This window comes from Parasteatoda tepidariorum, chromosome 10 (genome assembly GCF_982258835.1).
Source record: "Parasteatoda tepidariorum strain Cologne lab strain chromosome 10, Ptep-v5.0, whole genome shotgun sequence".
In the NCBI taxonomy this organism is placed as follows: Eukaryota; Metazoa; Arthropoda; class Arachnida; order Araneae; family Theridiidae; genus Parasteatoda; species Parasteatoda tepidariorum.
Window position 1 is genome coordinate 14570508 of NC_141764.1, and position 54630 is coordinate 14625137.

At 29.0% G+C, this 54630-nt stretch overlaps 2 protein-coding genes across 9 annotated transcripts; one reads left to right on the forward strand and one right to left on the reverse strand.

The window, feature by feature from the left end:
- Window positions 1-8186: 8186 nt before the first annotated feature.
- LOC107439400 (pre-mRNA-splicing factor SLU7) lies at window positions 8187-48655 on the reverse strand. Of its 8 annotated transcripts, XR_015429924.1 has the most exons (15): window positions 48172-48655; window positions 42094-42241; window positions 33868-33948; window positions 31469-31633; window positions 30530-30604; window positions 26255-26389; window positions 26073-26170; window positions 24742-24809; window positions 20773-20969; window positions 18932-19036; window positions 18292-18402; window positions 17807-17890; window positions 16051-16161; window positions 10557-10753; window positions 8187-8661 (listed from the first exon to the last, which is right to left on the reverse strand). XR_015429924.1 is itself a non-coding variant. In XM_087153849.1 (14 exons), the coding sequence occupies exons 1-14, from the start codon at window positions 48321-48323 to the stop codon at window positions 10721-10723; spliced, it is 1563 nt and encodes a 520-aa protein (XP_087009975.1). In that variant the 5' UTR covers window positions 48324-48655; the 3' UTR covers window positions 10513-10720. The 8 variants fall into 8 exon arrangements, 7 of the variants coding, with proteins under 7 accessions (XP_087009978.1, XP_087009975.1, XP_087009973.1 ...); XM_087153849.1 differs by lacking the exon at window positions 8187-8661 and having other exon boundaries at window positions 10513-10753; XM_087153847.1 differs by lacking the exon at window positions 8187-8661 and having other exon boundaries at window positions 10513-10753; window positions 16051-16188.
- Window positions 34889-38369, forward strand: LOC147802169 (uncharacterized protein C17orf113-like). The gene is made up of 2 exons (XM_087153690.1): window positions 34889-35383; window positions 36795-38369. The coding sequence occupies exons 1-2, from the start codon at window positions 35024-35026 to the stop codon at window positions 38367-38369; spliced, it is 1935 nt and encodes a 644-aa protein (XP_087009816.1). The 5' UTR covers window positions 34889-35023.
- Window positions 48656-54630: the final 5975 nt, after the last annotated feature.

The window sequence follows — 54630 nt, forward strand, 5'->3', positions numbered from 1 at the left end:
ATAAAAAAATATTTGCGTTAAAATTTTCTGCCACATAAAAGCTTAAATAACAGTTCATTTTGTGAAAACCCTGCTCTTAAATATAATAAGCTAGATAGTAAAAGTTTGATAAAATGCTAGTTTTGATAAAAAGCTATTTTTAAAAAAAATGAAATTTCTGTTGTAAAATAGTATGGCAACCATATGGCTTCAAATTTTGAAAACATAAAAGCTGTTTGAAAAACAGAAAGATGATGCCATAAAAATGAAGAAAGAAAAAAAGTGAAATCAATATGGTTGCCAATTATAAATGGGAACATCGTTATTCGAGCCAGTACCAGTCAAAAATTAGAGGGTGCCACGAACACTGTGAATGTCTTAAATATATATATATTTTTTTAAGAAATAACTTTTAAGATCAAAAGATAAGAATGGTGCGAGATTCGATGGAATAAACCATTTTGTCGATAAACAATCAAGATTAAGACAAGAAGTTATGTAAACGCAAAGTTAATTTACATAAAGAGTGCTTCCAGCTGTACCATACAAAATAATAATTGGAAAAAAGTTTAAAAAAAAAAAACTTATAGAAGAGAGGATAAATATTTTTTCATTTTTAAATTTATCTTGTTTTGTTTATGATGAGAAATAGAATTTAAACTGAGAAATATTAAAATCAATTTCTTTCTCTCTGTAAAGCTTATATATAAACTATTGTAATAATGATCGAAGTTTACCAAACTATATGTTGTCCCGTTTTATTTGAAATATTTCATAAATTTGCACTGGTAAGTGTAGTGTACAATATATATATATATATATATAGATAAGTAAATCATGATATAAAGTTTGTAGAGTAATTTTAAATAGACTTTATTTCAGTTTTCTCTAGCAGATAACTCTAATATATATCTTTTATATATAATTAAAATATAACTTTTTAAAAATATACAATAATCACATCATTTATATATTGCTTGTGAACTTTTTCTTGCCTCAGAAAAAAAATTGAATGTTCTTTTAATAATGTTTTAAGTGAACAACATATTAAAATAATGAAAGCGGCCTTCATAATTGCTACATTATTATTCATGTTAAATATGGACAATTATATGAATACAATTTTTGAAGTGACTGATATAGTGATATTGTTTCATTTTATTCATTGAAGAATGTAGTCAAATTTCAAAGTCGTAAGCATTTTTAGAAACTTTTAAAACCTTACAATTTGGTAATAACAGAATACTCCTCAATAATAACTTGTTAGTGAACGAATTAATTTCATTTATGCCAGAAATAGACTTACTTCATTAAAATTCAATTATTAACAATCAAAAGGTATAATTTTTTGATAATTTTATTTCAATTCCGCCGCGCAGTGGACTGATTGTAAAGACACAGTTGACAGTAGAACACCGAAGTCAAGCAGCACTGGATGTGGTCAGTAAGCTTGTGGGTGACCACTTTGATCAGCCTGCGTTGGGACCTAGGGCGCGTGGTATCGGTCCTCGTTAAACTGTTCTACCGCTAAGTGCTCGACTTTGCGCACAGGTCGTTGGACTATCAAACCATCCCCTCTGCAGAGAATCAAAATTGTGATGGCATGTCTTCGGATCATCCTCTGGGATTTTTCCCAGACCGTCGCCAATTGCGCAGCTCTAGTGCGACGTAAAAAAAATACCTACCTTATTTTAAATTTCACTTATATTAATTTGGGCCATTTTCTAAAAAATCTGCTCTTTTTTCTTCCAAAAAGAAATATTTCTTCGTCTCTCAATATCACACTAACTATCTGAACTATTTTCGATGCAAAGAATTTAACCCTAGAAAGAAGGTAAACAACCAGATTGTCGCTTGTTGTCAATTAGACATCCAAAATTGTAAAATGTAATCATAATTAATAGAATAAAAACGTGTTTGCGACTCGATCATCAAAATTCTGTGGTACTTTATTCGATTTAGTTCACGAAATTATTTGCTAAAACAGAACACTGACTTTTCAATTGTAATAATATATAAATTTTTTTAAGTAACTGAGTTTCTCTTTCTCTCTAAGTAATTTTTATAGATATGCTGAAACACCAGGGTGCGTAACCCAAAACTTTCAACAAAAAATACGCACCTTTTAAGTACTTTTGAAGCACTCAAAAATATTTTTGAGCACTATATACATTAACAAAATGATTTTCAAAGATTTTACATGATAATGATAAAACAACTGGCAATGTTTCTGGCAAAGAACTCTTTTTCTTGATTACATTAGCCACCATAAAAAGATCGATACATTTTTCGGGTGGAAAATGAAGCCTGAAATCGAGAATATCTTGCAAAATGCAGCAGAGTTGCATATGAGAGTGCTAGAATCTCACCGAACCCAGCTCAATAGACTAGCAAGTATTTCATCAAACACGAAAAATGATTGGCTCTTCCACACGCCGAAATGGATTGTGGTGGAATGAATTGTGAAAACGCTGAATAGAACAATGTAATAAGTACGCTTTTACATAATACGTGGCAAAAATCGACATGGTTAACAAAAAATATCATTTTCAAAAAGGGAAAATTAAGCACTTTTTAAAAACACCTAATGAAAAAAGCACCTTTAAGGGCTTTTAAAAAAGGAAAATAAGCCCTTTTTAAAAATGCTACGCAACATGAATACTTTTTTTTTCAAGGAAACTGGGGTACTGTATAGTTACCAAAAAGTACCTTAAACCCAAACCTACCTGGGGTTATTATTGGGTACCTAACAAAATACATAATGGGTATAAAGTTCTAAGGATACGTTCCTATTATGTTAACCCGTAAATGATTAAATGGGCACTTAGGGTCACATTATGAAAAGTCAAAAATACTTCCTGTAAGTTATTTGTTGAATATCATAGCAAAAAAAAGGGCAACAAAAATATAATAAATTTATATTGACTGCAACAGTTTCCGCACATATAATTGATATTTAAAGAAATTTTTTTTATATTTTTGAATTGGTAAAAAAAAGCATCAAATTCATTTCAAATTTTTATAAACAAGGATTAGGATATCGATTGTATTTTTGGTTATTTTTTTTCCCTTTATAAGACAATATTTATGCTTTATTAGTCATATTTTTTCTTTTTAAACAATTTTTATGAATTTTGAATCATAATTTTCATATTTCTTTTTCAAAACTAGTGTAAGTTTTACATTGAATCATGTTATTTCAAATAAATCCAATACTAAGTGCTACTGTTGAACAGAAAATTTCGAGATTTAAGAAAAACGTTTGATAATGCAATGAAATTTAAATGTTTGTTGAGATTGTAACCAAAAATTGAAAAATTTTTATCTATCTACATCATTTATTTATTAGCATATAAATTTACCCAATCACAGATTACGTGAATATTTTAATGATATTACCTCATTTTTTATTAAATTTATAAATACAAGTAAAAAAAGAAAAAAAAAAAAGAAATTATTAAATATAATTTTGAAAATTTTTATGACATTTTTTATTTTAAGGTCATTTTTGATGGTTTTAGTTTTTTTTTTTTATGTCAACATCCTAGCTTCGGTTATAAAATGCTCTTTAATTTAAAAATAGAGTTTTGAATAAAGAAAAATTACATAGTTTCATAATTTATTTTTTGGCATTTCAATTTATTCAATCACAAATTATGCTTATAATTTGATTATATTACCTTATTTCTCATAAATTTATAAATACAAGTAACAAATTACATTTTTTTATTTTACGGTAGGTTTTGATGGTTTTAGGGGCTTTTTTTTTTTGCTGTTGCTTTAGAGTTTTGAATAAAGAAAAATTACATAATTTTATAATATTTAAAAGGAAAGCTTCAAATTGCTGATTATAGATAAGGCGGCAGATTAGTAGTAAAATGTAAGCACAATCAAATAAATCTATTTCATAGGAAATTTTTTTCTCTCCAGAAAATGTCCCGATTTTAGGGAATTTTCTAAAATATATAAAAACAAAAAGAGACAATCGAGAGTTGGCAGCTATCTAACTAGTAAAAATCAATACGAAACAAAATTCTTTTATTTACAAATGTTTCAAACCTAAGATTGAAAAAATGATTGTGTCTAGTGCACAAAATATTTTTTTACCAACCTGCATATCTATCAAATGATTTCGTTGTAACACATAGTTTGTATTTTTGAACTGAACAATTCTTGTACTTATAACGAACAACAAAATTAATTTTTACAACACAATAGGACTATATACATATCAGAGTTCACATTTTTATCTTTTAAGAGGGTCCAAGACATACAAATTTTGATAAATTAGGACCTTTTTTCTCCTTTACAATTAAATCTATTGAAAAAATTATGTTTACTTGCCAACATTGGAGAAATAAAATAATGCAGATTTTACTAGTAACATTTTTTAGACTATGAGTAAAGTTTTGATACATCATGCATAAAATAGGAATTCAAAATATGTATATAAATCTTAATTAAAAGAAGACATTTTTAAAACATTATTTATAATTACTTAAACTATTAACATTCAACATAGTGCAGTACTGGCAATAGCACTATCTGTTGAGGAATAAGAGAAGTATTTTTGCCACCAGCAGATAATTTTTAAAAAAAAATTCTTCAATAAATACGGAGAAATTTGAGAATATAGGGGTAAACTAGAGAAAGTCGTAAAATACAGCAGTCTTCGTTAAAAAACTGGAGACTTGGCCGGTATGAGTTTAGTACATAACTTTTTCAATAAAAAATAAATATTCTTTTCTGATTTTTCACTAAAATAATTAAAAAAAATATTTTTAACTTCATTAGACAAAATTATAGTGAAAAAACTAAGATTTTAATCTCAGTTAATATGCAAGTTCAAAGTTACATACACTCATGTCTATAAATTAAGAATAATTCAGATTCACAAGGAAATCTAAACATTTCACCAGTACAATTATTCATGAACAAATGCAAATTACAAGAAGTGGAGTATATAAGCGGAAACTCCAAAAAAAAAAATAACACTATATGGCTCACAAGAAATTTTTTTTTTTTTTTTTTTAATATTTTAGTATTTTTTTTCCATTTTTTTAACAAATAATAATGACCCATATCTAAACTTTGAATAGAATTATTGTAAGATGGTGAGTTATTTTCTTATATTATTAATATAAATTTTATTTCAATGAGGTAAGTCTGTAAGTTAATAATTCTAAATTCTGCCTTCCTATCGCAATTATTAATGCATTATTTATTTGAATTAGAATAAATAAATTAAAATGAAATGATTGATTTTAAATATCCAAATTTCTCTTCATAGTGCCAAGTCTAAGATAGAGTCTATGTACTCCCCCAGATAGTACGTTAAAATGACGAGGGTGTACGCGATGATATATAAGGAATGGTGGCAAAGAAGTAAAATTTTTCACAAGCATTCTGTGAGCTGGTCAGTGCCATAACAGCATAGTTAGGACACATGTGAATAAGTTTTTAAACGGTATAATTAGTGAAATGAGGTATAGAGGAACTTGGAATTGCCCATGGTGTCATCTTTAAGCTTTGGCAATAATTCCAAGATGATGGAAACGTCAGTAGATATTACAGTACCAGGGTTTCCAGTCAAATCTGGAAACAAAACTCCATGTGTTTTCCCTGCACGTATTTATCCACAGAATATATTGAAAGGAAAAAACACAATCAGTGTGCTCTATTATGAGCTTTATTGGGCTAAGTATACTAGTTATAATTGCGGAAAAAACTTAGAGAAAAAAGGAACAGCTGAACATACTTAAAACAAATAATGAACTAGTTTAATATAGCTGAAATATTACCGTTAAGTATCCCATAGATAGCACTTCGAGAGGTTACCAACTTACTCAAAATTTCCTGAATTTTTCCCTGTTATTTTAGGTGATTTTTAAATTCCTCGTGTTTTCCAGGTTTTCCCAGTGGAATGGCAACCTACGAGTATGGATCACTCCTGAGTTACAACACCAAATGAAGACCAGTATTTGGCAGGGAGCACAGCATTCGAAATGTCTCATCAGTTACCTGCAGCCACAGGTACTAGTGTTTCTAGGCAAACTGTGTACAGACATTTAGGAAATATTGGTCTTTATGTTGGCAGGCCAATCATATGAACGTAAGACACAAAAAAAGCAATTTTTTTTAAAAATAAAAATGTCCTTATTTCCCTAAATATTTAAGCTAGGTTAAACTTTTGTGCAATTGTTACATATAATAACCAAAATAATTGATATAAGTTACAAATTTATTGCTACACGTTTTAGCGTAGGGCAGTGTTTCCCAAACTTATGACTTTTGTGTACCCTTTCTAAATTTTTCGTAACGCTGTGTACCACTAATAACAAAATGAATGTATTTTTTACTATAAAAAATTGCACAAAATTTAAAAGTCACACCTGACTCTTGACACCACTAATTATTAACTGATAACTGCAAAAAATAGCCAATAGAAAAATACGTAATCGTAAATTTTCACGGCTAGCTTTGTTTTTAAATAAAATTTTTTGAAGTTTTTGTTTGTTGCAAGATATTTCGCAAAAGAACGCGTACCCCTGCTAAACTGTTCCCGTACCCCTGGGGGTACGCGTACCACACTTTGGGAAACACTGGCGTAGGGTGTTTAAAAGCACTATTTTCTGTTTGTAATTTATTATTAGTCCCTAAAACCTCATTGGTAAGCATGCGAAATCGCATGATCTAAACATTTCTGAAGTTAAAATGATTCTTTAAATATTTCTTGAGACATATGAAAAAATTTTAGTATACAAGTATTTCTTCCATTATTTTGTCCATCCCCTGCACAATGTATGAGCCATAATACCAACCAACCCTTTAATATTAAATTTTTGTAACGAAGATATTTTTTATAATTGCTTCAGGAAGCAAAAATCATAGTTTTTATGAATAGTATCTTACACACACCAGCTTTTATGTATTTTATCTCTTGGTTAATAGATGGGTTTCATGAATAAATCACATTTCCTGAACCTTTATTTGGTTTTATCTTTAATTTATGGACATGAGTACAGATCAGTTAGAAAATGAGGTTTTCTACCCTTAATTCCTTCCCCATGTAATATAGAAAAAATTCATTAAAATATGTAACATGGACATAAAAACATATATTTAACTTCTTGCAATTTTTCCTAACTTAAAAATAACAAATCTTAATTGTATGAATAGATAAGACTGAAAGATAACTATATGAAATTTAAACACACATATATTCATAGCTGATGACATAGATAGAAAAAAATCCAGTAGATTTTAGGAAAGATATATTTCATAATAATTGTTGCATAATGTACTAAACATTTTACCATTAGGGAATTTTAGGGATTTTTATAGACATCAAAATAGATAAACTGCAATATTTTCCGCTCACGAACGGCATTAAATATGCTTGAAACGTTGTGAATTAGGTTTATTCATTATTTTAAATATTAATAGACATTTAATTCATAAGAAATATGATTTTTTCATTAATTTAGAAAGAGAGTTCTAAATAAAGATAAACTGAACAATTTTAAACAACAAAAAAAAATTTATACCGATTTCTATATATGAGGTGCTTCCTTATATATTAGTAATACTTATTTAAATATTAAATCAAGCAATAATCTGTACAAAAATTCTATTTCAATAGGGATATTTTTAGGAAACTTTCTCAATTTTAGGGAGTTTCCTGAAATGTACAAAAACCAGGAGAATTTTTATAAAACCAGTAGACCAGGAGAAACTGGCAAAATCCAGTAGATTTGGCAGCAATGTATATTTTATGGTCTTCTGGAAATTTGTAAAATATTTTTAGACTATATTTTGCAATTATTTAAAAAAAAATTAACATAGGAAAAGTATGAAATAAAATTTTAGAATATTTTTTTTAAACATTCTTAGGGCTAGATATATAAATTTTAAAATAAGTCAAAAAAATTTTAACACTAGATTGCCAAAGTCATTTTGACTGCTTTTTCCTTTGCAAAAATGCACAAATAATGATGCATACATTATTTTAATTGTTAATATTTACTAATAACTGTAAATAATATTTTAAAAAAATTACATTTCTTGAGACATTAGTTATTCTTTCACAATGCGGTCATTATTACTGCTTTAGGGCAATATAGGTATATCAAGTTTCAGTCTTTCTAGTGTTAATAATGGAGAATATTCTCAGTTAAAATGAGAATTTTTAAAAATGAATCATAGTACTTTTTGTATGATTTAATAGTATAAGAAAAATACATGCATTTTTAAAAATAGTTTTAAAAAATGTGTCATGGACCCCTTTAACTTTTCTTCCTTTGTTTCAAAAGAGAAAAAAACTTTAAAAATGATATGTTAAAAACGACATATTCATAATAAATTGTGAAAAGTATGTACAAAAGATGGAAACATTTGAATATCAGCTTTCTAAAAACTTATTGATTTCTAGCAATATGTCGTCATCGGCAGCCATTGTTTCTTACTCCCCCATATCGTCACACAGAAAGTTGTCTATATCGTCCATGGAGATACTTTTTTTGCTTGATGATCCATTCTGACACAGTTCACTTTGATTTGCAGTCTGTGCAATTGAATCGTGTTTTGTTTCATAATTTTCTTCTTTCGTACCATCCTGAAAGTGATTGGTAGAAGGTGGATCATTTTGCCTGGGTTGGTGCTCCGGGCTGCTTTACTTGTGTTCTGAGAAAAAGTATTGCATTAATTAGACATATAATTCTTCAAAAGCAATGGATAAAGATTTAATCACTTAAGAGCGGGATTTTGAGTTAAATTTTTTATTTTCATCTCAGAATTTTTTCAGGGCCAAATTTTTCAACAAAAAATAAGCACATTTTAAGGACTATATATATTAACAAAATGCAAAATAATTTCTGACTAAGAACTCTTTTCTCGATTATATTAGCCATTGCAAAATGATTGAGAGATATTTCGGTTCGTTATCAGAGTGGAAAATGAAGCCTGAAATTGAGAATATCTTGGGAAATGCAGCAGAGTTGTACAGGAGAGTGCAATAATCTCACCGGACTCAGTTTAGTAGAAGCACACGCAGTATTTCATTAAACATGTTACATGATTGGTGCTTTCATACACTATGGACCACCTATTTGCCCAAATAGAATGGTGAATGAATTGTGAAAATGTTGAATAGAACAATTTGAAAAACATGCTCTTGCATAATATGTGGCGAAAATCGATGTGTTAAGAAAAAAAATCACACTTTCTAAAAGGGAAAATTAAGCACTTTTTAAAAACGCCCAATAAAAAAAAAAAACTTCTTTAAGGGCTTTTAAAAAACGAATGTCGGAAATAAACACCTTTAAGCTGGTCATGGAGGTTAAGGCTTCACAATTTCGTGGCCAACGGCTTGATTGTGGCAATGTGGTCAGCACTGCCCATCGATCTGAAACTGGGTGAGAACCCATCACTGAGGATTGAACCCCAGTTCTTTAGAATGACAGTTCAGTGCCTTAGCTACTGAGCCATCGCGGCCTACATATGATAATGCAGGGGTAGCAGCAAAGTTTTTTAAAATTTTAGGGTAATTTTAGGAAGTTTTTTCAAAAAATTTTAAGTAAATTTTAGGGGTAATGGTAATATATGATTTTGCTAGGATAAAAACAGATCACACGATAGTTTATTAAATAACAGAAGATTATTACAATTCATCCACATGTATCAAAAAATTGCAAGCCATAAAATAAAGCTCTGAAATTTATTAAGTCAAGAATGAAATCTCTAAAGAGTAAAAATGAAATTTCAACTTTACATATTACCTATCAGAAATTAAGTGCATAATTCAGGAACTGGCAAAAGTGAGAATAAATCAAGAGAAAAAATAAATTAACACAAACTTGGATTTTTATTTAATTTTTACCTTCTTAATCAAAACTTTATTATTACCCTTTACCTTACTTTATTAAGAAAAACTATTGTGTGATATTATTAGATTTCAAATCAGCAATTTATATTAGAAGTTAGAAAAAAACAAATTAATCATGATCATTTTTCTGATATATTCTTGATATGATTTGTGAGATTCTTTTACTGCCCTCAATAGTGTTGTGGTGATCTTCAACTCTCCTCCATAATTTCGAATGGTATCTTTGATTAGTCTAAGAGACATAATAGTATTCTCATGGTGACTCACATTAAGCATTGCTTTATTTATCGAAAAACCTCTCAAAGGATCAGAATTCCCATGTGGCAAAATTAAAACAGTTTTATCTAAAGTAGTTAAATTCTTATATTTTTGATTATTGCTTTTTTATTTATATTTAGCCTATAACTCTAATTTTTTAGGAACACCAACAAAATTTTATCAGATTTTTAGGAATTTTAGGGTTTGCACATAGTTTAAGGAATTTTATGAATTTTAGGGGGAATACGACCCCTGATAATGTCAAAGAAAATTTTATGTAAAGTTTTTTCTTCTTGGTCAACTTCTGAAGGATTTAGAAGAGCATTCAATAACACTTTAAGACAAAGGAGAGGTTTTATGTGTGTGTTGCAAATGAATGCAGCAGTGTAATGTATGATTAAAGCAAATGAATTTTATTGTATGAAGTATGTCTTACAGATTGAAAGAATATCAACTGTTTCAGGGGAGCTTCCAAACATTCTTCTCCCCCATAAGTATCAATGATGCTGTTCTTAATGTTGTCCTTCACTTCTCCCTTCTTCACTTTGAATTCCTGATGAAGAAGTTCTGCTTTTGTGGGTTCTGCCAGCAAGTTCACCTCTACTCCCTTTTCATAGGCTTGCCATGCATAAGCTGTGAAATAAATATTCCCAATTAATTTATTTTAACACCACTTACATTAGAGATGTACATACAGACCAATTCGGGTGCCTGTTTGGAGGCCCGGAATAAATAGGATTACTTAAAGCCCAAACCCAAGATACAGTAAAACTTCACTACAACTATATTTCAGGGACCAAATAAATATATTATTGTAGAGGTATATATTATTATATCGAGGGCCTACATATTTCGGAGACACAATAAAAAAAAATTTAATTTTAATCTTATATATGTATTAACTATAAATCCTACAAACAGACCCCTGATAACTGCACTAAATATTTTTTAAAAATAGTAAAAAGTTTATGAACATTTTATTGTGAGTACGAGTTTACCCGAAACCTTTTTTCAGCAAAGGAGCTCGAGTTTGAGCCAAGACGGGACTGAGTTCATCCCTAATACATAACTTACAATTCCATACAGATTTTTAATTGGTCAAGTGGGACTCCAATCTTCTAGTCAAAAGAAGAAGGATTTAATCCTAATGTAACAAATTTTGATACTATGAACTTTTTAATATCACAAAAAATTTAAATTCCCTTAGAGGTATTTGTTATATAGGGGTAGGGACCTCGATATTACGAATCAGTATCTGGATTCCTTAACTCGATATAATGAATTTCGATATTATGAACTTTTCAATACCACAAAAAAATACTCTATGCATTTGTTAGGTAGCTAGTAGTAACAAAAAAAAAACATTTTATATGAACCTCGATTTCGCAACATAATGTTGATGATCATAAATTTTATTTATTGAATTCTGGTAAAATTTTAAATTCATTTTTGAATTTTAAATCTTAAAAACTTTTCATGAACAATTTTATGAATTATTCCTTGCAACTCCAATTAGGAACGAGTTTGAAAAGAATTTGCCTGAATTATCCTTTCTTAAAGAAAAGAATATGCAAGATATGTACAGATAAGAATATCTGCTCATGAGCTGGAAAGTTCCATTAATTTAACAAATTTAAAAGAAACTGGTACTTATGTAGTTACCCCAGACTGTAACCTTGCAGTATTTGGTGATTGGAAAGAATCAGAAATGGTAAAAAATTACATCTAAAGATATATAAGAGAAGGAAGATGATGAAACAGAAAAACTTAAATATAAAATGAATTGAAAATCATAAATATTGACATTGTTCAAAATAAATGTATTTTAAAATAAATACATGTACAGAGTTCCCACTCAATTTTTTTAAAAAAATTCAAGGACTTTTCAATGACTTTCAAGGATCAAAAATCAAATTTTTCAAGGACCTATTCGGTATTACAGTTATATGCTAAACCAAATTTTACAATTACGTAAAAGCAGTAATTGTATATTTTTAATTTATATTTTATTTGCTAAAATTTTTTTTTTTAAATTTATCAGCTAATAATACAAATGGTTGATAGTTACATTGCTGTTTTAAATCATTTAAAAAAATTCCAATTGACAAAAAAAAAATTCTTATTGACATACGAACGATACTAGCCAACATTTAAAAATTAGCATCAGTGAACTCTTCCTGAAACATTTAATTAATAATGCATATTATATTAAACAAGTATAGTAAATAATTGATAAAGTTTGCGTGATTGTACGGTTATTAAAATATAAATACTTTCTTTTAATATGTTAGATCAAATTTTAGGTTACAGAAAAATTAGATAAAATATCAAAATATATCTGTTTCAATTTTAATAACAAATTATCTATTTTGTTACTTCAGAATATCAGTAATGTATTTTGAACATAATAAAGTCTATAGTAGAACAATATTTTACAGATAACTAAGACTTACCAAGCTTTATTTTCTTTAAAATATATCCACAAATCACAATATGTGATACATAAATCACTTTAATGTGAATTCTGTTGCATGATTAGCTAATAGTTTTCATGTGATTAGTTATCATTATGATGAAAATTGCAATTCAAAAGGTGATTAATATAGAACAATATATAATATAGATAATGTGTGATTCTTAAATCATTTCGATGAGAATTGTGAGTGGTAATTCTTAAATCTCTCTTAAGTGAATTGCAATGCGTGATTTGTAAACTACTAAAATAAGAATTGTGAGGCATAATTCTTAATACTTAATATAAATGACTTAAATACGTATCCCGTTATATGATTCAAAAATAACTTTAATTGAAATCATGACGTGTGATTGATAAATCACTTAAATGTGAATCATAATGTGTGATTTATAAAATACCTTAATATTTTATATGTGATTCATTAATCACTTTCATTAAATCGCAATTCGTAGAACATTTTATATGAATTCCAATCCATAAATCAAGAATCAGTTTAATGTGAATCACGATGTTTATTCATAATCAATAAAACCTGTAGAACTAAATTTTATTTATTAGCAGCAAAAACTAAATGTAACAATTTGATTATAAATGATAAAAAATTAATATATCCTTTGTACATAACTTGAAAGAACAAATAGGATAACAATATTAACCTGTCGTAATAATGTAGTTAACACATCTAACATATTTCTAAATCGATTAAAACGCCATATATCAATCGAAAACTATGACTACAAAACCTAAAATTTGCTAGAAATTTTAGCTTTCAAAACATCAGAGAGATGAACAATAATCTGGTGTGAAAAATGTAGGAGAGAAATGTTTGTGCTGGAGCTCAGCTAAAAGACCAGAGTAATGCATCCTACTGTACATAAAGGGAAAGTTCATAGGGCAACCAAAAGCTGACACCATTAACAAAAGACAAGGAGACAAGCATGCTGCTGAGCAGCAAAACAAAGCGCAAAAATGGCAACTGCTCCTCGATCGAAAAACCCTCAAGAGAAAATTTTGATTCAGGAAAACTCCAGGTGGAAGCAATTTTGATAAAAAAAATTTAATTTAATTAATTCTAATGAATTATCTCGAGTAAAAAGCTATTCAACTTCACAAAAACTGTGACATGAACTGAAAAAAACATAAAAACTGAGAAAGATCCTGCTAGAAATGCAGAAACAACTGCTCTTCATAAAAGTGAGCAAAACAAAACTAAGTAATCATATAAATGAGATATTGAAAGAACTGAAAATTAAGACTGATAATTTACTGACTATTTTACTGTTATATAGTTTTCCCGATTCATACAAAAATTTGCTAAGCTACACTGGAAATGATGAAAATTAAGTTTTTAGAAGAGTTGAAATGCAAGGAGGAATAATCTTCAAATCCTGAATCGCAAGCTACAATCTTTTCTTCAACAAATCAAAAAAATATATTAAAAAAAAAAAGCTACTGAAATTGAACTATGAGTGAAAACAAAAAGAGTTATAGTTCAAAGAACAAATTATTTTGTATAAAATGTAATTACTGTTTTGTTCGAAGCCCAGACACAGTGCAACTATCCTGAATAGCAAGTTACATTCTACTCTTAAATTTAAAAAAAAAAGCTAAATTGATCTAGGAGTGAAAACAATTAAGGTTCTAACCGCAGATTATTTTGGATAAAATGCAATTGCTGTTTTGTTCTAAACCAAGACACAGAGCACCTAAAGGCTGAAAGAAAATAGTCAATAGAAAAATAAAATTTAATTTAATTGTCACTCATCAAGTGCATCACCAGCATCTACAAACATCCGCAATGAGGAAACCCTTGGTGCATAGATAGTGTCTCAACTTCTAACATGGGTAATGACGTAAAACTCTTTTACGAAATGGAAAAACTAGCAAATTGTTTTGTTAGTTTTTCCATTGTTTTGTAGAATTGGATGTGGATCGAAACGCTGAAGTCATCGGCAAAGGGTCAATTTGGATAACTGTTTATCAGAAACAATTCATCTTAAAAATGTGCTTTATGTCCTGGAATTAGCGATTTTTATATCAAAAGCAATTTAAAGCAGAGCAACAGCGATTTTCACAGAAAAGAGAATTAAAATTATGGAAACTGATGGGTGTGTTCTAATGACCACTTTCCGAAAAGGAAACTTATATTTCCTCAAGCTAAAAATTTAGACTTCTGTTGTTTAAAATTTAGACTGCCATAAAGGTCTATAAAATTTATTTCCAATCAAAACAAATTGCAACATAGTTTCCCAAGGAATTCACAAATAACTACTACATCTCATACATTTTGATGTCTGAAGGCAAATGGAAATATCATCTTTAGCTGGTTAAAAATATTTCATAACTTTCAATGACAGCAAATCAAGCTATACTGTAACCAATTTCTTAAAAACACTTTTAATAAACGTTGGGGGAAAAAAAGTATGTTTATTCAGAAAAAGTACGTTTTTTGTGTCTGTTTTCATAACTGATAACTCTGCCTGCCTTAATTAATTAGCATATTTGAGTTCTAGAACATGAAGTTAAAAGTTATTCAGGGTGGTCTGTTAATTCTTTTGCGCACTTTACAGTAAATTTATTAACTAATACTGCGGATGAAAAATATAAAATTAAGTAAGAATTTACAGCAAGTATATTAAGTGAATTTAATATAATATCACTAATAAAGCAAAAGGGCTGAAAATATGGCATTTGAAAATTTTCAATCTTTCATGTAATAACTAAGCTTTAATCAGAAAAAAAAATTTCTACTTCAAAAAATTATTAATATAATTATAAGAGACATGGATAGCAAACTTTGCCACAGAATGTTCAGCTCAATTGTCGAAATTTCACTAAATTTATAAATGACATCTTGACCTAATCATAATCTAAATTAAATTTTTAAAAATCAGTTTTAATTTACTAGTTATATACAGTTTCAAAAACACATGATGATAAATTTTCTCAAGTGTAGTTTTCATAGTTAGAGCCTTTTAACTTTGAAATTTTAAATAGGGATTGAGAGACTTGAGATACATAATTAGAAATAATTTTTCAGAAAAACACTGAGTTTTGAACTACAGGAGTTTACGGTTGTTTAGAGTTAAAACTAATTTACAAATGTACTAACTTTTAGGAAAACTGCTGGAAAAAGTAGGCTTTAGTGGCCACAACAAAATACATAAGGTAAATAATAAGTTGATTTTAGATTGCAACAGTTAATTTAGTTTTTGTAAGAAGAACAATATCAAGTGAGTTAAAAATTAGAAGACTAAGCAAAATCAATTCAATCTATGATACTTCATGTCGACATATACAGAAAAAAAAAATTAAAAGGCTCACGTTTAGACGCTTTTAATCTTAACTTGTTAGAATAAAAAAAAAATACTATATTTTACAGTATGTCAAACATTAACATCCTTTGTTAAAAAGCAGAATAAAATCATATAATTAAATTATATAAGATACAAACCTTTTTCAATTTCTTTACTTTCTCTGCTTCAGAATCACCTTCGCTGCTCGAAGAATAGTGCTTCTTTTTTTTCTTCTTATCTTTCTTGTGCTTCTTTTTCTTAATTTGATCCTTAAAAACGATTAGAGCTTTGAAACACTGTATGATATAAAAATAAGGTTTTTGAACCACAATAACATAACAAACAGGCTATTTTTATTTAGATTTTTGAATTGATTAACTGCCTAAATATTGACTACAAGTTTTGCTTATGAACTTATTATTCCTTATTTGAAAAAAATAATTTAATAAAGAACTAATATATTTATTGTCACGCCAAAGATAATAAAAATGTAACTCTACAACAACTAAAAGGTTACTGCAAAAGATAATAATACTTTAAAAGTAAAAAAAAAAAGTACTTAAAAAGTAAATAAAACTTTCATAAAATAAATAACTTACTGCCGAAACTGCCTATTGTTAGACAGGGGTCGCGGATGTTTAGTCTCCATTTGTAACAAACAGAATGATTGTGAGAATGTAGTTACAAGCTGTCACCAAGGATCAAATCAAAATTCTTCGTTATAGAGTTTGATATTGGTAAAGATCTTCAATATAAATAAGGATTGCAAAGTAAACCTTAAGCTCAAAAAAATTGCCTTTGATCTGGGTAAAAGCTTTTTTTTAGGAATGATTCAACGAAAATTGTTTTTAACTCAGGAATACTCAGCCTATAAACTGCAGGCCAAAATTGATGTTTCAACTGTCTTAAATAAAAATATGAATGGAAGAAAAAGCAAAATTTTTTTTCTTCCTTTAACAGTAAATTACTGATCAAACAATTCTCAGATTGCAACCCTTTTGTTTTGACTTTAGGTGCAGCAATAGCGGACTACTGTAATTTGATATGAATTTGTACAAACAAAAAAGATAAGTGGATAGGACATTATAATTTTAAAATTCTAGTTACAACCAAGAAATTAATTTGATACAGTGTTTGTAATATTAGCAATGGGAATTTGTTTTCTGAATTGATTCAAAAGTTGAAAAAATCTCTTCACGAATGTACAGAAAATCTATAATATAATTTCCCCAAAATGATTGAGAATATTGTTTCTTTGATCCACCACTTATTTTAAATACAAAACATAATTATACTTAAAACCATACAATTCAAGATGAAACAGGATTGAAACAAATCGCTTTACAATGACTTGATTCAAGTTTACGAAATATCGCTATTTGCTTGTATCTCACAATAAAAGCGCAGGTAGAATGGTAACAACAGCGCCAAAACTTCAAGTTAAGAGTCAAATTCATTTAACACATTATACAACTCTTTTGCAAACATATCCATTTGGGCTACACATTTCTCTCTTTGAATAGTTAAATATTTGGTGCAAGGGAATTTTTAAAAATTTTTTTACCAATAAATATGCGTAGATAATTTTCTTTGTAACTTTTAGTTATATTTATTTACATTAAATATTATTTTCAACCACAGCCAAGTAAAAAATTTAGTTAAAAATGTTAATAATTCATATTACTTTCAAATAAAGAATATACTTCTTTGCAACTAATGCCTAATGATACTTAATTTGGCCAAAAACACGGTATTTTCTAGTTCTTGTGTAAAAATGATTGTGCATAGCTGTTTTAATTTTTTTTCCTTCTAAATATATATATATATATATATATATATATATAATATAATATATATGAGTAATATTTCCCTGAGTAACAGGGAATATGGAGAATGCTGAGATGAAGAAATTACCTCTTGAGCCAAATCTTCCGCTGGTTCTAGATTACTTGCGGCTCGTTTGGCCAACTTTTCTGTCAACAAAGATATAGATGATACCTGAAACATAGACTGCATGTTTCGAAAACATTCACAAATAAATGAAGGCTAAAAATAAAACATTTATGTACCAGCCCACTGTGGCCAGTGAATTCAGAAATTATAAAAACAATTTTTAAGGAATTATGTAATAAATTATTTCAATATTTTATTTCCTTGTTATGGAATTACTTTTTCTGAAATAATTACAGACCATCTTCATGATTATGAAAATTTAATATTTTGTTCAACAAATCAATTCAAAAACTTTTAGTAATATATTACTGATGTAACAGTTATGAAAAAATATTGTTTTAAGTTTCAAATTAATTTATAAAAGAGAGAATTATTTTATTTAGTTACAAATGTATACTATATAAACAAAAGTTCAATTATACGGATAAGATAAAATTAAGACTCACTTCTTGAAAAGCTTCTTTCCCTGCAAGTCCAGTGCAATAAGAATTCTTAATAAAAGAATGGCAACACTTGTAACCCCACTGCATATCTTGCCAATAGGATCCAAAAACAGCCTGAAAGCCATTAAAAAAATAGTTATTAAAGAATTTCAAACTTGTAATTTAAATATAATCGATCACTGTTATAGAACTTCTAGGTGTTTGTAATTATTGATTTATTTAGCCAAAAATTGACAAAAATGCAAAGCTAACTTAAAAAAGGTTTATTTAAATATTTTGTAACTCTTGGCGTAATTGGGAGTAATCAGCAAAATTAACAGCTATGCTAAATAACATGCTCCCATAAATTATCATCATGTGTTTGGTACAATATATCAAATTCCACTTTTTGTGCCAAAATATTTTTAATAAAGAGCAAAATTTTTAATTATGTAGTTTATTTTTTTGCATGTATTTAGTTTAGTTTATTAGTTAAAATAATAATAATTTTTTAAAAATTATAAAATGAAAAAAAAAAAAAAAACACTTAGTGGGTACAAAGATAGGTTCTATCAAGTGGGTTCAATCTGAAAAACCTGCAATATGCCATATGTTTAGGTTAATAATTTACATAAAAACAAAAGTTTGAATGTAAATTACTTACAGTATGATTATTAACGTGAACATCTTCTTCATATTTAGATCGGATGACAGGTTTTTCGTCTCCTTTAATAACATTTCCTTGCCTTGAGTACTCCACATAGTCTTCCTAGAGAAGAAATTATGATTAAAATAACAAAATATTGGTCATTACCATAATAATGATATTCTTAAATAATAGTAATTAATAAATTCTTCATAAAAAATCTAATTTCTCAAACATAAATCTATTTGCTACAAGTTTATAACAGGCTAATGAAATTGTATTTTGCAACTTGTTATGTCTGCAACATTAAAAACATGACCAAAATAAAAAAAAAATTAAAAATTCTGAAATAAAAAAAAACTTTTTAATTAAAGCATATTTATACAACATAGTAAATAAACTAAATTTATTTTTTAAGAAAATACATTCGTTAACTGCTTTGTTGCAATAAAATTTTAAAAACACATTAAAAAGCAAGCATGTCCTCTTATAAACATATTTAAATACTAAAAGTAAAAATGCAATGTTTTTATTCTTTAACTATGCAAACAAAATACATGTCTTAAAATACCATTTTTAATTACAAGTATTAATGCTACAATGGCAAAAAAAAAATTTTTTTTTTTTTCATTTGTCATGTCTGCAACTATTAAATTAAATTTTTTCACATTTCATGCTATTTAAAGAATTTACATTCTTACTTTAATAAAACAAACTTAATATTTATAAAATGTATTTAATTACCGCTAATTTGATATGAGATACATAGATATATTTTTTAATGCATTAGTGCAAAATCATCCTATAGAGAAACGGTAAATAGGAAAGAATATTTAAAATCACTCTTTAACAGAGATGACAACTTGCTCCGGACAGCAAATAAATATTTTAAAGTGGTAGTTTATCAATTGTGATTCTCGTTTTAATAAATTAAATTTAGTATATTTTAATCCAGCACTATTTCTAAATAATTCATAGGCTTATATAATTTACCACTTTACCATAATTAAAGTCTGCTATACCTTTAAGAAAGCAAGCAAAAATAGTAAAATATTTGCAAAATCCTAGTTTGTTGTTACTTACCGCTTTTTTAAATCAATTTGGCATGTCCGGAGCAGTTGGCATCTTTGCTTTAATAGTAAAATACAGTAGGGAACCGATTATCCGGAACGATCGGGACCGTCGCTATTCCGGATAACTGATTTTTCCGGTTTTCTGAATCGCTACAAAAAGTCGCTTTTTTTTATTGTTAAACCCAACTAAAAATTTTTTTAAAAAATCGGAAATGATCTTAAAAAGAAGAAAAAACGTTGAAGTAATACACTAATGATTATTTCCAAAATGATGGTAAGGTAAACATCTTTCAAAAAAGAAAGGAAAATCCTAAAATATTATGAGGAGGGGGAAAAAAAAGGAGTGGGGGGGATTTATCGAATTTTGTTCCGGTTTTTTGATTTTCCGAATTCCGGATAACGGGTTCTGTATTGCATAAGTTTCATAATTTTTTATCTAAGCATAAAAGCAATTTACTAAAAATTTATCTTAATGAGTAACTTAAAGTAATTAATTTTGAACAGAAAAAAATCAAGCGAGGTCTTATTTAATTAAGATATTTTCTTAACACTTCATTTACACAAGAACTGAAAACAAGTATGTTTCATTTTCAAAATTGGATTGACTGCTTGTCAACTGTTATAAAAAAAAAATTAAAAAATGGGTTGAAGTTGGAAAAACTATTTTGATGTCATTAAATACATTGTTTGAAAATAGTTCAAAATATAATTCATATTTCTTCAGGTAGTTGACGGTTTACAACACTTTTCAGACACCCTGTACATGTTTAGTAGAGTATTTCTTACAGATTGAGAGAATATCAACTGTTTCGGGAGAGCTTCCAAATACTCTTCTCCCCCATAAGTATCAATAATGCTTTTCTTAATGTTGTCCTTCACTTCTCCCTTCTTGACTTTGAATTCTTGATGAAGAAGTTCTGCTTTTGTGGGCTCTGCCAGTAAGTTCACCTCTACACCCTTTTCATAGGCTTGCCAGGCAAAAGCTGTGAAATAAATATTCCTTATTAATTTATATCAATTAACACCACTTACATTAGAGATTTACATAAGATCAGTTCGGGTGACCGCCTGGAGGCCCGGAATAAATAGGATTACTTAAAGCCCAAACCCAAAATACAGTAAAACTTTGCTACAACAGTATTTGAGGGACCAAATAAATATATTGTTGTAGAGGGATATATTATTATATCTAAGGCATACATACTTTAGGGACAAAATAAGATTTTTTTTAATTATAATGTTATATATGTATTTACTATGAATCTATTTAAGTATTATATAAATATTTAATTAGCTGAGTGTTAATTATGGTTAAATATGAAATGAGTGACTTTTTGAGAGACAAGGGAGGCAATTCTAAAAATGGAAGGTCTTGGGGTGGTCTATGTCAAGGATGGGATATTGAAATCTGAATACAAAAGCCATTCACTGCGGTGAAAAGAAATAAGATAAGCACATAATCAGCAGTGAGTATTCTCTTCTCAGAAAAGATTGGAGGAAAAAAAGAGGCAAAATATGATAAAATAAGATTTTTTACATTATTTGTAAACCAATAATAATAATAATAATAAATAAGGATGAAATTTGGAAAAAAAATTGTTTTACAGGGGTTTATTGCTTCAGATAATATCGCAATATCGAGAGGAGGATAACATTAATTCATATGCAAGTTTGTCGGGATCACAAAACATTATTGTAATAGAGGGAGTTATTGTTTTGCATATCATAGCAGCGAGAGTTCAGTGCATATGTTGGATAAAAGCCAAATTTTGGGGTCTCACCACTCGGCCTTTTATGCCTAAACAAGAAAATTGGTCACTAAAACTTTCTTATCAAAATTGATTAATAAATTTTACGCTTTTAAGCTTGATACCTGAACCAAATATTTTTTCAAAAGTAGTAAGAAAGTTTATGAAAATTTTATTGTGAGTACAAGTTTATCCGAAACCTTTTTTCAGCAAAGGAGCTTGAGTCTGTGTCAAGCCGGGTTTGAGCCCGAACCCATCTCAAACACATAACCTACAATCCTATAATGTCCCCACATGGTCAAGTGGGACTCCAACCTTCTAGTCAAAAGAAAAAGGATTTCTTTCTAATGTGACAAATTTTGATACCATGAACTTTTTAATATCACAAAAAAATTAAATTCCTTTAGAGGTATTTGTTATACAGTGTTAGGGACCTTGATATTACAAATAGGTATCTGGATTCTTTATATAATGAATTTTGATTTTATGCACTTTTCAATAGCACACACACACACAAAAAAAACCTATGCATTTGTTATGTAGCTAGGAGTAAAAAAATCATTTTATATGAATCTCGATTTCACAACATAACGTTGATGATCATAAATTTTATTTACTGATTTCTGAAGAATTTAAAATGTTTTTCTGAATTTTAGGAAAGTTCTATTAATTTAATAAATTTAAAAGAAACTGGTACTTATGTAGTTACCCTAGACCAGGGGTCGGCAACCTTTTGAAATGAAAGAGCCAAAAGTTACAATTTTACAAAATTTCCCTGCTTTTAAAGAACCACTAAAAATTTTTGATTTAATACTACAGAATTTCTTTATGTATATATTTGATTTTTAATTTAAAAAACGGTTTTGAATAGAGAATAATTTTTTTTTTTTTTTAAATACGTTAATAATTTTTTTCAAATTTAGTTTTCTTTTAATTTTAAATTTTTTTGGGGGGGAAGGGGATAAAAATACTTAGGTCATTAAAATTCGATGAAAATTGTAAATTTTCTTACTAAATTCTTGTCAAATTTTCAACAGGAAACACGAATTTTTTTTTATTGAATATGCAACGAAACACAATCTTATCAGATAGATTTTATAATAATTCTTTTTAATTTTTCATAGCAATTCCGCAATAATTTTCATTTATATTATATAGTTGATATTTATTCAATATTATATCAGAATTTTTTCACTATTTTCCTTATTTAAGAAATGTGTACCGTCTATTCTTGTTATTGTTAAAAACAATTTTTAAGCACTTAATTATTAAACATTTAAATAAATTTTACATTTTTTTGTCAAAGCAAACGTTAAATCAACTTATAATGAAGTGCTAGAAATGATGACCACATACTTTTTATATTTGTTGTAAATATAATATAGTCATTATTTTGACTAAATAGTTTAAAAAAATTACATTCGATTAAAATATTCAGGTGTTATACATATATATATGCTTGATATCATGAAGTTTTTAGTATCTCTTATTAAATTCATAATATTGAGAAATGACTGTATATGTATATAAAAACATTACTTGAATTACAAAAATCTACAACTTTTGGTCAAACTCTTATTCTACTTCAAAAATATATTTTTTAGAAAAAACAAATAAATAATAACTATGATGCTGAAACAATTCAAGTGTAAAAAAAACAATAACTTTTGCCCTTTGATAAAAATATTTTTTGAACAAAAATATTTCTAATATAATAGTACATTTAGGATTGAAGTTCATAAGCTGCAAAATAAAGCAAGTTATGTAGTCATTAAAAAAAATAAAAAAAAAAAGCATGAAATTATTATCTTAAGAAAGAAAATAAAAATTGTCACAATTAATCTTATTAAAAACATTATTTTTATAACATGTGCAAAACTTATTTTTTCTATTTTGATTATGATATAAGCCGATAAGTTTGAGTGATTTTTGGTCGAATAGACAAACGAAGGTCGAAATGAAACAAAGTTGGAATCATTGAAATCAAGGTTTAATGTTTTCTAAATTTTGATAATTTAGAAACTATTTTAATCAAATTTGTTCCAATTTCGTATTTTATCATTTAAATATTAACATTATTTAAAATGATGTAAAAGTTTGTATACTTTATAAATAGATTATTAAATTATAAAAAATTATTCAAAATGTTTTGTTACATGAAGTTATCATAGGGTTATTAAGTTTTATAATTGCGTAAAAAATGTTTTGTTTCACTAGTTTCAGAAATATAGCAATTAATGAACTTATCATTAAAAAATTCCAAGCTTTAAACAGCTTCTAAAGACTAAACTATTGGGATCATATTTTCAGATATCACTTATATTTTTAGAAACATAAATTACAATTTGTCAGGAAAAAAAAGGAATGTTTATTGAGAGAAAGTGGGTTTTTGTGCCTGATTTTTTAAAATTTGAAATAGCACTCTGTGCTAACAAACTGACATACTTAAAAATTAACAGCTTAAGCCAGTGTTTCCCAAACTTATGTGTACCCTTTCTAAATTTTCCGTAACGCTGTGTACCACTAATACAAAAAAAATGAATGTATTTATTACTATAAAAAATTCCACTAAAGTTAAAAATCAAAACTGACTGTTGACACCACCAATTATTATCTGTTAACTCTGCAAAAAATAGCCAATTGAAAAATACGTAATCGTAAACTTTCATTTCTAGCTCTGTTTTTAAATCAAATTTTTTGAAATTTTCGCTTGTTACAAAATATTTTGCATAAGAACCAAACCCCCAATAAACTGTCCCCGTACCCCTTGTGGTACGCGTACCACACTTTCGGAAATACTGGCTTAAGCCATTAAGATTGAGCTCTAGTATGTGATAATTAAATCATTGGATCAAAAGTTATTCCTGGTGTTGTCTATTTGAGCCTTATGCATAACAATTAGTTTTATACATAACTATCAGTTTTTAAGACCATTGATTAGAAAAAGTTTAAAGAGTTATTTTGCATAAAAGAAAAATTGAGAGCTAATAGATAAATTTATACCTACATTGTGTCTGACTATGCTTTGAAGTATCTCCTGTATAACGAACTAAGTTATCACCAGTATAAGCTAACCTAATTAATCAAGAACATATTTTTAGTCACTTATTTTATCATATGAATAATAAAGAAACAATGGGAAAAGAAAATAAACATCATAATTATTTTTAAAAAAATGGTTTAGATGCATTGGATTAAATCATGAAAAAATCTCAAAATTTAGTTAAAAAATTAATTTAAGTTCTCACAATTGTTTGAACTCATATCATTATGAGACAGAATGTCTAGATTAGTATTTACAGGTCAATGCTTTTCATAATTATGATAAAAAGAGATTTTCATATCGGTTTCAATAATAATAAAAGTTAAATTAGAAAATTCTAAAAGCTGACAAATAAACTACACAGATTAAAATGGTGTCATATTTTGCATACCTTGAAATTCAAATTTTTTTAAACACATTAATGAAATAAACAATAATAAATAATTATTTTTTTATTCACTTTGTTAGCTTGTTTTGATATCCGCAGGGTAGCTGCTACATTTTAGATTTTCAAATCCATGACTAATTCCAAGAATTTGTCATGACTTAAGGAAGTTACTATTTTCTCCCACAAACAAACAACAATAAATTTAAAAAAGCATTATAATAACATCAATGGAAACGAAACGTATAACAAAAACTGTTATACTCTGCATCTTCATATTTATTTTAAATTTAAAAAACAGAGTAAAGAAAGAGTTGAAGCAATAAAATAGCTGGGGAAAATATACAAAAGCAAATTTTTTCCCGCTTTTTGGGGGGGAATTACATTCTAAACATACTTTTCTAGTTCATCGGAAAGGAAAAAAATACTTCTGATTTTTCTGTACTTATTTTGAAATAAGAAAAATTCGACAATGACTGTTTTGCTTCAGCTAGAATTTTAAATTGAGAAAATAAAAAGTAACAACTCTCAAATGACAGAAGTTTAAAAGATAATTCACTCTAGATGATGTTTTTTCCTTCATCTTCTGAAAGAGCACCATAGTTTTTAAAGAACATGAATAAACATTTTATATTTTATTAAGTATGACTCTGAGTAGGGATTTCGTTAAAAATTCAGATATTCGGAACACCTTGAAATTTTCCATTTTAAATATTAGAATTTTGACAACCTAAATCTATAATTTTTTTTAAAAAAAAAAGTAAAAATCATGACATTTCAAAACAAATTTTGTTACATACTGAAAATTCATGACTTTCCAGGTGTGCAGATACCCTGAATAGAATTTAAACAAAAACATTGTTTAGAAGAAATCTATAAAAAAATAAATAAAAAAAAAAGCTTATCTTACTCTGTAGCATCTTTTCTAGTGTTTTTGTAAGGATTCTCTCTCATCGCTCTCGTCTTGGGATCATAATATGCAGAGTTAGGATCTAGATTTCGGAGATACTGAAAAACAACAAAAACTTAGTATTTTTAGCGTAAGAAATCGTAGAAATAATTTTTTTAAAAAAATTACGATTTTGTAGTTACTTTAGCAGTATCTTCTCGAATTCTAAGATTTCTGACCGTAATTCTTTGTTTGCTGTCTACTTTCGTACCTGGCATATCAGCATTGCCTGCATACTTCTCCTCATCATCATCGTCATCTATATCAGTTTTTTTTATCTGCAAAAATAAGGAAAAATTGTCAGCAAAAAAACTTCGTAAAATATGAAAAACCATTTTTTCAGTACTGATTCTTGGTCGCTCTCAGAGTCATTAACATTTGTAAAAACAAAACAACCATATTTACAAATTAGAAATTATATTTCGTTCTTATTAATGAAAAACAAAAATTATCATATTAATATTAATAAAATACTGCATATATTACATGAGTTGTACTACATATATGTAGCATTCAAATTCCGATATCTAAATTACCAGTTAAATAATTTTTTTTCAAAACAAAAACTTCATATTTAAATTATTGCATCAATCATAATCGATTAAGTATAATATTTACTAAACAACTTCTTGGAGGAGAACGTCTTTTTCCATCAAACTCTTCTTTATTACATGAAAGACATCAAAGGTGTTTAGATATGAAGTTGAGTTCTTTCATGTGTGAGAAAGAGAAAAGGAGCTTTTCTGTTGCCTAAATGCCTACCCATCACCTATGCTTTAATTATCTACTCTCTTTCCTGCAACTACATGGTATATATAAATATATAGAAGAGACAAAGACTAATAAGAAACATTCTATCGGAGTGGCTGGACATTGACAGTGCTTTCAACAATGCTAATTGAGACATTTTGAAAACAAACATTGATAAGCTTGACCTTCCTGATAATTTGAGTTCTATTATTAACAGTTTTCTCAACAATAGAGATGTTAGTTATATTGATGAATTAGGAATATTGTGTTTTTAATCACAATATTTCTTTGGGTGTTCCACAGGGATCCTCACTGGGGCCGGTGCTTTGACTCATTTATATTAACTCTGTTTATAACCTTTTTGACAATATTGATTTCAGTGACTTTGTTGATTTTAATATGAACGACGCCAAAATTATTGTGTTCGCTGATGACATCCTCCTGCTCTTGAGACATCCTATCCTATATAGGTTTCACAAACTGGCCACCCACTGTCTATCAAATTTGTCCGATTGGGCTAGGGATAATAAACTTAACTTTAGTGTCACAAAGACCCAATGTCACAAGACATTCCCTAAAAGTAATAAAATAGGACGTCACCCGAACATTAAAATGAGCGCCAATCATTCCCATTGCATTAAGCTAGTGCAGGAATTAAAATTCTTAGGAGTAGTTCTCGACCCGGGACTGACCTAGATTCCACATTTGAACCAGGTCAAGGACAGGGTCGGAAATTTTAACAATGCAATTAAAAGGGTGGCCAGAGCGACTTGAGGCCTCAAACCTACCATTCTCAAAATTATCTACCTCAGGGCAACTGAACGAATTATATTCTACGCAGCCAGTGTCTGGTACAAAAATATCAAGAAAATCAACGATAAGTTAAGATCAATCCAGAGATCCTCATTGATCATCATAACTACATACCTGCCAACTTTTACGCATTTGGCGTAAAATTTTATTTCTATATTTAAAGTGGTAGTAAAATGTATGCTTTCTATACATTCCTAGCATTTATAAACTTATTTTATAATCTTTTTGATCCACCACTATTTTCAAAAAAATTAAGCATATATTAATATGTAATACTGGTTTTGTAGTCCGCATATGCTTGTTCAAAATACAGCGTATGACTATGCCTATAATTGTAATTCGAATTCCATATTACTACCACTGAGGAAAATCATCCTTGAAAGAATTAAAAGTTGGCAGGTGTGTAACTAAATCTTATTCGACTACCAGCTCTGAGGCACTCCAGATACTGGCGGAGGTAGTTCCTATCCACCTCAAAATTTAAGAAGATATTTATTTTAAACGATCAATCTGGAACTGGAGGTTAAACGACTTAAATCCAATTATTGATACACATCTAACCTCAATTCAGCTCCCATCTCTTCCAGATATTGATCATCCATCGAATTACATCATTGTGCCCTGGAGTAGGAGTTTACCTAACAATAAAGGTATAGAGATTTTTACCGATGGGTCAAAAATGGAGGTCGCTGAGGATACTGCTCAGGGTAAACATATTAACAATAGGACAGGGTATGGAATTGTTGACAAGAGTGATGGTACCACAGTGACCACGGCCTCCAATCGGATTTCAGACAACGGTAGTGTCTTCCTGACGGAGTTGATGGCCATTCGTGATGCTGTTATTTGGCTAGCAAATAGCAATTATCCTGATGCCACTGTCTTTACTGATTTGCTCTTCTTGTTACAAGCCTTAAGCGACCCCAAATCCAGACATTGCTATGTCGAATATATAAAAAGATTGTGGCGACCAAACATCAACTGTCACTGCGTCAAAGCACATGTCGGTATTATTGGTAACGAGGAGGCGGATCAGGCTGCAAAATTGGCCGTCGATCTCTGCCAGGTGGATATTGAAGTCCCGAGTTTCAAAAAACAAATTACGACAATTATTAGAGATAAAATTATGAAGTGCTGGAGATCTGAATGGCATGGTTCAGAGAGGGTCAACAAGCTTTCAGTTTTTTTAAAGACCCAGGTACTAATAGATTACAGGCCAGCTTTTATCTTAATCAATTCTTAACAGGACACAGAGTGTTTGGTGTTTTCCAACAAAAAATGTTTAGAAAAAACCCAAATTGCAGATATTGTGGGGAAATCCAAACCATAGATCACTTAATCAAACATTGTCCCCACTTCCAAACGCTCCGTCAAACTCATTTCTTTAATCTTGATCAACATCAATGCTTTTCTAAACGGGCCTGTAGAAAAATTATTAAAACCATTATTAAAATCACTCTAGAGGACATGATGTCATATCTATAGACCCCGATCTGGATCTGAAACTCATGTCATCTATTTTTCTCCACTTTTATCAACTTTGTCTTTTGCATTATATATATATATATATATTCATTTTAGATTGTGCTGCCGTTCCTTGTACTTTAGTCTCTTAATCTTTGGTTTGGTCTTGCTTTTGAGGGATTTTTGATTTTATACTTGGATTTAGTTATTTTTACAATGGCTTCTTAATTTTTAGTTATATGGTTTTTATCTGTTTTCATATTTTTAAGGTAATTCTATAATTTTATCCTTTTTAACCTTTATTTCAGGCATCTACTAATATTGATTTACACAACCATTCCTCTACTTTTTAACCTTGATTTTTTAAACTTTTGATATTTTTGATGATTTGTTTAACTATTGTTCTTTCATTTAAATTTTTTAGATTTTTAATTATAACGGACTCATGGCCCTTTTTTGTCATTGTACTTCTATTCTCTTTTTTGCTTTAATTAGATGTTGTACAACTATAATACATATTTAGTGGATTAATGTTTAAAGATAGTTATAATTCTGTTTGTTCCACATCATATCTGATTTTATACTTATTGTTGATATAAATTATGGTGTTTTACGTATGTTTAATGTATCTACTCTCGTATGCCCTAAAATAGGGCAGGTCGAGATACAAATAAACAATGTATATATATATATATATAGAGAGAGAGAGAGAGAGAGATATATAAATGCTTTGTTGTTTTTCTTCTCTCTTCAGTTTGTTTTTAAATCTGAAAAGAAGCATTCATAGCATTTGAAGCATCCTTCATGCTTTCCAATATTGTTCTGATAGCATTAGTAGTCTTGAACTAATTGAATGGTCGCACTAAGGAATTTTTAACATAATTGAAAAGATAGAATAAAAAATTGATGCGACTTTAATTATATAAAAAAAATTTTTTAAATATACAGTGCATGGATAATTTCTTTAAAAGATAGCAAATAGCGTCCTCACAGATCAACAGAATTGTTTTCTTAAGGTATATGTATATATTTATAAATTGTCATCACAATGTTTATACTTGTATTTATACTATATGCAGATAATAATACCTTGTAAAAAGAAATTACGTCATAATATAAAAAATCTTTAAAGCAACTTAAAGCTTTAGATTATGAATTAAAACTTGATAAAATGCACTTCAAATTTACAGTTCCAACTTAATTTCGGAAATGAAATTCTGACTTTGTGACATAGAAATATTTTATGCTTTACTAGTTATATTAAAATTACAATTTACAATATTAAAATTACAATTTTACAAATAACATTTCAGGGTTTGGCTGAAATAGAATCATATAAATAAAAAGGGGAAAAAATTAAAATTTTGTTAAAAATGAAAACAAAATAATACCTGTTCTTTAGCTAAGTTAGTTTCATCAGATAAAAAATCTTGCTTTAGTTTCTTTTCCTTTAAATGACGCTTAGCCTAAAAAACATATTAATAATTAGAAAGAAAAAAGATATGCATGTAGAAAATGAAATATAGTTCCTAACAATTAAACAACATAATTTTTAACAAAATTAGAGAAACAGTAAACACAAAAAACCTAAATGTAAAAAAAACTTAAATACAAATGAAATGTGACATTTTTAACAATGAAATAAAATATGCAATATTGGTATATATAGCCACTAGTACTCAGAAACAGAAAAAAAATCTGTCTTTTTCTTAATTTTCTCAGGTGAGTTACATTAAATTTCTTTTATTTTTATAACTGAAGGCATAAATCTATCAATCTTGAATTTACCAATTTCAATAAACTTATCAATCTCTAATAATTTTTCAATCTTGTCTCATTCATACATATAAAATTTAATTCAAATTACTTATTATTCAAATTGAAAATAATGAAAAAATATGCTACAAAAATACTTTTAAAAATAAGCAACAAAAATAAACTTAACAAACTTATTATGTAAAAGGATTCAGGCAGATAGCAGACAAAAGATGTCAGACGCAAGTAGTTTTTTTTTTTTCTTTGCTGTTGTTACTATGAGATGTAACTTTTTTTTATCTGATTTTTAAATAGAATAAGGAGAGAAACGTTCAGCAAATATCTACTTTCATTGATATAAATTGAACCAAAATGAAACATTATAATTTTTTTTCATAATTTGTAATACATCAAACTCAAAAGTACTTTTCACTGAACTTTAGGTATTAGAATAACATTCTGATATCAAAATTCCTTATTTTCATCCTTTTTTATTTCAGATTAATAAGGATTAAAAAATATATATATACTAAAACCTTTAATTCAAGAAAAATGATATTGCATTAAGAAACTACCTCTTCAATTTTAGAAAATTCCTCAAGAATATTGTGGTAGTTGCTTGGGTCATAACCTCTCCAACGGTCCCTTTTACCATCATAATCTAGCATGAGATTCGGAAGTACTGTCTCATCTGGTGCAAAATCACTTTGCGAATATTTAGCACCAACTTTTCTGGGCAGCTGAAAATGATTTAAAAATTGAGAATACAGAAAACAAATAAAGCAGCTAAAAGTACCATAGCTACTATCATTTGAAAATTAAAAAATAACCCTATTAGGAATTTCTTTAAATTGAAATAGGAATTTTTTGAAGTATACACTTTTAATATTCAGCATTTCTTTTTAGTATGTTGTTCATTCTTATACCTGCCAACACTGGAGAAATAAAATAACAGAGATTTTACTTAGCAAAATGTTTTAGGCTAAGAGTAAAGTATTTCAATACATCATGCATAATTATGTAAGTCAAAAAGAGAAATTCAAAATTGAAAATAATATAAGCACTTACATTTAGTGAAGTAAAAAATATGTATTTAAATCTTAATGCAAAAAAAAAAAAATTTAAACCATTTTATAATTACTTAAAACTATTAACACTCAACCTTATTACTGGCAATAACACCATCTGTTGAGGAATAAAAGAAGTATTTTAGCCGTCAGCAGATATTCTATCGGCAATTTTTTTTTAATTTAAATTTCTTCAACAAATACGGAGAAATTTGAGAATATATGGGTAAACAGGAGATAGTCATAAAATATAGGAGTCTTCATTAAAAAACAAGAGACTTGGCGATATGCATTCTAACATAAAATGTTCTTTGATTTTAATCATCTTTTTTAATGTGAAAGTTTTTATTTTATTTAGGTGTAATTAAGTCTTGCCTTAAAGCAAGGTACATCTTTTTCAGAAGTAGGCTATAGAAAATTTTTCTTTTTAGTGGTTGCACTAAATTAAATATTTATGTCAATTAACTATTCTATAACGCAAGGGTTTTGTGGAAGGGTGAAAGGGATTCCAAGAGTTAGGGCATTTTTTTAACGTCACTGTGATGATTTTTGAAACCTTAATTGATTTAGATCTCATTAATCATCTATTACTTATTGATTTTGGCTGTCTAAATAAATTTTAAAGTAAAAGGCCATTGAAAAAGAAAGAGCAAAATTATTTAGAATAATATCAAAATTAATAGCAATTTGGCATTACAATTAAAAGATTAAGCACATGTATGTTTTTAAACAGAAAAAACATTGATATTTTGCACATTTAGTTTTTTTTAATAAAATTAAATTATGACAGGTTTTTAAATTTCTTTGCAGAAAATAAAAATTTTCATTATTATTGCAGCAGAACCTCGATTCAACATATCTCAAATTATCAACCATTGAGAATAAAAGATACGGAACTTGATGGACATGAGCTTAAAATAAGCACTTGAAAAAGTATGAAAAGTAATAAAAAATTTGAAAACAGATTTATTTACAATATGTTAATTTTTTAATAAAAATAATAATGTATTTCTTGCATAAATATTTACAATGCAAATTAAAAATAATGCAAAACATGCTTATTTATGTAAAAAGAAAAGATAGAAATTTTGAGTTCCACACACTCTTTTCATTTAAATGCAAAGAATAAAACTTCAACATTTCGATTGATTTGCTGTTCTTTTTCTGTCAATTAGTGTGAATACCGGAAGTTTTTAATTGTTTAAAAAGCTTTGAAGCTTTCTGCAAATGTTAACACTGGTCAATGTGGACAGCACGTGAGCTGGTAGCCTTAACTCTTATCTTCTACGCCACAACCGATGGGATGACAGTAAGAAATGACAGATTTAATGTGCACCTTGTTATTTATATAAGCTGGTTGATTAGGCTACAGTCATGACTGAACCGACAACACCAAACTCTCCACCAGCTCCAGCAGAATCAGTGACCCCTTTACTAACTGTGACTCTAAAGGGTTATTAAAAGAGGACATCTAGCCTCCTTGCTGAAAATTGTGAACCATTTTATTGAAGCATAAATTAACATAGATAGGTAAAAAATAACTTAACTAGCCTTATTTGACATTTTTCTTTGGGTAGGAACAAAAGAACTATCCTTATTTGATACGCTTTTTTGAAGAGAAAGGGGAATAATTCAAATAAATGTATTCCATTGGTATTTATTGATTTTACAGAATGGAAGCAAGAACATAAAAATATATTCTGAACAACTTTGTAAAAAAAAGCTATTAATTTTACACAAGGTTGACAGACGAAGTAAAATAATTGTATTATATTTTTGTAAATCAATTACACAAAGAGTAAAATGGTTTACAAAGAAGAAACAAATAACATTTCTGATACAATAACGAATAAACAATAGCAAGGAATTAAAGAAAACAGTTCACATAAAAAAATTAGTAAGTGTACCTCTAAGCAATCTTTTTTCTTGTGTGTCATTGCACCACAGTTCTCACATGCACCAGGGCGGTAGTGGACACAAATGGAACCCTAAAAAAAATTTTAAAAAATTTCGAAACTTTTTTTTATAAATCAAAAAATTATTTTTCAATATAACCTAAACTACACTAGATCTTACACTACAATAAACCCTTTCTTTCCAAGATAATTAAAAAAAAAAAAAGGTTACTTACCAGTTTTTAGCAATGTGGAGTTTGCTAGCTTTACTCTTAAAATGAATTACTATTGATTCAATCATATAAAACAAAGATTTATAATAACAATTTCACTTAAATGCAAAAAAGGATATGAACATACAGAATGCATATTTATTTTCCATATAGTTTCATATATAGTTTTCATGTTATTTCTTATCAACAAATAGTTAATTCATGGAAGACATTTACGCGCTATAGCGCGTAAAATACGCAAAAAATTGAAATCGGACGCAAAAAAATGATCGCTACGCGTCCCGCGGGACGCGTAGATTTTTGAAGAAAGTTTATAAATTTCCCGACTTTTTAATCTTTGATATCGAAACATTTTAATAAAATCGAAAAATTGGGACGCAAAAAATAAATCGGTATGCATCCTCGGTATAAAAAAAAAAAAACCCTGTCTCCAGAGTTAGACCAACACATGTTAGACACACAGGTGGGAAACCAGTTCTATGACTCAAAATGTTGACCATTATAGCAGGAAACATCCTACAAGACTTTCCCCCCAAACTTCTTTTCTCTGCTGAAAACAGTGACGTCATCGGAACTGAGGGACGCAGGTGTTATTGAATGGGGGGGAAATGACCGTACCGGATTTAAGTGACCTCGAATGAGCAAGTAGAAAGAAAGAGGTTGAAGGGGTGGGAAAAATTGAAGGGGTTTATTTTCAAAATATCATAGTACACACGTAGAAGATTAGGGTTGATTGGTTATTTAATACCTACGTTATGCAATCACATTTTTAGTGGCCCCTTACCCTTTATTTTCGAAGGAGGTACTTACGCACCGTTATATTAAGCTATATGTTACTTTTAGTTCAGTTAGAGTCAAACATTTTTAATGACCTGACCTACGCATCCAAACTTTTAATTTTGTTTTATAATTAATACATGTGCAATAATTAAACGATGCCTAAAGTACGTAACTTTAATATTAGGTGGAAAACTGAATTTAATTGGTTAGTCTACGAAAATGGTAAAATGTTTTGTGATATATGCCGCAAGGCACGAATAAAAAATGCATTCACCACTGGCTGTGAGAATTTTCAACGTAGCGCACTAGTCCGGCATATTGACACATCGGGAAAAGACTCTTCTGCTCATCATTTACGTGCTCTTAATATATTAGAACAGCAACGGTCTTTTAAAGTGTCATCTGAAAAACAAATTGCTAATTGTGTTCAAGATTATTCACAAATGCGAACGGTCTATTGGATGGCTAAAGAAGAAATAGCAGAAGCTAAGTTCCCCGCATTAATTGAATTGCAGGTAAGTTTTTATTTTAATTATTAAAGAATTATAATTTACAAAAATTTTTATGTTTATACAAGTAATTAAATAACAGTTACGCAAGGGCCGTATTATACAGTTTGAGTCGTGACCACGTGTCAAATTTCTTTTTTAAATATTAACTTAAATTGTCATTTTAAGTATAAATTAGAAAAGTGTAATAGGATATATTTTATTTAATGCTATAAATATTAATTATTTTTGTATTTCCGCACCACAGGCCGTGATACGGAATTCAGCTTTCAATTATTCAAATAAGCGCCACTTTTTCTCTTTTAGGGTTTCCTTATAAAAAAAACAGAAAGATAGTTTTCAAAAATAATTAATTATAAAAGAACATAGTTTCACTATTTTGTCTTCTCTGTAATGCGTATTTTTATTAATTTTTGAGTTGTTTTTTTTTGTTCGGTTTATTGATTGGGCCGGTCGTTTACAATAAATAAGAATCGAATTGTGCCATTTTGTCTTTGCTGTAATGCGTATTTGTTCTCCCTACGATTTCGCTATAAAACTTTGGATTTTTTTTTTGTGGGATTTTTTAAAAAGGGCAAATCGTTTAGAATAATTAAATAATGGAATTGCGCCATTTTGTCCCCGCTGTAATGCGTATTTATTTTATAGCTACGATTTCTATATAAAACTTTGAGTTTTAATTTTGTGGGATTCGTTTTTACAATAATTAAATAAAGGAATTGCGCCATTTTGTCTTACAAGTGATTTGTATTTTCATTCTCGCTAAAATTTCTCTATAAAAACTTTGAATTTTATTTTTGTGGGATTCATTAAAGGGGCCGATCATTTATAATACTTAAATAAGAATGGAATCTCGCCATCTTTTCTTCTCTGTAATGCGTATGATTATTCTAGCTAAGATTTCTCTATAAAAAGTTTGAATTTTAGTTTCGTGGGATTTATTGATAGGTTGATGGTTTTACCGTTTTTATCTTCGTTGTAGTGCTTATAGATTCTGTGTAGATTACATCATTTAATGATTGTTTAAATAAAATAATTGATTAAAAAAACTTATAATAGTTTTATTCCTCTAAGAAATGAATTATGTCATTTTATTTTTGTGATTAAAAAAAAGTTGTTTTTTTAAAAAAAAGTCAATAATTGGTTTGCAACTACTTATGAATTAGATTAAATTTTAATAAATTGACTACAATGAATAAGAAATTTAAAGTTAATTATTTTTTTGTACACTGCAAAATATATAATTCAATTTTAGAATTGTAATTTTTTTATTAATAGAATTTTTTTTTTTCACTTACACTTAAAAAATTTTTTTATTATTTTGTTTGTTTTATATTTATTACGACACATGTTTGGATAAAATAATTTTAAAACCCCCCTTTTTTTTAAATATTCATATATATTTTTTTTATTTCAGAAAATGAATGGGGTGAATTTTCAGACTAGTACTTACCAATCTAAACAGTCTATCTCTGATATGACATCAGCATCCGCCCAAGCTATTGAGGAACTTTTGATACAGAAATTTAAACCATCATCTTTTTTCGGAATTATTTGTGATGAGTCGTGTGACGTTTCAAATTTTAAAAAACTTATTGTGTATTTAACTTACATAGATGAAGATGGGTATGGTAAAACCGCGTTTGTGGACATATTAAACATAAATGATGGAAAGGCTGATACAATTGTCAATTCTTTAAAATCTACAATGGAAAAATTAAACATTGATTTAAATAAAATTGTTGGTCTTGGCACTGATGGTGCAGCAGTAATGACTGGCTGTAAAGGAGGTGTTGGTGTGCGATTAAAGACTGCTGGTGCAACGCATTTGCTGCAAATTCACTGTTCTGCTCACAGGGTTTCTTTGGCCTTGTCACAAGCAGCGAAAAATATTAAACAGACTAAAGACCTGGAGAATACTTTGCAGCAACTTTACCATTTTTTCGATGTTAGTCCTGTCAGAGAATCTGTGCTACGTCAAATTTTTCAAATAAATGAAATATCGGAAATAAAATTGAAAGAACCCAAAAATGTTCGATGGCTGAGCTTGTATGAAGCGGTGAGCGCTGTAATACAGTGCTTTGGGTCCATTGTAGAGGCACTTGAGCATATCGCCGAAAAAAAGAACGATTTAAACTCTGTAAAAGCAAAAGGTTTGTTGTCAAAAATAAAGAATGCCAATTTCCCATTTTTACTTGCAATCATACTGGACGTTTTAGAGCCAGTAAAAAAATTAAATGTATTATTTCAGCATCAAAATGTGATTTTCTCTAAGGTGAATGTAATGGTATCCAGTTGTATAAGTGTTTTAGAGAATCTTAAAGGTAATAAGGGGGAGCATGAAAATAATTATATTGAAAATTGTACTAATGATGAAGATGATGTTGTTTATCAGAATATAAAACTTGGAAAGCAAACTTTAAATGAACATTTTAAGTCTAATTTTATATCTGAAGTTGTAGGTAATTTAAAGTTTCGTTTCCCAGGGGAGTCATTAGATGTATTAAAATCACTAGATTCGATGTTAAACCCGTTTAATTATCCAACGAATTCAGAGGAATTACTGAATTATGGGTCAGAAGATATTGATTTATTGATTAGAACATTTGGAGAATTGATTTCTGGTGATAAACTTAAAAATAACTTTCAGTATTTTAAACAGATCGTATTAAACTTTAAATCTATGAGTATGAAAGACTTTCTTAGAATCTTCATCAAACAGTATAGTGATGAATTTCCAGAATTTTCTAAATTAGCAAAGATAGCCTCAGTATTGCCAATTTCATCAGCTGATGCTGAGAGAGGCTTTTCAGCCATGAAAAGAATAAAGACATGTGCTCGAAATAGGATATCTGAAGGAAAACTGAAAACATTAATGATGATTACACTTGAAGGGCCAGATATGTCAAATTCCCAAGATGTAATTATAAGAGCACATAAGATATTTCAGTCTTGTAAAATACGTAGAGGGGGAAGCAGTGTAAATAAGTAGAGAGGGAAGCACACTAATAAAAATATTTTACATAAATTTAGATTTTGTTTTATTTTATTTTTCTATTATATTTCAATATTAGCATATTACAGCATTATAATTGTTATAATTCATGTACTAATAATCTATTAAGTATTTTTCAGAAAGATTATATTTGTTTAAAAATTTATGTAAAGGACCCATTTTTTTTCAAAAGGACTCAGTTTTTTAAAAGTCATGGGTCCCAGGGACCCGGGATTTTGAAAGCCTAGTGTCTTCCCTGGTTAATTAAAAGACAGGAACATTATTTTTTATCTGATAATTTGTTTTTTTCTAGATCCAACAGTTCTTTCTGCTTTTTATTAATATCAATTCTTATAGCATTAGATTTTTTCAAAAGCGAAAAATCTTCATTTTTTTGTGAGCCAGCTCGCTTGTTTCATTGTTCAGACTTATTATATCTTTCTCTAAATCTATTCCTTTCTTTTTTATACATAATATTTCTTCTTCTTTCTTTCATTTTCTTTTATTTTCACTTTCCTTTTCTCTAGCTTTTTGGGCTTCTAGGTACACTCTATACTTAGCATGTGCACTGCGACATGAAACACGCATTTCTCTCGTTATTTCAACTTTATGGATCCCCCCACATTTTTTTTTTACATTATCATAAATGAGAAAGACTCAAAATCATCTTAATAATTTCCCACAACTTAGGAAATTTATCACCCTTAAAATAAAGGATGTTGAAATCATCTAATCATGTTTTCTTATGGTCAAAATTTTTGAAGGTACTTGTGTCAGGTATGACAACTTGTTTGTGAAAGTCAGAAAATACCCATAGGATTGTGTCACATTCTTTTTCTTCAGTCTGATTCAGCCGGGATAAAGTTAAAATAATATTTTTCACCCAAAAAGAAACGAACGTAAATCGATACAATCAGTACTTTCCCACATCACTGGTCCAATCCGAATGAATTCAACTTAACCCTGAACTCAGAACAAAAGTAACCTTACCCCTTACATAAAAAGATGTAGAAGTAAAATAAAATAAACAAGAAGAAAGCTAAAATAAATTAAAAAGAAAAACATTTAATAAGGATCTGATATTCTCTATCCGAATTGGCGCACTCGGGTTTCGGTTTCTAGTGTACGCGCAAGCCATAATGTGGGTACGACATTAAGTCTGCGTGAATGATTCCGTAATAAACACCCCATTTTTCGTGAAATGCATGGGATCCACCAGATATCACTGATGGAAAAAAATTATTCGTGAAAAAAAGCACTTTCTAAAAACGCCAGCTGAAAAAAGCATCTTTAAGTACTGTTTACAAACACTACGCACCCTGATAAATGTTTGACTACCAACGTTTATAATGATATTCGCCCGTAAATTATTAATTAATGGTATTTTCATTTTTTTTATTTTGTTCATAAACAAATAAATTAAAATCTTAAAATTTTTTTATTCATTTATTAAAGGGTGTGTAGCAAAATCTTTCAACAAAAAATAAGCACCTTTTAAGTACTTTTCAAGCACACAAAAAATACTTTTATGCATTATATACATTAACAAAATGCAAAATAATTTTCAAAGACTTTACATGATCATGATAAAATAACTAGTCTCTGACAAAGAACTATTTTCTTGTTTACATTAGCCATTAAAAAATGATAAAAAGATTTTTCAGTTCGATATCAGAGGGTGGAAAATGAAGCCTGAAATTGAGAAAATCATGCAAAATACAACAGAATTGCACAAAAATTTTACTGAAAGCAGCTGAGTAGACGACGCACATGCGGACTCACAAGTATTTAATTAAACATGTAAAATGATTGGCGCTTTCATACGCCCTGGACTAATGTATTGTGGTTGAATGAATTGTGAAAATGTATAATGGAACAATGTAAAAAGCACGCTTTTGCATAATACATGGCAAAAATTAACATAGAAAAGAAAAAAATCTCATTTTCGAAAAGGGAAAAATTAAGCACTTTTAAAAACACCCAATGAAACAGAAAACAACAGGGTGCAGCACCCTGCTGCCCTTTTAGTCAAAAGAATCCACCCTGTTGCCTCTGATGTAATAGACTCCATACCCTTTTTGCCCTTAGGGTAATTGGTAATATTACCTAATTATTTAATATTTAGTCACAGCTTTTTTTTTTTATAAAAAACTTTAAATTGTCTTGAATTTAAAAAAAAAATCACTAATAAAGTGAAAAACATAATAGAAATATACAAGACATAAATAGTTCATAAATAGGGCCCTATAAATTATGCGGAAATTTTTTAAAAATTATGCGGCTAAGATTCGGCGATTTTTAAAAATTATGCAGCAGGGATGCGGTGTCTTTTAAAAATTATGCATGCAGGTTGTGAAAGACCCAGAAAACAATTGAAACTGAAAAAAAAATCTCTTAAAAAAGTTCAACTTTCTTTCTGTTTTAATAAAAAAAAAAATTTCAATGAATACAGTAAAGATTTCAACTAAATTACCTTCTTATGTATTGTACATCCATTTTCTACATCAGAACAATTATTAAAGTTTATTAAAATGGAGAGAAGTTAGTCCAGAAGCTGCGTTTTCTTTCAAACTCTGTCTTTGTTTTGTAAAAATTTGGCAGTAGCAGGATACAGCTCCTTCACAATCTACTGAATTAGGAAGCACTGAGAGCACTTTTCTTGTAAGTTCTGGAAATCTCTCTGAGACTACCTCTGAATTCCAGAATCTAATTAAGTCCTGGTTTGAACATTCTTTTACATATTCTTTGTAAGCAGCAAACTCTAGTTTTATTTCTTGACCACTCATTCCTGGAATATTCTTGAATGCATCATTGTCTTCAATATTGAGGTTGATTATTTGTTCTGGATCGAAAACTCGAGCAGCTTTCATGAAGTTTAATGCAGATTGACTAAACTTGGGTCCGAGTTTTTTGAATACGTCTAGTTCTGGAGAGTAGTAAGTATTAAACTTTGCAATTGTTTTGTGAAACACTTCTTGAAGAAATACGCTGTGTGAATCTTTTCGTGAGTATGATGCCTGAAAATTACATCAAAGTTTAGACCGCAGATCAAAAATCTTATTGTAAGCTTTGTGAATAGATACACCACATGTTTTGAAAAAGAGAAGAGTACCTATCCATTAATATCTGAGCTTGTTCTGCAATGAACTGAAAGTCTTTGCAAACATACCTGCTTTCCACCAAAACTTTGCACTGATTGAGACAAGCAGTGTCAGAAGTAAGGTTTATTTCACTGCTAAAAAATTCTATGGAAACTGAAGATGATGGCGACCTATTGAAGATGATTGCGACTGATAAAAGCTATGTGCCGGGGGGGGGGGAGATTCTTGGAAAGATCTGACCACCTGACCAAAAAGATTCTTGGAATTGAAAAAAAAGATATATTTCAATTGAAAAAAAAAACCCCAAAGGAGAAATTTATCTGGTAAATGAATACATTTTGCTGAAAAATAAAAATTATACAGATATGCTGCGATTAAGTGGAAAATTGCAAATTATGCGGATAATTGTGAATTATGTGGGTTTCCGCATCTTCGCATAATTTATAGGGCCCTATTCATAAAATATAAAGCTGTAACCAAGACATAATATGTTAATTTTCAAGTGGTTTAATTTAAAAAAATAATTACATCGCACATACTGAAGAAATTTACTAATTTGTAAAATCAGAATTCAATAAAAAAAATCCGTTCTTTTTAAATATAATGCTAGGAGTAGTTACCTTCAATCCTCGTACATATTTATCACTAATTTGACTGAAATCTTTCCGTCGATCAGGATGGGGCCTTTGGTGTTTTAAAGTTGCAGTTTTTGCACCAAAATACCATGGAGCAGAAGAAATATACTGTGGTAGTTGAGGATTAATGTCCCTAAAATTAAAGATATTTAGAACCAGAGTTGAATATTTAACATGACAAACCACAAAAAAAGGTTAAAATTATCAATGACTGCTTAAAAACAATAAAAGTAGTGAATAGCAATGTTATATGAAGGAAAAGCTTTGGAGAGAAATTTCATTCTGATATCAATTTTTGAGGAGGGAATTTTCAAATAGAAAGGTGAATTTCAAAACAAATATCACATTTATAAATTACAGATTATACTACTTAACAAATAAATTATACAAAGAAAATAGAACAGAATTATGGCATTAATGTTTAGTCAAAAAACATTACTCCGCATTGGTTTAATTTCTTTTTTCCTCTCCATATTTACAATTTAATTAAACTTAGGTTTTTAAAATAAAAGGAATTTAAATTTTTATGCATGTTTTTTATTTCTCTACTTAATAGCATGTTTGAAATTCATGACACAATGGACACCTTCATTGGTGACAGTAAAAAGGTGGAGGAAAGATAATCTAATTGCTTTAAATCTGACTTTAAGACTTTATTATATCATGTTTTGCAATTATTGAAAATGTTAGAGCAATAGGCAATATAATTTCCTAATTTCAGAATGCATGAAAGAAGTCATTATCACTCTGTCAAAACAGAGTGATAATGACTAGTTACACAGATTGACTAATTTTCTTTATTTAATGGCAAGAAGAAAAAAAACTAACATTTTTTATAAAAATTTTAGAAGGAGCATTTTCGGTCTCTGTAAAATTTTTAAGGAGTCAAATTTAAATCTGATGCATGAAACGCACGTCTCGATGTGTATTTGAAAACAGAAGTGTGGAGTTATCTATACATAATAATAAACGCGGCTGTGTGTGTGTGTCTGTAATCACAATATATCGCCCCAGAAGCCTCGCCCGGGCACGAAACTCGGCCCATAATTGTGTTTTGACATAATGAAGAAGTATTTTTTCAGGGTTCCCACTCTATGATGAGATTGAAATTCAAGGACTTTCCAGGACTTTTCAAGGACCTCAACAAAATTTTCAAGGACCTTAATCTAAGACCAATTTTTAAAATTATTCTCTTCTATTTTACTAGAAGCAACAATGCTTGTTGTGGCAATAATTAATTTCAAATATAATACCTAAATGCTTTGCCTATATAGAGAGAAGAGAGTATATGTATTATGGACTAAAATTTATATTTTTTTAAAAACAACCCTATTGGTTTTACATATTAGATCACAAAATCATTTTCAGCACAATCTATAACTAATGGTAATGAGGTGTTAATGATGAAATCCTTTAATCCTGTGTATTTCCATGTGAAGGCTGCATGAAAGACAGAGCTAAATCTTAGGTATTCCATATTCCATGCATATCCTCCAATTGCTACGGAATTTCCGTAGTTTCAGAAATCTTCTTTTCAGACGGTAGCAAAATTAATGTCTTAATATTTAAAAAAAAATTAATTTTAGCGTATCTTGTTCACTATTACTTATAAAAGTGCATGCCATATGGCTAGATTCTTAAGTTCTCATAAAAGTTTTATGAGAGATCCATTTGCTTTAAAAATTTCTACTTTGGTTCGCTACCACTAGAAAGAATTATTTTCAAAATCCTCATAAGTTGGAGGGTATGTTCCATGACTATTCCATAACCCCCTCCTCTCTTCTATTTAACATAGTTTCTGAAATTATTCATCCATAATTTACACAACCTTCTCTAAATGTTATGCAGCAACAATTCTCTCTGAAAATAAAAATTAGAAGGAACATATCCCATTTTCACCATGTTTAAAAGCATTATTCGTTATGTGTAATCCACAACTGCCAATCAATATGACCTGGTGGGAATATTTCTCTTTTAATTCACACTGAAGCTTCTAATAGAATTTCCAATTGACATAGGGTCCATCCATGGATAATTGAAGTATTTTAGAGAGCTTTTAACCATCATCCATGCATTTGTAAAAAGAGGACAAAATATTTTCTGCAGTTCCATGACCCATAAATTGGGAGGTAAGATACTTAGTGCAAACTTTATTATCAATTCCTTACCATAATGTCCATCTGCTTAGATTGTAGAGACTGATTTAACGTCTCATCAAAGAGTACAGTGTAGCAATCAACATTCTTCAGCTCATTTATAAGAATCCCTTTGAAGTATAGTGCCAATCCAAATAGGCTCACTTTGTGGCCCTACAAAAAAATTGTCTCGCTATACAGCTATCAGCAAACATTTTGGAGAACAATTTACTAATCCCTTCACAGGAGTTACATGAATAATTACTAGTGATGCACTTCAGACTCCAGAGAATTTCAGCATCAAGCACATTCCTTTTGACCAGATAAGAAGACAATGTTACCTCGGCCACTAAAGTTTCTGTTTCACATGGGGCACACGATGTTGAAGGAGTATTTACACCAGATGAATTAGATGCTGATGTCTTTGGAAAAAGAGAACTCAGGGCATGAGACTGCTTTTTTGTTTTACCTTTCTTTCATGTGTGATTTCAGAGCAGATTCTTCCATTTCTGCGATATCAATCTCCTTCATGCATAATCGGCACTTGGCTCTGAACTTCTTTTTGGGCATCGATAAAATCCATTCTTTATAAGCTTGATTATCCATCCATTGGGGATTAAAATAGCAGTTCCCAGGCATAACTAGTCTAAACTACATAACACAAATACGAAGCCGTGCCTTTGCGAATACACTTTACAACAAAGTTTTGAAATGACACAAACGTAAGGACAAGTGCGGATGGTAAAACGGCAAATTTATTGAAAACTACAAGGTACATATTGTTAAGAAATTCGAGAGTATTCCAGTTTCAATAAGAAAAAAGAAGATCTAAGCATATGCGACAGAAGATGATGTTTAGTCTCGCCCCGAAAGCATTGATTGTCTGCTGTGCTCCGCGCGCTTGGCAGACACCAAGACGCTAGGCCCGGTTAGAAACGGTGGCGTTAAAAACCACGTGAGAGAGCTCGGGCGCAAAACAGAAAGAACGAGAAAGATCTGCGGGTGTTTTATAAAAAGGGCCGCCGGCAGTATTGGACAAATTCAAGGACCTATCAAGTTTTTCAAGGGCCTAAGACGTTTTTCAAGCACTTTCAAGGACCTAAATTTAGCAAAAAAAAATTCAAGGACTTTCAAGGACCGTGGGAACCCTGTTTTTTTCTTTTTCAAAAATTTTGATTAGTTATTTAGTTATCAGTCATTTTGTAAGTCTATGCTTTTCGTCTGCTTTTTCGTCTTCAAATAAGCCATATTCAAAAAACTATTAAAAAATGCATATACTTTTCCCCACTCTTATAAATGTATGCTAATGCGAACCTCACAATTGAAATATTAATTTTCGACAACTTAAACCAATAATATACGAAGGAATTAATAATTTAATTGTAAAGTTCGCATTAGTTTACATTTATTAAAGTGGAGAAAAGTTTAACTTTTGTATTAAAAATGTGGCAACATATTCGATACGTAAATAGAACGCTTCGCTTTGATATATTTGTCGCTGTTCATAATTGTTATAATAAGTTTTTCTTCTTCTTTCCACGCTCTATTTTTTTTTCTTAAGCGAAGACGATAATTTTTATAGCGATATTGTAGTACTTTGTACAACTAAAAATTCTTTTCACAACACTTTAAAAATATTTACTTTATTTTCTTTATATATACAGAGAACAGTCGGCAAAGAATTCGATTAGGTTGAAAAACATTTCGCTAAAAAGGAACGAATTCCAAAAGAAAAAATAAACAACTTAAAGAATAAAAATGTTGATGCCAGCCAATTTTTTGAAAGTTAACTTAGAAATAACAAACCAAACGATGTTAACAAAATGACGTAGAAAGCGCAACTAGATCAAAATCATACAAGCACAACTAGATCAAATTATAATACCTGAGTGCTTGACGTAACAGATATAGAAATAGAATTTTATACCATAAAAAATTATATAGAAATTGATACCATAAAAAGTTTATTCGTTTTTGTGTTCTTTTCATGTATTTAGCATTTTAGTTCTTTTTTTCCTTAAGCCTTGCAGCTATATAATTTCAAACATCCTCAAGAGCTATAACACATCTGCAGCAGAACTGGATATGAAGACAAAATTGCTGGACAGGAACACTTTAATTGTCCACTAATCTTCAGATTTCCTGCCATGTTTTAAAAAACTTTATTTGTGAAAACCTTCAGCGTGGCGGACAGCTGGCCGCCTTAGGCGGCTAGTTCATAATAAAGTACAGCCCGCATATAACAAGATCACAGATTTTAAGAGTGAAATGAAATGTTTTGTATGTTAAATTTGCACACTTTTTCTCGCATTTAGTAGGAGAAAACATAAAAAAAATATCAGAAATAATGAAAATCCTAACTAAAAAAAAAAAAATTGAACAGTACACTGTGACTTGTTTAAGCTTATTAAAGTAGAAAGAATAATTTTAAATATTACCAGGGTTGGCAAGTTTTTGACACATGACGGTTTATACCATGGTTTTTACCGTCATGTCAAAAAACTCTCTGTCAAAAACCCATAGTTTTGGTAAAACTGTACTTTTATTTAAGTTTTTAACTGCTTATAATTTAAAATTAATTCATTTTTGGGCAATAAAGTTAGAAAAAAAGTTGTTAAAAGATATTTAAGAACAGATTCTTGCATTTTCTCAACATGATTATATCAAAACATACTATTTGAAGTAAAATATTAGGATACAAAACAAAATTTTCAATATTTCCAAGCATCATTTCGTTTGGCATATTACATTACTGAAGAATGTCAAGTCATTCTTGACTTAGAGTTTGTTAGTAGTTACAAGTTTTGAAAGTTTTGTTTAGCTTATTTCTAATATTTAAGAAATGCCAAATTTTAAATTCTTCTCTTTAGTTCTTGAATTTATTAATAGTTCCAAGCTTTTTTGCTTGCTTATTTCTAACAATTAAGAAGTGCAAAACTTTGAATCCCTTGCAAATCAAGCTATAATGATAAAAGTATCGCTATTTTCAATAAGTATATTACAATATTTCTATATGAATGTATATCCTTCTATAAGAATACAAGTATATAGTAGCAAAATCAATAGCAATCATTTACAACATTCATTTATAAAGGCAATTATATGAAAATAATATATTGTCCACTTATGCCATAAATTAAAGAAAACAGTAGGTTTTTGACGGTTTTTACCAGTAAAAACATGGTTTTTTACCACTGTCATGGCAAAAACCCAACCCTGAATATTACAGAATCACATCTTGTTGAACCATAGTCTAGGTAAAACACGTGCATTCGGTAGTTTACCTCTTTTAAAACTCTTTAAATTACAATAATTCTTTTGATGTGAAGAATTTAAAGAAGAAAAAAATTATTGAATCTGCAATTAAAACAACAGTATGAAAAATGGGAGAAAAAAAAGTGGTGTAACTCGTAACTATTTAAAAGAGTCAGCAAATTGCTTTTTAATTGAAATTGTCGGTAGATTTCCATATCGTGATCAGCGCCAATATAATTGCCAAGTCGTAGGGATTTCCAGCGACAGTAGTCAGAGAGAACTAAAATAAGAAGACCCCAGAAGAGGATCAACTCAAAGGAGTATAACTCTTAGAAATTCACAGGCAAACATCAACATGTTTCAAGTTTTTTTTCTTTTAAATTTGCCTTTTAAAAGAAATACATTAGAGCCATCCATATCAAAATCCATTTAGGGCCTTGGCCATTGCATTGCAGCTAGCGAGAAAAATTACGATATAAAATATCCTTAAGATTGATAACATGCAAGATGCCGGCAATTAAAAAAAGGAAACAGCTTAAGGACCTATTTGAAGAAATAATAAGAATACTATTCAACAAGATTCTGAGCAGAAGCAAGTAGTAAACTTTTCAGGAGATGATGTGCAACACTAAAAAATTCAACTCTATGCATATTTAATTAAAATTACACTTACTTTCCATCTTCATCTACAGCAGCAGGAGCATTACCAGCTTTTCTGGCTTCTTCTAACTTTTTTGCTTTACGCCAATCTTCTCTACTTCGTTTTTTAGGATCATCGATATCTGTATTGAGTTTCTCCGAAACCGATCTACTGGCAGAATTCATTATTCTGCTAAAATTATAGAATTCAATAAATTAAAGATGTACTAAGTGCTCTGGTAAACAAAGGCACGTGGAACTTCATTTGAGCATCATCAGTCATCACATCACTTACGGACGGACCTCATGGTTTATTTTGTGTTAAAGAGTACGCTTCAGACTGCCTATTCTTGTACAGGCTATGCTTTGATTAACGTGCTCTGTTGGTAAACCGTTCAAATATTACGTAAGAATATTTTTGGCACTTTGCACTTTATTCTATTATTAAATTGGCGCGACAAATTAAAAATCCTAACTAATTTGAAGCCTGATCAACTTCAAATTTCCATTTAAGATTTGAATTAGTCCCTTATGCGTCATCGATTTAACTTTTTCAATGGGTTCTAAATTCTATTTACAAACGGTCTCATGCGTCAAATTCTCACAAAGATTATGGTTTAGATCAAAAATCATAAATTTATTAATCATAATTTATATCAAAAATCATAAATTAATCATTAAATCTCCCCATCAGTATGGATGTGGAGATTTATATCATTCTCTAAAAATCAACAGTGCTGAATAGAATCTATTTTTAAATTTCCTCTACAACTGAATAACACATTACCATTATAGGGTTGCTAATGTTTTGCCTTCAATTGTAATTCGTTATTATTTCTCGCTTTTTTTTCGGCCAACACATTTGAATGAGTTAAGGTTAAGAAAAAGAGCCTTGGCTTCAAATTTTGAAAGCATAGAACCTCATGGAAAAACAAAAAGGTGGTGCCATAATGAAAAAAAATTTGAAACCAATATGATTGCCAATTAACAGTTGGGCTGAAAAGTTCGTAGGCTGACGGGCTACTATTATTAAATAAATATGATTTTTAGTTAGTTCTAACCTTCGAAAGACACGTGCATAAATTTGACAGCTGTCGGACTATTAGTTTGTGAGATATAGTATTTTTAGTGAAGCAACTTTTGTTAGATTAAAAACTATGGATAAAAATGAATTTCATGTGTTTATAAAGCATTGCTTTTTAGCGAAAAAAAATTCTCTTGAAGCCAAGGCTTGGCTCGAGAAGCATTATTCGGAAAATCAATCATTGAGAAGTGGTTTGCTAAGTTTAAACGAGGCGAAATGAGCACCGACGACGATGCACACAGTGGACGCCCCAAAGAAGCTGTTACCGACGAAAACATAAAAAAAGTCCACAAAATAATTTTAGATTACCGTAAAGTGAAGTTGATCAAAATATCTGAGACTCTAAAGATATCAAGGGAACGTGTTGGACATATCGTGAATGGATATTTGGGTCTGCGAAAGCTCTAGGCAAAGTGGGTGCCGCACGAGCTCACAATTGACCAAAAACAGCAAAGAATTGATGATTCTGGGCTGTGTTTAAAGCTGTTTAATCGTAATAAACCTGAATTTATGCGTTGATATGTGACAATGGGTGAAACATGGCTCCATAATTTCACACCGGAGTCCAATCGACGGTCAGCCGAATGAACTGCACGAGAAGAACCAACTCTAAAGCGTGGACAGACAGCTGGAAAAGTTATGTCAACAGTATTTTGGGATGCTCATGGTATAATATTCATTGACTATCTTGAAAGGGGGAAAACCTTCAACAGCGACTATTACATAGCGTTATTGGAGCGTTTGAACAACGAAATCGAAGAGAAACGGAACCATTTGAAGAAGAAAGTGCTGTTTTATCAAGACAATGCATCATGTCACAAGTCAATGAAAACGACGGCAAAATTCTATGAATTGGTATTCTCCAGATCTGGTTCCCAGCGACTTTTTCCTGTTCTCAGACCTCAAGAGAATGTTCGCTGAAAAGATATTTAGCGCCGATGAAGTAATCACCGAAACTTGAGGCTAAAGACAAATAGTACTATAAAAATGGTATCGAAAAATTATATGACCGCTATAATTGTTGTATCGCCCTTGAAGGAAACTATATTGAATAATAAAAGGAAATTTTATCAAAAAAATTTTTTTTTCTATGTTAACCTACGAACTTTTCAGCCCATCTGTTATAATGGAAAAATTGATGTTGATTCATTTGATTGTTGCTCGAGCCAATACCAGCCAAAAATTAGAGGGTGGCACAAATACTGTGAATGTCTCAATTGATTTTTTTTTTTTTAAATAACTTTAAGATAAAAAGATAAGACTATAGCAAGATTCGATGGATTAAACCATTTTGTCGATAAACAATCAAGATTAAGACAAGAAGTTATATAAACTCATAGTTAATTTGCATAAAGAGTGCTTCCAGTTGTATCATACAAAATAATAATTGGAGAAAAAAAAAAGTAAAAATTTTATAAATAAAATTGGAGAATTGATTATTTTCCCCCCTTTATAAGGCAATATTTATGCTTTATTAGACACATTTTTTCTTTTTAAACAATTTTTATGAATTTTGAATCATAGTTTTTATATTTCTTGTTCAAAACTAGTGTAAGTTTTACAGTGAATCATGTTATTTAAAATAAATCCAATACTAAGTGCTACTGTTGAACAGAGAATTTCGAGATTTAAAAAGAACTTTTGATAATGAAATGTAATTCAAATGTTTGTTAAGATTTTAACTAAAAATTGTTAAATTCTTATCTATCTACATCATGTATTTATTGGCATTTAAATTTATTCAATGACAAATTACGTTAATATTTTGATTATATTACCTTATTTTTCATAAATTTCTAAATACAAGTAAGAAATAAAAAATAAAAAAATTTTGAAAAATAAAATTATTAAACAAAATTTTTAAGACATTTTTTATTCTAAGGTAATGTTTGATGGTTATTTTAATTTAAAAATAGAGTTTTGAATAAAGAAAAATTACATATTTATTTAAAATTACATAAATATTTAAAAAAGAAAGCTTCAAATTGCTAATTATAGATAAGGCAGATTAGTAGTAAAATGTAAGCATATTCATCTAACAAATCTATTCATAGGAATTTTTCTTTCTCCAGAAAATGTTCCGATTTTAGGGAATTTTCTAAAATATATAAAAACAAAAAGAGACAATCGAGAGTTGGCAGCTATCGAACTAGTAAAAATCAATACAAAACAAAATTCTTTTATTTACAAATGTTTCAAACCTAAGATTGAAAAAATGATTGTGTCTAGTGCACAAAATATTTTTTTACCAACCTGCATATCTATCAAATGATTTCGTTGTAACACATAGTTTGTATTTTTGAACTGAACAATTCTTGTACTTATAACAAACAACAAAATTAATTTTTACAACACAATAGGACTATATACATATCAGAGTTCACATTTTTATCTTTTAAGAGGGTCCAAGACATACAAATTTTGATAAATTAGGACCTTTTTTCTCCTTTACAATTAAATCTATTGAAAAAATTATGTTTACTTGCCAACATTGGAGAAATAAAATAATGCAGATTTTACTAGTAACATTTTTTAGACTATGAGTAAAGTTTTGATACATCATGCATAAAAGAGGAATTCAAAATATGTATATAAATCTTAATTAAAAGAAGACATTTTTAAAACATTATTTATAATTACTTAAACTTTTAACATTCAACATAGTGCAGTACTGGCAATAGCACTATCTGTTGAGGAATAAGAGAAATATTTTTGCCACCAGCAGATAATTTAAAAAAAAAAATTCTTCAATAAATACGGAGAAATTTGAGAATATAGGGGTAAACTAGAGAAAGTCGTAAAATACAGCAGTCTTCGTTAAAAAACTGGAGACCTAGCCGGTATGAGTTTAGTACATAACTTTTTCAATAAAAAATAAATATTCTTTCCTGATTTTTCACTAAAATAATTAAAAAAAAAATATTTTTAACTTCATTAGACAAAATTATAGTGAAAAAACTAAGATTTTAATCTCAGTTAATATGCAAGTTGAAAGTTTCATACACTCATGTCTATAAATTAAGAATAATTCAGATTCACAAGGAAATCTAAACATTTCACTAGTACAATTATTCATGAACAAATGCAAATTAGAGGAAGTGGAGTATATAAGCGGACACTCCAAAAATAAATAAATAAATAACACTAGATGGCTTACAAGATTTTTTTTTTTTAATAATTTAATATTTTTTTTCGATTCACTTAACAAATAATAATGACCCATAACTAAACTTTGAATAGAATTATTGTAAGATGGTGAGATATTTTCTTATTTTATATTAATATAAATTTTATTTCAATGTGGTAAGTCTGTAAGTTAATAATTCTAAATTCTGCCTTCCTATCGCAATTATTAATACATTATTTATTTGAATTAAAATAAAATGATTGATTATAAATGTCCAAATATCTCTTCATAGTGCTATGTCTAAGATAAAGTTTATGTGCGCTCCCAGATGACACCGACGGTACGTCACAATGACGAGAGCGTAAGTAAGGATATATAAGGAATGGTGGCAAAGAAGTAAAATTTTTCACAAGCATTCTGTAAGCTGGTCAGTGCCATAACAGAATAGTTAGGACACATGTGGATGATTTTTTATATGGTAGAATTATTAGAATGAGGTATAGAAGAACTTGGAATTGCCCATGGTGTCATTTTTAACCTTTGGCAACAATTCCAAGATGATGGAAACGTCAGTAGATATTACAGTACCAGGGTTTCCATTCAAATCTGGAAACAAAAAACTCAATGTGTTTTCCCTGTACATATTATACACTATATATTAAGAGGAAAAAACATAATCAGTGTGCTCTATTATCAGCTTTATTGGGCTAACTATACTAGTTATAATTGCAGAAAAAACTTAGAGAAAAAAGGAACAGCTGAACATACTCAAAACAAATAATGAACTAGTTTAATATAGCTGAAATATTACCGTAAAGTATCCCATAGATTGCACTTCGAGAGGTTACCAGCTTTAAAAGACAAAACTTCCTGTATTTTCCTAGTTTCTAAATAAAAACTCAAAATTTCCTGAATTTTTCCCTGTTATTTTAGGTGATTTTTAAATTCCAGGTATTTCCCTGTGGAGTGGCAACATTGAGGACAGGAAAAGAAGCAGACAGAGCATAGCATTCAAATTGTCTCATCAGTTACCTGCAGTCACGGGTACTATTGTTTCAAGGCAAACTGTGTACAGACATTTGGGAAATACTGGTCTTTATGTTGGCAGGCCTGTCATATGAACGTAAGACAATTTAAAAAAAAAAATCCTTATTTCCCTAAATATTTAAGCTAGGTTAAACTTTTGTGCAATTGTTACGTATAATAACCAAAATAATTGATATAAGTTACAAATTTATTGCTACACGTTTTGGCATAGGGTATTTAAAAACACTATTTTCCGTTTGTAATTTATTATCGGTCACTAAAACCTCATTGGTAAGCATGCAAAATCGATCTAAACATTTCTGAAGTTAAAATATTCTTTAAATATTTCTTGAGACTTATGAAAAAATTTTATTATACAAGTGTTTCCATTATTTTGTTCATCCCCTATACAATGTATTAGTCATAATACCAACCAACCCTTTAATATTAAATTTTTCTAAAGTGGATATTTTTTATAATTGCTTCAGGAAGCAAAAATCATAGTTTTAATGAATAGTATCTTACATACACCATCTTTCATGTATTTTATCTCTTGGTCAATAGGTCATATTTCCTGAACCTTTATTTGGTTTTATCCTTAATTTATGGACATGAGTACAGATCAGTTAGAAAATGAGGCTTGCTTCCCTTAATTCCTCCCCCATGTAATATATAAAAAATTCATTAAAATATGTAACATGCAATAAAAACATACATTTAAGCATTGCTGCAATTGTAAAAATTTTTTCTAACTTTAAAATAACAAATCTTAATTAACTGTAAGAATAGATAAGACTGAATGATAACTGTAGGAAATTTGAACACACATATATTCATAGCTGCCAACATAGATAGGAAAAAATAGAGTAGATTTTACGAAATAATATATATATCATAATAGTAGTTGCATAATGTACTAAATATTTTATACATAGGGAATTTCAGTGATTTTTATCGATATCAAAATAGAAAAACTGCAATACTTTGTGCTCATGATCGTCATTAAATATGCTTGAAATGTTTTGAATAATGTTTACTTATAATTTTGAAGAGTAATAGATGTTTAATTCATAAGAAATAATTATGATTTTTTAATTAATTTAGAAAGGGAGTTCTGAATTAAAATAAATTGAACATTTTAGAACAAAAAAAGTTTTAAACTTATTGCTATAAATGAGGCGCTTCCTTATATATTAGTAATACTTATTTAAATATTCAAGCAAATAATATAAAAATTCTATTTCAATAGGGATATT

Coding starts and splice junctions, on each gene's coding strand:
- LOC147802169 (XM_087153690.1), top strand. CDS start 35,024: ATGCCTAAAGTACGTAACTTTAATATTAGGTGGAAAACTGAATTTAAT. Junction 35,384..36,794: donor CCGCATTAATTGAATTGCAG/GTAAGTTTTTAT, acceptor TTTTTATTTCAG/AAAATGAATGGGGTGAATTT.
- LOC107439400 (XM_087153846.1), bottom strand. CDS start 48,323: ATGAATTCTGCCAGTAGATCGGTTTCGGAGAAACTCAATACAGATATC. Junction 31,634..33,867: donor AGAAAAAAGATTGCTTAGAG/GTACACTTACTA, acceptor AATCATTTTCAG/CTGCCCAGAAAAGTTGGTGC. Junction 30,605..31,468: donor AATTTTCTAAAATTGAAGAG/GTAGTTTCTTAA, acceptor TATGTTTTTTAG/GCTAAGCGTCATTTAAAGGA.